This window comes from Syngnathus acus, chromosome 5, assembly GCF_901709675.1.
Source record: "Syngnathus acus chromosome 5, fSynAcu1.2, whole genome shotgun sequence".
Lineage (NCBI taxonomy): Eukaryota > Metazoa > Chordata > Actinopteri > Syngnathiformes > Syngnathidae > Syngnathus > Syngnathus acus.
In genome coordinates this window covers 13339725-13397837 of record NC_051091.1, presented here as the reverse complement: position 1 = coordinate 13397837, position 58113 = coordinate 13339725, and the positions used below count along the sequence as shown (strand labels likewise).

Here is a 58113-nt window from a genome sequence, read left to right as displayed (position 1 = left end):
CCTAATGTTGTAAAATGTTCTCAGAGTTGACTGATCAAATTGTGTGGCGTTGTCATGTAGGCCGTTCCAGTTACCTGAGTGAATAATTTTGACAACATTGTAACAGTGGATCACCTCGAGTCTCTCTTTTCACTTCTTCGAGTGTCATTGCTTTGGGCACTGCATGTGTTGCAATGAAGGAGACATGCATTTCAGTGTCCACGTCATCTGTGATACTGGGCGTGGGAAGTGTTTGTGGATGGCGAGACATGTAGTCTGCCGGGTTTGATTTTCCAGGTTTGTGAACAACTTTGAACTTGTAAGGTTGCAGTCTGAGGGCCCACCTTTCTATCCGAGCAGGAGGCTTGGACTTTGGGTTGTTGAAGATGACCTCCAGCGGTTTGTGGTCCGTGATCATAACGAATTCAGCTCCATATAGGTATAAATGAAAATGCTCACAACTCCAAACAATAGCCAGCGCTGTTCCACTGGGGTCAGAGCCCTACTTGCATAGGCTACGATGTATGTTTTGTTTTCCACCCTGTCAGTCTGTGCCAGGATTGCACCGAGACCAACTGGACTTGCGTCCACAATGACCTTTGTTTTTCTCTCGGGGTGAAAGTAGCTCATGACCGGATTGCTGATCTTTTAGTCGATTAAGGGGCTCTGTATGTTCCGTTTTCCATGACCACTCCGTGTCCTTCTTTGTGAGCTCGCGCAGCGGTTGGGTAATTAAGGAGAAGTCCGGGATGAAACGAGCGCTGTAGTTAGCCATCCCCAGTAGGCTGTGGACCTCACTCAGATCCTGTGGGAGTGGCATGTGTGTGAGGGCTTGTATTTTCTTCGGGGCAGGTGACTAGTCCAGACAACCCTACTGGTTTTCGAAATAGCTTGAACCGCACACGGCGGCGACTGGGGAAACAACCGCACACGGCGGCGACTTGGGGCACAGAACCGCACTCGGGGCGGAGACTTGGGGCACAGAACCGCACTCGGGCGGCGACTTGGGGCACAGCACCGCACTCGGGCGGCGACTTGGGGCACAGCACCGCACTCGGGCGGCGACTTGGGGCACAGCACTTTACTCTGCGGCATCCAGGGGCCCAGGGCCACACTCGCGGCACACACTGGGGACCTGAACCGAAATCGGGAGCAACTTGGGGGACAGAACTGCACGCAGCGGCGGTCAGGGGCCCAGGGCCACAATCGCGGCACACACTGGGGGCCTGACGCGCAATCGGCAGCAACTTGGGGGACAGAACTGCACGCAGCGGCGGTCAGGGGCCCAGGGCCACAATCGCGGCACACACTGACTGGGGGCCTGACGCGCAATTGGCAGCAACTTGGGGAACAGAACTGCACGCAGCGGCGGTCAGGGGCCCAGGGCCACACTCGCGGCACACACTGGGGGCCTGACGCGCAATCGGCAGCAACTTGGGGGACAGAACTGCACACAGCGGCGGTCAGGGGCCCAGGGCCACAATCGCGGCACACACTGGGGGCCTGACGCGCAATCGGCAGCAACTTGAGGAACAGAACCGCACTCGGGCGGCGACTCGGGGACAGAATCGCACTCGGGCGGCGACTCGGGGACAGAACCGCAATCGGCGGCAACCCGGGGAAACAGAACCGCAAACGGCGGCAACTCAGGGACAGAACCGCAAACGGCGGCAACTCAGGGACAGAACCGCGCTCGGGCGGCTACTCACACAAAACCGCATTCGGGCGGCTACTCACACAAAACCGCACTCGGGCGGCTACTCATACAAACCCGCACTCGGGCGGTCACTCACACAAACCCGCACTCGGGCGGCTAAAAAAAAAGTCCTCGCCGCAATCAGCGGCACTCGAAAGTCCGGACCGCGATCAGCGGCATTCGTAAGGCGGAGCCGTGGCAGCAGCAAGAGCCACCACGCGCCGCAGCAGTGGGAGTGGGGCCAGGGACGATCGCGGGTCCGGCGCAGCTGACTTGAAGTCGGGCGACGTCAAAGGGCCCTGCGACGCTGGGGTGGAGCCCGATGGCGACCGCGTGTCTGATGACGCTGGGAGGCACTCCGATGGCGGCCGCGAGTCCGGCGTCGCTGGAGCAAGGTCCCGATGTCGGCCGTGGAGCCGGCGTCGCTGGGAGGCGCTCCGATGGCGGCCGCGGGTCTGGCGTCGCGGCAGTGGAGTCCGATCGCGGCCGCGAAGCTGCTGTCGCCAGAAGCACTCCGATGGCGACCGCGAAGCCGATCGCGTTGGAACCTGCTCAGACGATGGACGTGGATCGGTCGTCGCAGTGGGAGCTGATGGTGGAGGGAGGTCCAAGCGCTGGCCGCTGTAGTGGTCGGAGCACTCTGTCACGGGTACGGAGTGGAAATGGAGCAGGGCGACCAAGTGCAGCTTGGACCAGGTTTTATTGCAGCAAACTCAAAAGACAGACTCGGCAAACCGACGTGACTTAACATCAAAACTAACAGGACTGACCAACAAAAACGTGAAACAAAAGACAGGAACCAAACAACCTCGTGGCAGTGACACATGCATTGTCCACAATGCTCCGACATCGAGTGGCACACAAACAGAACTTAAATACAACACAGGCAACAAGAGGCAGGTGAGTGTGATTACACTAATCAAGGGCACACAGGAAGGGAGGGGCGAGCACACAGACACACAGAAACGATGACAACCTATACACATCACAAAACTGGGGACGAGACATGACAGTGTGTACCGTCTCAGTCCAATATGTGTTGAGAATGTAGTGATGTATCTGGACTCAGGTGCTAGTTCAAGTTGGTGATATCCTGCATTGAGGTCCAGCTTCGAGAACATGGTGGCGCCGTTGAGATCATGCACGATGTCATCCACCGTAGGTGATATGTGTCTCTCCCTTTGGACAGCTTTATTAGGCAGGCGCATGTCTATGCAGAGGCGTAGTTTCTCTGGGTTTTTTGGTTTGGGTGATGCCACAATGGGTGACACCCACGGTGTTGGGCCTTCTACTTTTTCAATTATGCCTTGGTCTTCCAAGCTTTGTAATTCCTCCTCTACTTTCTTACTCATGTGAAAAGGAATACGACGGTGGGGCTGAACAACTGGTTGCACACTCCGGTCTATGTGCAATTTGACTTGGAAATTTTTCAGTTTCCCTACGCCTGAGGTGAGACTTGGATATTGCAGGAGCAGCTGATCTGCTTTAGACACGTCCTGTGGCACGGTTTGATTGGAGAGCACCACATGTATGAGTACTAGTTTAGTTGCAGTGTCATGGCCCAGCAGTGAGCCGTGGTCTCCATCAACAATGTAGAACGCTGCTTGAGCTGTTCTCCCATTAGCAGAGACTGTTGTGGTGACCTTACCATGAAGGGAAAGGGGAATTTTTGTACCATAAGGATATATCCTTTTGCTTGACTGCTCTAGTTTGAGTTTTGTTTTCAACGCGCTGTAGGCTCTTCCATCCAGGCGATTAGCTGAGGCTCCCGATTCAACAAGAACATCAATGCATTCACCAGCTATCATGACTGACCTCACTGGTGGTTTTCTCCCCTCCGCATCTTTTGTGACAAAGACGTATTCGTCATCCGTGCTCGAGTCATCAGCCGCTAGATGAATGATGGGAGTGGTGTCAGCATTGCTAGTAACAATAGTTTTAATATGTCTGCGCCTGTTAGGTCATGACATCTCTTGTATGCTCTGTGTTGGTTTTATTTTCTCTCCATGTTGATGGTGTTTTACCTTTATGCCAGGGTCGGAGAGACAGCAGTGGGCGTAGTGGTTGAATTTTCCACATGTCCGAGACTGTAGACCTTTCGCTGGACATGCTGCCAGACCACCCTGATGAGGAAATGCACCTCTACAACTCCTACATTTTATCTTTGGCTGATTTCTCTGGTCCACGTTTGCCATATGGTGTCCAGAGGTGGTCCATTCTCTGTGTCTTGAATTGGGCATGGCTGCAACATGTCCAGTATCTTGATTGTTTTCCATGCCAGATGCCTGAAGTTCCGATGTCTCAAAAGCTCTGGCCAGATTCAACAGACCTTTAGAGTCATGGTCTGGGTCTCTCAGTGCCCTTCCTCCGGAGACGTGATGATGTGCAGCTGAGTATTATCTGAGACTTTATTTCCTTGTCCACATTAGTGAATTCACAATTCTGAGATAGCTGTCTCAGTCTGGTGTGAAAAGCATCAGCAGTTTCACCTGGTTTTGTTTCGATTGTCTAAATATGTAGATTTCATATTCTACATTATGACTTGGACTGAAATATTCGGTGAGTAGTTGTACTGCCTTATCGAAATCACCTGGTTGACCTTTTTCAGGAAAAGTCTCAAAGATATCCTGCACTTGTTCCCCAGCGTAGTACAGAAGCATAGCCCTTTTTCTTGTTTTATCAGTTATGGCAGCTGCCGTGAGAAATGTCTCAAATCTCCTCATCCACTTCGTCCATTTTAGGGAAAGTGTCAGGCGTGGAGCAGGGAGAGGACTCGAATGCAGAGTTCCAACCAAAGGTGTTTTATTTTCTCCAACGGAAGGCAGCCCCCAAAAACAAAAGGCGCCTCAAGATGAGGGAAAAAAAGGCAAAAACAAAAAGCGCCTCAACACGAGGGAAAAAAGGCTGAGAACAGCAAACAAAAAACGCCTCAAACTGAGGGAACTACTAAGGCAAAAATCCAACGAAACAAAACACAGAGCTTGGGCAAAAGGTATCTTTTATCTAGGCTTTCTCGGGGAATTTCTGTGACTTCGGGATCGCTAGTGTTCGTGATAAATCAAGACGCACTGGCAAAAGACAAGGGGGAGACGCAGGCTATATACACGCACGGGAGGAGGAGGACAGAGGTGCAGACAATCAGGGCCAACGACACAGGTGTACGCAGTCGGGGATCCGGGAAGTCAAGTGGACTGACGTGCAGAGGAAGGACCCACGAACTGAAATGAGAGTCACCACAATAAAACAGGAAGTGACATGACAAGACAGCCCACAAAACAGGACAGCATGACAGAAAGGGAAGCTGGCTCTGCAGTTACATCAAAGAGGGGAAATGCGGGTAATCCAGCCACACCTGCCATTGTCACAATAGTTTTATTTTGACAGTGTTTTTTTGTTTGTTTTTGTTTTTCACGGGAATACTACTGTCCAGTTACATCCATGTGTGTCTAGCCGTTGCTAGTCCCTTTGTCTTCGATAGGCAATGGCACGTCTCTCTCGACTATAGTGCTGAGCGTTGCTAGCTAGTGGATGTTGTCTTTTTTTCTTAAGATGTGAGTTCAGACAGTAAAATTCCTTCGTATCGGAGATATTCCTGCATCAATTTATTTCCTTCACACGGCCGTTTACTCACGAGTCCGTTACCAGCACTGTGGCCAGGGCCGGCTCTACGCAGGGGCAAGAGGGGGCAACGCCCCCTCAAACAGATGTCCTGCCCCCTCGAATCAAACTTTTAGAAGTGAAAAATCCGCTGATAGAAACACACGTTAATCAGCCCCCTCTCTTCTCTCATGTCGGTGCAGTGTGTGTCCTCACACAGCCTGCTGTCAGGACTTCCGCGCCCCTCCGTAAACATCCAATCACTGTGAGTATGCAAATGAGGCAAGACGCAGCCAGAGAGTCAAGTTACAGTCAGCGCGGTAGGAGTTGGAAGAAGCAGTAAAAACTCCACCAAACTCATCGTAATGACCCGTGATATAACTAATGATTAACAACAACTCAAATAATAGTTAATATAACATTCATATTATATGTTCCCCCCCTGAGAGATTGCCACCTTATTGTGGTCAGGGGGTTTGCGTGCCTCAGTGACCCTAAGAGCTATACCAGCTGAAGCTTTAATCTTCAGGTGGGACACCCAAGCTGGACAGGCCTTAGTGTAGAGGCCTGACAGAGTGCAATCCACTTCTCCAGGTTGAGATCTGGACACACAGCTAACAACTGCCGTGAAGAAAACACTAACAGTGTTAAAAATGTGTAAAAAAAAAAACATGCCCCCTTCACATTTCTGACTGCCCCCTCTTATGTGCATTCCTAGAACCGGCCCTGACTGTGGCTATCCTGTGATCCAGCAGGCAAACAGGTGTGTGCGGTAGAAAACTCCGTTGCAGGGATCCGTTCACGTCAGTCGCGTCATATCCTCGTCGCCATTGTAGAAACTGAATGTCCTCTCAGTTTATATCTTTTAAGTTGAAGCTTTAATAACTTTCATGCACCGTTACAGGTAGTATAATATTGACTCCTCACTTCGCCTGAACCGCAACAACTCTCTCTCTCTCTCACTGTTCAACACACTCTGACTTCCTCAGTCTCTTAAAGGGGTAGCGTCTAATTGTCACAACACTACAACCGGGACGAGCGTCTTGACCTGAATTAATTGATCGTCGATAAATGTATATATATTTCTTTTTTCTGTGCGGCTTGACGGCCCGGTATCAAGTGACCCACGGACCGGTACCGGTCCGCGGCCCGGTGCTTGGGGACCACTGGTCTATCAGACGTCAAAATGCTTGCAGGGATGTGTTTGGTGCATTGAAATTCGTGCGACACAATGGGAAGCTTTCATGCAAACTGCTCGTGTGGCCTCCGTTTTAAAGGGGGCGCTAACGCATCACAAACTCACTTGCAACCTGCGACAAAGACCTCTGCGGTCTGCAATCACAATCACGTCGACGTGCTTAAGCAAACAGTACAAAGGTTGCCGAGCGACATGGAGCGGCACGGAGATCAAGACCAAACCAAGAAAATGTTTGACCAAACCGAGAAGATTCAAGACCAAACCAAGAAGAATCAAGACCAAACCAATAAGATTCAGGATCAAACCAAGACGATTCTGTGCGTCGGCCTCGTTTGTCTGGACATCATCAGCGTGGTGGACACGTTTCCCCAAGAAGATTCGGACAGCAGGTGAGCGGGCCAGGAAGGCTCATTCCAAGGATCGTACTTTTGTTTATTTCAACACCAACACATGTTGACATGACCCGCGTATGGACAAACGGCTGTTTATTCTGTTAACGTCAAGCGGGAATGTGGGCGTGCGTGTGGCAGGTGCGTGTCACAGCGATGGCAGCGAGGCGGCAATGCGTCCAATTCGTGCACAGTTTTGTCGCTTCTGGGATCGCCGTGCGCATTTATGGGATCGCTTTGTGCTGGACCTGTGGCCAGGTAACACGCACGCACACGCATATTCAAATAAATGGGCAAACACGCACATGCATATTCAAATAAATGGGCAAACACACACGCACTCACTCACTCACACACTCTCACACTGCGTGCTGGAACCTTTGACCATGTACTAACCATACAAACAAACACGCATACTGAGTGCCAGACCGTTGACCTGACAAGGTAAGACAAACACAAACGTGCGCACACCAACCAGGTGATTTCTTTTTGAGGGCAGAGAAGGCATGAAGCAGTTTCCGGTTTGTAGTTTTATTTGGAGGATTTTCAGAGGTTCCAGGTGGAGGTGCATCAGCCGCGCGAGCGGGCCGGCGGCGTCACGCCATGCTCGCTCGTCATCTTCAACGCTGCCACAGGAAGTCGCACCATCCTGCACATGAACAGGTGTGTGCGCTTTTGAGCGAGTGAGCGCTCTCTTGCGCGCGTGTCTCAGGTTTCAGGACTTCGGTGCGGAGCGCACCCGGCTTGCAGTACATGGGCGCCGTGTGGGCGGCTAGGTTTCCGCCGTTTTTATTTTGGAGGGGTGGGCAATGGTTGAATTCCCCGCCCGCGCGGGCGTGTGTGTGTGTCAGTTTCATCGTTGACGACTTCTCGCGTCGGGGCATCGACAGTTCGCGGGTGGCGTGGCAGCAGACGGGCCAAACTCCCAGCGCCTGTTGCGTGGTTTGCCCGTCCAGCGGTTCTCGCACCGTCCTCCTGGCCGACACGTAAGACCGAGCAGGTGGCTTCCGCGCGTGCTGAGCGCTGCGGGTGCCTCGTGTCAATCCGCCGTCTCTTCTAATCAAGCCCTTCTCGATAAAATCCGTTGCTTGTCAACCGTTGGCTTGATGAATTTCCATCAATGGTTTTGTCGTGCTCACTTGCCCACTTTGGCGGCGCACTCTCGCTCGACGCGTTTCCGCACTAATCGTTCTGAATCGCTTTGAGCGCATGGGTTTCTCTCTCCGTCCTCGCTGATTGTTCTCCATCCCATGTCAAGGGGACGTCAAGTTGCAGACCATGCACCTCTGCGCCGTGCGGCCCCAACCATCCCAAACGCGGTCCCGTCGCACAGCGTGTGTGCATTGTGCTTTTAGGTGGCGGCAAGCGGCCCCCGGCGCTTTCTGATGGCCACGCTAGTCGAGTTTGGCGCAGCGCGCTTGGACGAGCGTGCGACAATCAAATGTCGCTTTGCATCCTTCACGGTGCGTCGCCTGCTTTTCATTGGAGTCCTCGGTCACGTTGTTGCATGCTGTGACGAGTCCGACACGCGCCAGCCGAGCAATTTTACCGACAGTTTTGCTTAGCTTAGCAAAAGTGGGCAAGCTCCCTTTTCATTTCAATTTGCCTTTTAATTACGTGGGTGTCCTTGACAGCATCTTTCATTCAGAAATCCTCCTTTCTCCAAATGATTTGCACCAAACACATTTTAATGTTGAAACAATGGCAGCAAAGTCCTCATTTGATGTTTCCCGACGAATCGCACGATGGAGTCGTGGACGCCACGAGCTGCCGCTCCTTCCGATTGTAAAGGTTCTGATGCAATTTTTTTCCCCTTCAAATCTTCATCCATGGAAAAAAAAGGCCTAAAGCGTGCCGTGCACAAATTCAAAACCAAATTCAAATTCTGCAGTGGATCGGGGGCAAACATCAACTCGTCATTGAAAATTGGCATTGGAATAATGTTTTTTTTTCCCCTCTGATACAGCTTAAGAATGCTAAACACGCGTGGATCTTTTTTTTTTTTATCCACAAGTTATCACGTCTCCTCTCCGCTCCACTGTTTTCTCGTGTTTGTTGTTATGGTGTCCGTTCACGCGTTTGTCCACTCGCCCCTCCCTGCCTGTGTCTACCTGAATCGGCGCGCTGATACGTGCCCCTCGTTACCTGTCTTGTACTTAAGTTACTCCATGTTGTATCGTGCCTGTTTGCCCGTCCTGTTAGTATGTCCCTGTTGCCATTCCTGTTAGTCCCATTTTCCTACCTGTTTGTTTTCCTGTTTATTCCTGCCTGTGTTACTGTTTGCCAGTTATTCCCTGTTTTCCTGTATGTTCCCATCATCCTCTCCTCCACCACCCTTTTCCCTTCAATAAACCCTGGGCCAAGCTGCATTTGGTCGCCCTGCCCCATTCCGCATGTGACACAAGTAACTGAGATGTGAACATTTGTCAGAATGAAAGCAAGCCACAATAAGCCGAGCTCAACGCACCCCAACAATTGAAATTTGAGAACGTTTTGAAAAAATTCCAAACGCAAACAACCGACCAGAGTGTGAGGCAAAAACCTGCAAACAATGGCAAGTTTGCCGGGGTTTTTGAAATGATCAAACACGGCGGACTCAAGTCTGCGAGGAAATGGGAAACATCGAGGCAGGTGTCCGCCAAAGCAAAGAATCATGTGACGATGCAATTTGTGCAGCAACATCCGAGACGTGACGTCGGACGACTTCAGCCAGCTGGACCTGACCACCTTCAAGTGGATCCACTGGGAGGTGAGCCTTATTCGGGCGGGCCGTCTCCAGTCGAGTGACAGAGCAGGCCGGCACCGTGCGTGCGGCAGGGGCGCAACGCCGAGCAGCAGCTGAAGATGATGGCGGCGGTGGTCCGACACAACGCCGCATTGCCACGTCATCTCAGGATCACCGTCTCCGTGGAGATTGAGAAGCCTCGAGAGAAACTGTATCAGCTCTTCCCGCACGCCGACGTGGTCAGCTGCCGAACTACCCGCAGCGACATTTAGTGCTTTCGAGTGAAGTCGTTTTATGTTTTGTTTCTAATTGTGCTGTAAGATTTCAAAGCACAAAGTTGCAAGAGGCTCAGTGGCTTTTTGGGTGACATGCAGGTGAGACCAAGCGACCCTCTGACTTTTCCGACAGGTATTCGTGAGCAAGGACGTGGCTCGACACCTGGGCTTCACTACGCCTCAAAGCGCTCTCCAAGGACTCCGAGGACGCCTCCGAGCTGGGTGAGTCCGTGCCTTTCCATCCCCTCCCTTTGCCTTTGGAACCGAAGCCGTTGGTTCGTCGTGGCCCATCGAGCTCGACCTGCCTCGGTTGCGTTCGGCTCCTCTTTTGTGTCGGAAATGTGTAACGCCGTCTGCTCCGCCTTGGGTGTCTTTCAGCGCTGTCCTGATCTGCGCTTGGGCCGAGAAAGGAGCGGACGCCGTAGACGCCGATGGAACACTGCTCCATTCCGACGCCTTCCCGCCCAAGCGCGTGGTGGACACGCTGGGAGCCGGAGATACCTTCAACGCCGCCGTCATACACAAGCTGGCCAACGGTGACAGGCGAATGCGCAGCGCAGGTGGAATGCGCTCACTGACGGACACTCTGGTCATGTGCGGGCAGGTTGCAGTCTGCAGGACGCGCTGACTTTCGGCTGCAGTGTGGCGGGTGCCAAGTGCGGTTTCCACGGTTACGATGCCATAGCTGACCTACTGACGCAAATGTGACGTTGATTGGTGGCGACGAGCGGTCATGCTTAAGGATCAATAAATTGCTGCAAAACGTGTTCTTAGCGTGCTGATGCTAACATAGCTTTGCCCGGCTGGCGTGTGCCAGGGCTATCAGACTCATTTCCTAAAACAGATGGCCAGAGATGCTCTTGGCGTGGCTAGGGTTAAGTTAACTTGTTTTGGGGTTATTATTGCTTTTTCTAATTTCAAAAGCATTTCCAGTCTAAAAGCAGCCTATTAGACCAGTGGTCCCCAACTCATAAATGATGAGGCCCTTGGTCAGGCTAACCATCCAATTATTCCAACAGCTACAACCCAGTTGGTTGAGACCAGAGTGTATGCCTTGTTTATGAAAACAGCATACTTAACAACTATAAGGGGTCACTAAAAACAAAGCCTTACTATGCTTGATCCTTCTTTACTTTACTAATACCTTCAACATGTTTGAAAACCCAAATTTGAAAACCTACTTCAAAACCTAAACCCTATTTTAATCAGTTCACAACCCTCCTTCAAAACCTTATTCATGGACGTTTTCTGTCACATCACTTGCGTGTCCAACAGAAAATTAGGCTTGCTCATGTGTGCAGGCCCCATCCATAAGATTTCAAATGAAAATTACACAACAGTATACATGCGTGTACTTATTTTCATATTTACATTCCTCTTAACATTGTGTGCATGTGTGAACACAAAGGCCAATGGACGCACGCACAGCTCGTGTTCATTTGGCAGTGGCACCATCTCCCTCAGGCCTTTGCTGAAGTGGAGGTTTTCTCCAATCACGATGAAACCCTGCAGGGTGCCACGGGTCAGTGTGGTTGTGGACGCGTCTCACACATGCACGCAAACTGTCACGTCTTTCATGTCTTTGTAGTCTGTGATCAGTGTTAAAGTAGGGTAGGTCACGTGACTAGAATCAGGAAGTAAGCGCATGTTTCAGCACAGTGTTGAAAGAGAACGCTGCTTGTTCTATTCTCTCCTGCAGTTCGTCAAAACTACTACCTACATTTTGTGTTATACAAGGCATCGTTGTTTCACCCTTTCCCTTGTTATTGACCTGGAGTCACCTTCACCTGGCCTCAGAGTCTTGATGAGTGAAAATGGTTGAGCTTACGGTCTTCGGATATTCAACATATTTGCAGGGCAGGATAGTGAATCAACGTCTTCATCGCAGAAGGTAACAAAGTTAAATGCCAAACTCAGACTATGGATGGACAAAAAGAACAGTCACTGAAGTCTAGATCTTACAAATCATGTTCTACAAAAGCGTCCTCTGGTAATGCTGCTGCCATAGCCCGCGCTGAAGCTGAGGCAGCGAAAGTACTCCTTTCCTTCACAGATAAAGAAATTATTCTGAAAATGGACTGTAGTGAATTCTCTTCGATGATCAGCTGGTCTTCCAAACAAACGGTGAAAAAGTGGCTGGCTTGGGGAAGGAAAACTTCAGTCACACACGGCTGATTGGGGAAAGATTTTATTCAACCGATGTCAGAAGTGTCTCGCGCCCTAGCCAAGATGTCGAGTCCCTTTGTCTACTCTCGCCCTAAAACTTATACCCCCGCGCTTCCCTTCACTTGGGTGCACGCACACGGGGCTGTTGGATGATCTATGACCCCCCAGTCAGCCTCCCTAACTCTACACGGTGCATATCTTAGCAGTTGTTAATGGAAACCAATGTTCTGGTGCCAATGAGCCTACATTCCTGGACCAGCCCCAACAATCCCGCACGAACCTGACCCAAACATGACCCGGTCACACTTAGGCTTACTAGTGAGATATACATTGCATGATACCAGAATAAAAATTTACAACATTTCCCCCTGACGGGGCACAACAAGTGCCCCGACAACAACCCGACAAGAAATGACATCGGTGCATCCAAAAACCTTCCCCCAACCATTTTATGGTTTTCTTCTACAATTTGGACCTATTTGTCTCATCCTAAATCATGCTCAAGGCATGCTACTTAAGGTTACATTAACTAGGAAAGCTCAACCTAATTTAACATCGAATTCCTTCCTGACAGCAATCTGAGGCCTCTCAGGAACCACACTTGACCAAGATTGAATCCCCCAACCCCATTAACTGATTGACGCCGTCCGCACCCCCCCCTTCGGTAATATATCAACAACGCCATCAATTTGAAGAGGAAAATTTTGCAGTGGCCCGTTAGAAGCCCCAAAAAGTTGCCGGACCGCCGTCAAAAAAACCTCGCCAATCTAATGACGAGGAAAAAGAGGGAGGCCCATTCTACACCCCCAGAGACGCCTCTCACCTGGCGAGAGCCAGGTGAAGGGAGCTCCGGCACACACCACATTCCACAAAGCGTAGCACAAGCCCCAAAAACAGCAACAAACAGAACCACGCCCCTCAAATACAAATCGGTCAAATTGCAATGTTGTATGGTAAACATGCCACGGGGTAAACAAATGAGGTCACATAAAGTAAATAACATGGCAAAACAACGAGGTAACACAGTGAGGTATATAAAAACGAATCATCAAAGCATGCAAGAAAATTAAACCCCCTGTCGCGCTGCCCCCCCTTGCATGTACAAGCGCGTGCAGATGTGAAATCCAGTCCACTGAGCCGTCAGTGGGGAGTAGCACTAGACGGCACTGTCCCGGGCCGGCTGTCCGTTCAATGTCCTCCTGTTGCTTATGATGGCCGTTGAATCCCGTGCAAGGCCCCGGTCAGCAGCCAGGCGACCTACGACAAGCTATAGCTACTGTCTGTATCAAGTGACGTTAACAGTGCAAACATGTGGAGTCATAATGGCAAAGGCAGCAGCCCAGGCCGGACGTCCTTCCGGCCCCGTCGCCACTGCCGCGGGGCAACACAAACCCAATAGCTCCAGTGTTACCGGCCCCCTCAAATAATTCTTTGGCGATGATGGGGCAACGAGGAAAAAGCTGTGTCAATCGTCTCATCGAAATCTCATCAGAACGCCCGAGGGCTCCCGACACCTACCCCTCTTTTCCAGAGGCCCACGCGGTCCCTGAAACAAACAAACAACAAACAAACAAACAACAAACCTAGCACTCCAGGACTTATAAATCATTCCCTTCATTTCTCGTCGTGCCGACAGCGTTGCCAGATCCCCCCAGTCACAATGTAAATTCTACCTGTTCCTGGTAACCTTTCCTGCCGCAGATGTCACTGTCTCAATCACACTGTCATCTTTCTGAAGTCCCATCAGTCATGTCACTTCAATCGCTCTTTTCCCCGTCCAAATACTATTTTCCACCCCCAAATTCCTTCTTCAGTTTAAAGATGCGTAGCATTCTCAAACTGTTGTTCCCTAGATCTGTACATTTATGTATCCGTGCCTTAATGTTCGAGCACCTCACTGTTCAAATCAGTCATCATTCTGAAACAACGCTCATGTAATCCTTTCCAAAATGGTACAACCACTCAAATCCTTTCATTATTCGTTATGCAAACTAATCGTCCTAAAATGTACAATTAAACATTTGCCCTGTAATAGCAGCTTTAATGCAGTCACACGTTCAGAAATTTCCCCATTCCTTGTTTCTGGCCCCGTCTTCCTCCGACATTCAATGACCTTCCAACTTTCGTTGTGTATTGTGCCACTGTCCATTCCCTAATCACTGTATGATTGTCCTTTGTGCTTGTCATTGAAAAAACCTTAAACCTTATTGTCACTAAATTGTTACCACGCTTCGCATCCATTCCAGGTTGTTGTCTCCCGTTAACTCCCTTTCTTTCAAGATGCTTCTTCTGCTCCTTCCATCACTGCTAGTCGAATTCTGGCATGTCTTGTTAAAGCTTAAAAAACAAGTGAATTTGGAAAAAAAACTTTGTATATCACAATTACAAATTGAAACCTACTCACCCATTTCTATTTTACCACTCCCCCTTTGACACATTCACCCAATGTGTCATTACGTATCAAAAGGAACCTGCAAAGTGTCCCCCCTCATCACCACACTCATTGTAGCCAGGCCCGCGGAACCTCTAGCTCCCATCTGGGCCCCGGGACCGTCACCCCAAGTCCTTGAAACTTGACTGTCCGCCACACACTCGCAACACAAACAAAAATCATCGCACTCCTGTCAGTGAGCTTATAGCCCTGCTGACAGCGGACATTTGTACACACAAAAACAGAAATCAAGTATCAAAATAAAAACAGTCATAAAATAGCGTATCAATGTTGACGCACGGTCTGGCCAGGCCCGCGCATCCCGCCGGCCCCACCCCCGCCGGTATGGTGTCCATTCCACGCCTCGGAGCCCACCGGGCCCCCTCCTTTCTTGAACATTCTCTTATCCAGGCCGTCTTCCTCCTCACACGCCCGCACCCACACAGGGTGTGCACATAAACGCACACACACACGGCGCGCACACAACTGCACTAACACACGCATCCGCACGCACGCACAATACACAAAGCGCGCACACAGAGCTCAGACGAACAACGACAGACTGACACAAACTTTACAGAGATTACGCACGAACACAGAACACACAGACAAAGGGATTCGAACCCATCTCTCATGTAGCTTCTTACTAACCGCTTCCATGTGGTTTAGTCATACTGTGGCTTCTTACCGTGCGCAGGTGCACTTACAAACATGCCCTTTGCACGTTCTTGTACTTTGTTTCCCCTAAGAGCCGCTTGTATTTCCCCTTATACTGCAGATTTTAACTTCAGTGTGCACACAAATTACTTTTCTTACATGGTATACCAATATTAAAACCCCCTGAGGCCTCTTTTTTTCCACGTTTTCCAATTTATGTCGGCTGCGCACTATCCTCCGCTCTGCCAATTGCGGTCTGCTGCAAGCCGTAAATTTCATCAGACTTTGACAGGGCGTGTGTGCTATTACAGTGCCCTCGACAATCGGGATCAAACCGTGTCGACTTGGGTACAACCGCAGCACCAGTTCACCCCGGTAAGTTGCCCAAAGAGTATCTCTCTAAGAGGCTAACGTGCCAGCGGTCAGCTGGGGGAACCGCGCAACCTGCACAAACTCCTAATCTGATCAGTGCCCAAATAACGTGGTCTGCGCGCTTCATTCTCTTCGGCACTCATGGTCCCAGACCCAGCCGGTATTTCTCCCACATTCATTCACACAGCTACGGATGCCAAGGCTGCGCACATCCTCCGCTCTGTCAATCGCGGTCTGCAGCAAGCCTCCCTTTTTGTGCGACCTTTATAGAGACAAATGCCACCCACCGAACATCTCAAAAATCGCACTCGGCCCGTACGGCCATTGATGCGATCTCAACGTCCCAGCACGTCCCGGGAATTGTGCCTCCGGTGGCTTGGTGGCGCACGTCTCTTGTCGCAAACAGTGTTCAATCGTATCTGTGCTTCCGCCCCAGTCATACAGCTAAAATTTCTATCCTCCACCGGATCTGTCGCCAAAATAAAGTCCACGTTTTATGGGACTTTCTATTATTCTTCTGTCGTGACAGCCGATCAGCGATGTCCCAGACATCCTGTCCTGTTACACGTGCCCTCTGTCTCGGGGCATTTTTCTTTCTCATTCATCATTCACACCAGACATGTCACTCACACTGTTGTGCACATTCCCCATTAAGTTTTATGCTATTTTTCCATTTTTGTTTGCCTTTTTTCTTTTTTCTATTTCTATTGAACATTTTCATTTTCCTATTGGGGCTACTCCCCCCTTTCAAAATCCACATCTCGCCGACATTCAGCTAGGGGAGACAAATCCCCCCCCCCTGCCAGCCACTGGCACACCAGACCCATTAACTGTCCCCCTTAGGAGCCCCTCCGTCCCCCCCCCCCCCACCACCAGGCACGAGCACATTGCGATACTGTGAGTGAAAGCTTCTCACCTCAAACTCAGCCTGCCCGTCCGGACGCTCATTGCTCGCACCCAGGCGGGCGAGGGCTCCCCAAAGGACACGAGAACTGTTCGTGACGCCAAAAATTGTAGTGAATTCTCTTCGATGGTCAGCTGGTCTTCCAAACAAACGGTGAAAAAGTGGCTGGCTTGGGGAAGGAAAACTTTAGTCACACACGGCTGATTGGGGAAAGATTTTATTCAACCGATGTCAGAGAGAAGTGTCCTCGCGCCCTAGCCAAGATGTCGAGTCCCTTTGTCTACTCTCGCCCTAAAACCTATACCCCCGCGCCTCCTTTCACTCGGGTGCGCGCACACGGGGCTGTTGGATGATCTATGACCCCCCAGTCAGCCTCCCTAACTCTACACGGTGCATATCCTAGCAGTTGTTAATGGAAACCAGATGTGTCTGGTGCCAATGAGCCTACATTCCTGGACCAAGCCCCAAACAATCCCGCACGAACCTGACCCGAACATGACCCGGTCACACTTAGGCTTACTAGTGAGATATACATTGCATGATACCAGAATAAAAATTTACAACAGGACAAGGCACAATTAGAGGCACACATGGAGATGGAAAAGGCTCAATTAGTGGATCGCATGGAGAAGCTATCATTAGAGAAAAACGTGGCTGCGGCTGAGGCCAAAGCAGAGGCTCTAGAAGCAGCGGCTAGCATCAACGGTAGTGAGCGAGGTAGCAGGAAGATTCAACTCGATGAGAATCCCTTTAACCCACTGGAACGGACCAGAGAATATGTTGCTCAGCAGTCCAAGGAGTGTTCAACCGCCGCGCGGGCAGAAAACGCTCCGACCGAAACTGACTCGCTAAACATATTATCCAACCCGCCTCCGCACCTTCTCACTCAGGATGACACTAACCAGCTATACATAGAGCCCCCAGCGCCGCCACGTGTACTCTCCCAGGATGAGCCTGTTCAGCTACGTACTCAGCTAACTTTGACATCACAACCATTTTCTCAAGACGAGCCTGGACAGCGATTCACAGAGCCAACAATGGCACCACATCTACACTCTCACGACGAGGCAAGATGGCTACACGTAGAGTCTGCATCAGCACCTTATCTTCCCCCGCAAGGTGACGAAACATATCTACGTGCAGATATTGTGCCAGGTAACTCTATTACAGCTCCACGGCCCATACTAGAGAATGGTCCGGCTGATGCCAACCTCACCTATACACCGGCAAACAGACTACCAGCTCATTGGCCACAACATGCCCCTATCACATCTCTTATCTCAAGAGATACACAGGGCCATCAGGGCACATATACAGCTACACCTAGATACCGGGGTCCATCACGTCCTACCGTGCCCAACTACACACCCCAAAGCAACCAGCACGACCAATCAGGTATCAACGACGTTGTCAGATATTTCGCCCGTCGCGAGCTGGACTACAAGTATGACTCAATTCAACGACAAGCCTGCAAGCTACAGAGCTTGGCGACCGTCCTTTCAAAACGCAGTGAGAGGACTCAATCTCACTCCCAGCGAGGAGATGGATCTCCTGGTGAAGTGGCTCGGGAAAGAGTCAGGAGAGCATGCAAAGCGTATCAGGGATGTCAATGCCAATCACCCCCAACGAGGACTCCAGATGACATGGGACAGACTGGACGCATGCTACGGAGCCCCTGAAGTAGTCGAAAGAGGCTCTCTTCCAAAGGCATCAACAATTTCCCAAAAATCACCAACAAAGACTGTGCAAAGCTCCATGAGCTCGGTGACCTCTTGATGGAATTAAGAGCAGCCAAGGCAGATGGAACTCTTCTAAGCCTTCAGGCAGAGGAATAAGTCCCTTGGTTCAAAGGCTGCCCTTTAGCCTGGAAGAGAAGTGGCGGACTAACGGATTCAACTACAAACAATGTTATGGAGTTTCATTCCCCCCCTTCGGAATTTTCGTGGACTTCATCTTACATCAGGCTAAAATCATGAATGACCCGAGCTTCAAGGCCATTAGCCAAACGGACATTCCTGAACCAAGCAAGAACACGGAAATGCACAGACAAAGGGAGATCTCAGTCCACAAGACGGACTGTCACGCACCGGTGTCGTCCAGCCACGCCCCCTTGTCACCACGATTGCATTGCTGTCACCTGTCGCGGGCTGATTGGGAGCGCTATATTAGCGCGGCCAGCGAGACAAGGCTTGTCAGCTTGTCTCGTGATGTCTGCGTGCACACCGGTCCCTTCCACAACTGCTCTACTTGGAGATCACCCGTCTGCCACGTCCAGTCCTCGCCAGTGCGAAGCCCAGCCGACAGCTCCTTCACCTGGCTTGCCATCCGGTTAACCACCCCCGACGAGCGCAGCCTCGCCTGATCGCCGCTTCAGCTCTCCCCAGCGTTCCCCTCTCCCTCCACAATAAAGACTGCTTCACTTGCATTTGGCTGTACTGTCCGATCTCTCACACGGACGTCGGTGCTGCAGAGCGCAGCGCTGGAGCCGAGAGCCCCGATCGCCAGTGGCCTATTCACAAAAAGCCCCACCTGTTAAGGAAATGTCGGGCTTTCTGGGAGAAACCCATAGAGGAGAGGAGAGCGTTCTTGAAAGAGCACAGAATCCGCTTTAAATGTTGCACGTCTACTAAGCACATGGCCCAGGACTGCAAGTATACAGCCACATGCATTGAATGCGGGAGTGGGAAACATAACTCTGCACTTCACCCTGGACCAGTATCGCAGACCAAGGAGCCAGCCCCCACTACAAAGCATGGCGGGGAGCTAGCCCCTACAGCTCCTTCGGAGGTCACAAGCAATTGCACCGATGTCTGCTGTGGAGATCAGAGCGACAGATCATGCTCTAAAATCTGCCTTGTCAGGATCTACCCTGTCAACCATCGTGAGAAAGCGACAAAGGTCTACGCAATCATTGATGAACACAGCAACAGATCCTTGGCTCGTTCCGAGTTCTTCGACACCTTCAATGTCCAAGGACCCCCTTCTCCATACTCTCTCCGCACATACTCTGGAGTGACAGAAACCATGGGGAGAAGAGCTCCGGGCTACCAAATCGAATCCATGGACGGCAAAGTTAGGCTTCCCCTACCAAGTCTTGTAGAATGCAACAAAATCCCAAACAACAGATCCGAGATACCAACTCCGAATGCTGCATCCAACCACCCTCACCTGAAATCAATCGCTCATCTCATCCCAAACTTGAACAGAGCGCCCCCATAATGCTTCTCCTTGGGTGAGACATCATCAACGGCCCATAAAGTCCGCAAGCAGGTGAACGGTCCAAGAGATGCTCCATTCGCCCAGAAACTCGACCTTGGATGGGTGATCGTCGGAAATGTGTGTTTGGGAGGGGTTCACAAGCCTGACACCATAAACGCCCTGTATACCAGGACTACGGAGCAGAAATGCCCCTCCATCTTCAAACCCTGCCTGAACGTCCTTCAGGTGAAAGAGAGGTACAGTCCAAAGCACCGATCATCCTAAGCGACAGTCCACAGAGAAACTTACCTGCAACGGAGAAACCGACCAGCTGGGTTCTACAGTGTTTCAACAAACAAAGGATGATAATAAGGTGGCTCCCTCCATTGACGACCTCTCGTTCCTGAACATCATGGAAAGGAAACCAGCAATGAAACAGCATTTCCTCACCTTCATGGAGAAGGTCTTTCGGAACAAACACGCAGAAGTGGCCCCTCCTCTGAAGGAGGACGAAGAGCAGTGGCAGCACGTGTCTATAGAACTGAATCCTACAGATATCGCCACGAGGTCCGTTACTGCTGCACGTCTCTCAGACTCCAGATGGCTGTCTGGACCTGCGTTTTTGAAGCAGCCCCTTAAGGTCTAGCCTGAAGAAGACTCCTCCGAGCTCGTGAATCCTTCATCAGATCCAGACAACCGTCCCCTAGTGTCGACTATGAGCACAACCATGTCGAGCAAACAACTCGGGTCTCAGCGCTTCTCCAAGTTTTAAAGTTGGACATCGTTGACCCACGCCATAGCTCGCCTAACCCATGTTGCTCGTTGTTTCCAGAAGAATTCTACAACCGAAGCCAGTGGCTGCAAAGGTTGGCATCACTGCCACGCAGTAATCTCCATCAACAAACTCTCTCAGTCTAAAAGAACCATCATCCGGGCAGTTCAAGAGGAGATCTACCCTCACGAGTACGCCTGTCTGTGAAAGAAGGAGAAACTTTCTAAAGACAGCCCTCTCAAAACCTTAGATTCCTTCATCGACGCTGATGGTCTGCTGAGGGTCGGAGGTCGTGTCAGAGAAGCGCAGCTCCAGCAAGAGGAGAAACCCTTCTCATCATACCTGGAAAACATCACATACCAACGCTCTTGGTTCGACACCACCATGAGAAGACAAAACATCAGGGATGACTGTTCACTGAGGGCGCTCTGCGGGCCGCCGGTTTCTGGATATTGGCGGCAAAAGGCGTGTGAGCAGCCTGATCCACGGGTGTGTCACGTGTCGCAAACTGCATGGCACCCCCCCAAACAGAAGATGGCCGACCTTCTGGCAGACCGCCTTTCTACCGAACCTCCATTCACGAACGTGGGCATCGATGTGTTCGGACCATGGACCGTATCATCACGCCATACGAGAGGTGGCCTCGCTCACAGTAAGCGGTGGGCAGTGTTATTTACGTGCATGAGTGTACAAGCCGTCCACATCGAAGTCATTGAGTCCTGAGACACCTCCAGTTTCATCAACGCCCTCCGGCATTTCCTTGCCGTCAGGGGCCCTGTGAAGCTCATCCGTTCCGATCGAGGAACCAACTTTGTCGGCGCTTGTAAGGAGTTGAAGATCCCCTCGAACGTCGACAACGCTTCGGTCGAGAGGTTCCTCCTGGACCAAGGATGTGCATGGAAGTTCAACGTTCCACACACCTCTCACATGGGCGGTTCGTGGGAGAGGATGATTGGAGTAGCACGAAAGATCCTGGACTCAATGTTCCTCCAGCTTGGAACTTCGAGACTCAGCCACGAAGCACTCTCCACACTGATGGCGGACGTCACTGCGATCATCAACGCCAGGCCTCTGATTCCAGTGTCTACTGACCCGGACGATCCTTTCATTCTTACTCCAGCAACCCTCCTCACCCAGAAGGTGAGTGTACCTTCAGCCCCAGTCGGTGACTGGATCAAAGACCTCCACAAGTGCCAGTGGCGCCAAGTCCAACATCTAGCCCAAACATTCTGGGATAGATGGAAGAAGCAATACCTCGCATCACTTCAGCCGTGACAGAAGTGGCAGGCTCCCACCCCAGACATCCAGCCTGGGAGCATTGTCCTTCTCAAAGACAATCAGCTCGTGAGAAACGAGTGGCCTCTGGGACTGATTACTCAGGTCTTCCCCAGCAACGATGGCATGGTACGTAAAGTTGAGGTCAAGGTCTCCAAGACGGGCGGGACAAAACTGTACCAGCGTCCTGTCTCCGAGACGGTCCTCCTTCTTGCCCCCGATAAGAAACAGTAAGAAATGTATAATGGACCTTTAAGGTTGTGGCAAAATGCCAGACGGGGAATGTCATGTCTTTCATGTCTTTGTAGTCTGTGATCAGTGTTAAGATAGAGTAGGTCACGTGACTAGAATCAGGAAGTAAGCGCATGTTTCAGCACAGTGTTGAAAAAGAACGCTGCTTGTTCTATTCTCTCCTGCAGTTCGGCAAAACTACTACCTACATTTTGTGTTATACAAGGCATCGTTGTTTCACCCTTTTCCTTGTTATTAAACCTGGAGTCAACCTTCAACCTGGCCTTCAGAGTCTTGATGAGTGAAAATGGTTGAGCTTTACTGTCTTTGGACATTCAACATATTTGGAGGGCAGGATACAAACACTTAAAAATTCCTCATCTTGTCCTGTCTGCAGGGTTAGGGTTAAGATTTTTTTCCCATGATTCTTTTTCCTCTTATATACCACAAGACTGTTCTATTCCACTTGTGTCTTATTTGAAGTTCTGAAAATAAAAAGAAACCCAAAAACCAATTTGTTTTCCACACTGGTTTATTGCCTCGAATAACCGCTGAAAATTACACAACAGTATACATGTGTGTACTTTTTTTCATATTTACATTCTAAAGGGAAATGTGCTTTCGGCAGTTTGCAAACATATTTTATTAAGGCTGCGCTAGACTCATAATCATATCAATATAGGCTTTCTGCAGTTTGCAAACATTTTATTGAGGCTGCGTTAGACTTATATATAATCATATCAATATAATCTTCAGTAGTGGTGTGCTCGCGTAGTTGCATGATGGGCGCTAAGGAATGTGAAGGCCACTGCATGAACTAATTTTCTACGAAGTGTTGTGGAACATGATGTCCCAGACAGGGAGGACGGCGAACAAGAACACCTCAAGGATGTCTCATCGGTCCAGACACCTTATTTGAACATCTCGAGGCCGGCGAGGAACGAGAATAACATCTCGTCCTGGTGGTCGTACCTAACCGCCAGACAGCTGAGGCCCGACACCTGAGGCCCGACACCTGCACTCAGCAGCAATAACACCCAGACGAGGAGGAGATGGCCATCGACCAATCATCACACAATGTTTTGCATGCTTGAATATTCATATTGTGTTTCTTTATAACTGGGCAACCCGGAAGAATGTGTTGTCTCTTGATGGTCACAAGAACACACGAGCTTTAGTGTGAGGGACCCGGGGACCCAGGCGCCTGTATTAGTTTGCTTTGTCAGGAATAAATACTTGGTAAATTCAGCCTAATTGATCTACTGGTCTTCTCTTTGACGAAACGAACTCGCAAAATTGTTAGGTGCCCGTCCTTGTGGTTGGAAAAACCCAACCACCAGAACAGCTGCACTCAGCGATAACATCCCGTGAGGAGGAGACGGCCATCGACCAATCATCTCACAATGTTTTGCATGTTTGAATATTCATATCGTGTTTCTTTATAACTGGGCAATCCGGAAGAATGTGTTGTCTCTTGATGGTCACAAGAACACACGAGCTTTAGTGTGAGGGACCCGGGGACCCAGGCGCCTGTATTAGTTTGCTTTGTCAGGAATAAATACTTGGTAAATTCAGCCTAATTGATCTACTGGTCTTCTCTTTGACGAAACGAACTCTTAAAATTGTTAGGTGCGCCAGTGTGTGGATTAGGACATAACTCTTGTGTTAAGTGTTGATTGCAATTTGGAGTCAGATCAATAACTAAAATCCGTAGCCTAACAATTCCTATTAACGTGTGTGTGTGTGTGTGTGTGTGTGTGTGTGTGTGTGCGTGTGTGAACACAAAGGCCGATGGACGCACGCACGGTGCGTATTCATTTGGCAGCAACAGGGATGGCCACCATCTCCCTCAGGCTTTTGTTGAAGTGGAGGTTTGCTCCAATCACGATGAAACCCTGCAGGGTGCCACGGGTCAGTGCGGTCGTGGATGTGTCTCACACATGCACGCAAACACTTACATTGTGGTACTCCACCACTTCCTCGATGAGGTCCATCCCATCTGCCAGAGGAATACGAACACCTCGCTTGATCCAGTCTGGAAAGGTAGGTGCGCACACACGTGACGAGCGTGGACTGGAATGTGTCGTGCGTTGATGTCGCCTTACTGTTGATAAGAGGTACCACGGACATCTGCAACATGGTCTTCAGAGGAGCCTGCAGTGGAATCAGCTGACGGATGTCAAAGGAACACATCAACACCCGAGGAGATGCCAACAACTGACACATGTCAAAGATGCAAAAAACGGACACTCCAAAGACACTACCACAAACATCAAAGATAATGTCTGAAGACAAGAGACCGCACATGAAAAACAGAGGAGACAGCCACATTCAAGACATATGCCAACAATAGACTTCAAGCCATTGAAAATGGAAATGCCGTAGACACGCTTGGATTTCAAAGGCAGGGGGGTGGCATCACAGTGGACAGACCAATCTGAGACTTGAAAAGCAGGCATGAAAGACATAAGACCACACATCAAGAATGTTAGAGAAGCGAGCCTTTCTTACTGCCAGAGATTCCAACGCTGACTGGTTGGAGTAGATTTTGAACCTGAAAGAATCAAAGGTGAAGGTCCACACGGGTGCACTTGTGGGCATGCGACTGCGTGCTTGCGTACCTGCGCAGGTCTACTTGTACCGCCAAGCGTTTTCCTCGAATAAAAACGTTGGCGTTAAATTTGCTTTCCTGGAGAAGCACAGAAGACAATATCCTGATCTTTCGAGGACTCTTGGCATGAGGAGGATAAGTGCGCATACCATGGTCATACTGCTGAGCTGCATGGGCGGCTGGCCGGCAGGCATCATCATCACCTTGACCACAGCCGTCATGGCGACGGTGGCGCCGGACGTCTTGATGGTGGACTTTGGCGGTGCATTGACAGCCATTTCCAAAGACACGGGCGAGTCCATCAACGCCGGATTCTAACAAACGCAACGCAAGTCAACGCTTTGCATGCCGGTTGAATGACAGACATCGACGACACAACACAAGACATCCAAGCACACTGGAAAGACCTAAGTCAAAGAAATGCACTGGAAAGCACGTCTCAAATGCAATCAAAGATTAAAGAGGTGTGACGAGGTCAGCATCAAAGACACACCAGTGATTTAAACATACCGTATTTTCCGCCCTAAAAGGCGCACCGGGTTATAAGGCGCACCTTCAATGAACGGCCCATTTTAAAACTTTGTCCATATATAAGGCGCACCGGCTTATAAGGCGCATAAAATAGAAGCTATACTGCATCAAACTGAGGTTGACTAGGGTTGCGGTATGCATCCACTAGCCAATAACCAACGAGCCCTCTGTAAACAATCGCGTTTCTCAAACGATCTCCTATAAAATGATCAGAACTGACTAAAGTTCGATCTAACGCATTGGTACTACTTACCTATGTTTCCCTTCCATATCGATCCGTAGATTTACTCGAAACATTAACAGAGCAGCCTATTTTGACATGAAATAGCCTGGTACGTATAGCAGCTATCGCAATAGCATTAGCTATCCGCAAAGTCTCACGAGCCTCAGCTCGCAATCTCCCATGAGCCTCAGCAAAGTGTAAACAATCGCGTTTCTCAAACGATCTCCTATAAAATGATCGGAACTGACTAAAGTTCGATCTAACGCATTGGTACTACTTACCTATGTTTCCCTTCCATATCGATCCGTAGATTTACTCGAAACATTAACAGAGCAGCCTATTTTGACATGAAATAGCCTGGTACGTATAGCAGCTATCGCAATAGCATTAGCCATCCGCAAAGTCTCACGAGCCTCAGCTTGCAATCTCCCATGAGCCTCAGCGAAGTGTAAACAATCGCGTTTCTCAAACGATCTCCTATAAAATGATCGGAACTGACTAAAGTTCGATCTAACGCATTGGTACTACTTACCTATGTTTCCCTTCCATATCGATCCGTAGATTTACTCGAAAAATTAACAGAGCAGCCTATTTTGACATGAAATAGCCTGGTACGTATAGCAGCTATCGCAATAGCATTAGCCATCCGCAAAGTCTCACGAGCCTCAGCTCGCAATCTCCCATGAGCCTCAGCAAAGTGTAAACAATCGCGTTTCTCAAACGATCTCCTATAAAATGATCGGAACTGACTAAAGTTCGATCTAACGCATTGGTACTACTTACCTATGTTTCCCTTCCATATCGATCCGTAGATTTACTCGAAAAATTAACAGAGCAGCCTATTTTGACATGAAATAGCCTGGTACGTATAGCAGCTATCGCAATAGCATTAGCCATCCGCAAAGTCTCACGAGCCTCAGCTCGCAATCTCCCATGAGCCTCAGCAAAGTGTAAACAATCGCGTTTCTCAAACGATCTCCTATAAAATGATCGGAACTGACTAAAGTTCGATCTAACGCATTGGTACTACTTACCTATGTTTCCCTTCCATATCGATCCGTAGATTTACTCGAAACATTAACAGAGCAGCCTATTTTGACATGAAATAGCCTCGCGGGTACAACAGCTATTCGGTGACGCCCCCTGACTACAGTTGCCGTAATGCTGGGAAGCGATGAGACCTTGTAATTTACTAGTCGTACTAAAACGTACTGAAACATTTTGGCAGAGCACTGTGTACAACCAGTATGGATCAACAAATTCATCAGTTGATCCATATATAAGGCGCACTGGCCTATAAGGCGCACTGTCGGCTTTTGAGAAAATTTTAGGTTTTTAGGTGCGCCTTTTAGGGCGGAAAATACGGTACATTTAAGACCCTTGATAATGGATAGTAAAGATGTGCAAACAGACTTGAGAAGACAAATGAAAAAACGCAAACACGGATATCAAAGACACGTGAAAAATGCTCAGAAAACGGGCACATTAAACACAGCAACACTGACTGACATGGCCGATAGGTGAAGACGTTGAAAGGAGGGGAACGCTTTGAAACGCACGCAAAGCCGAGATACATGGAAAGCGTACACACCCAAGATGTGGAATAAGCAACACCAAAGACACAGAAAGAGACGTCGGGGGACAAGGGTAGGGCAGACATCACAGGTGCAGGTGACAATGCGGCAAAAGCACGGCAAAAACAAACATCCGAGACACGATGCCACTCGCCAGCATCATGATGGTTCCAAAGTAGGTTGTCCTCAGCAGCATCTCCAAATCTTTGGGCATCTGCCAAAGGCACAAACAGTCAAAGACCTTTGTGGCTCACCGGCCGGCAAGCCTCATCAAGTGCTGGTGGCGGTGGCTCACGTTGTCGTTGGTGATGTTCATCTGGAAAATTCCCGCCTTGTAGTAGGAGAACAGCCCGCTGTCAAAGAAGAACTCCGATAGGGCCAAGTAGACCATCCTGTCGTACTCTAGGATCGTGGGCTCCACTGCGTAGTTGCCCAGTGCGTCATGCTCGTCGTCCCGCAGGTGGAAGAACATCCCCTGGCAACAGCAGGCGGCACGCGTCATGCACACACGTGTTGCAAGCCGCGCACCTCGCACCGCGCCCTACTCGGAAGTTCATATCCAGGCTCCGAGACGTCACCAACGGGTCGTCTGTCAGTGCGTAGTCGATCCCGATGTAGCTGTCCACCTCCGCTCTCACAGGAATGCTCTCCAGCATGGAGTTGACATGCAGCAGAGACGCCTGCTGCAAGGCCGGACAGATCTGCATGCGCAGGCGCACAGCTGGCCGTTAAATGCCAGGAAGCGGGTACTCACCAGCGGGAGGAAGACTGATGAGAGGAAGACAGATGGGCGGTGATGGCGGCAACGGGACTCACAGACAGACCTGCTTGTTGAGGAGTAAGCGCATGCCGGTGGTGAGGAACTTGCCCAGGAAGTTGTAGACTCTCCTGTGGGTAAATCAGGACGTGGGCCATGACGTCACAGATGACATCAGCGACGACCTCCTTACCCGAGCGTCCCGCCAAACCTTGCCCTCATCCTCTGGATTTTGGCTTCACAGGTGACGTTGTTGATCTTGAGGCGTCCGCGTGTGTCTCGGCCCAAGCCGAGTGCTGCGTTAATGCGGACGCCCTCGGCCGACGCCTCGATCTTTCCTGTGTCGTAACTGATGATTTAGAAATCATTGATTAGCGAGTGCGAGCCATTTTGTGGCTTGGCCACCGGCGGCACCAGAACTCACAAGAACCAGTAGAGGAGCTGTCGGTGGAAACTGAGCGCGATGGACGAGTTCTGGACGTCGAACATCACGCCCGCCTCGGGCGAGAAGCTCAAGTCGGCGTAAGTCAGGTTGAGAGCTGTGATCTTCACACTGGATAAAGCACGCAACAGTCAGCTGGCCACAACGCTGCGCCATCTCATTTAATATGCCCTAGCCTGCTGTTAGGCCACAGCCCCTTGCCCAAAGGCTCCCTTGGGGAATTAGGGCACAGTGCTACACTGCAGCTTCCCATGCCGTTGCAGCGTAGCTTTTGTCATGGAGCGACAGACTGACAACCAGATGTGTAGCTTCCCTCCATAGCATCGTAACGTAGCATTAGGCTATAGCGTTTCGCCGCAGAGCACGTAGCAGTTTGACAACTTAGCATGAGATGACAACATTACGTGGTTTGATGGTGTCACAGTGTTACCGTGCAGTGTTTGGTTGTGGCGTTAGCTGATAGCGTCACGTCAATGTGTTATGTCGTAGCATTGGGCTGTTGCGTGACATGATCACATTCCACCATTATGTTGGAGTGCCATGCTGTGGCATGGCACGGAAGTGCTACTTTGGTTACAGTGGACATTGTTGAGTTGGAGTGTGCAGGGATGCGCACATGCGCCGCGAGAACAGGTGTCGCTGCGCCTGACGCCACTACCCACTCGCTGACGGTGTACTGGAAGTTTCCCTCCTTGCCACTCATCTCGGGCATGCTGATGTTGCTCAGCTCCTCCGCCACAAACTTCTGCGTCTCCCACTTGACTATAGGCAAAAACACAACACAGGCAGCTCATGGGCAACTAGCGGGCGGGCGAGCGGTCTTACGGATGTCCAGGCCTTTGTCCGTGATGCGGATCTTGCATCCGGCCGGCTCGGCAACCACCATCGCCCACGTCAGTGCGCAGACGAGGAGGAAGGGGCGGGGCCGGGTTGTCAACGCCATGCAGAAGGCCAGAGCCTGCAGTGAAGAATATTGAGAAAGGACACATCGCATCATGTGCAAATGCTGAGTTGACGTGACCTCCAGTAACCTCTTACAAAACATTCCTCGCAAAACACACGCTGGGGTATGGTTCCAAAGTACAATGTTTCTGCCTGGCTGAAGTGTTCTAAGGACGCCTTTGCCGACATTTGTCCTCATTTGCTTCCTCTTTGTTCCTATTTGTCATCTCGTGGCGCTTCCTGACGTCCGTTAGATGGACAACAACGCTTGAGAAGACGAGCGGGACGCCTGGCTGCCTTCTGGCTGTCCGCCGGCCCACTTTGTCCTCGTGTCCTCCCAGCCGTCAACCTCTCCTGGCTCTCCAGGTCCAAACCACCATGGCTCTCGCTCTCAAGAAGGAACGTTTGAAAAGCCGCGTTCGATCCACTTTCAAGTGAGACTTTTAAAGAAGGCTTAGGATTTTAAACTCGGGGTTGATGTTTCTAACTAGGGTTGGAGTGTGGGTTAGGGTTAACCCTTGTGGCGAGGCCCTGTCATATGATATTTGGTTGAAAAACTTTGAATCATGCCCAATATTATAAGATCATATTTACCGGCTCAGTGAGCACCTAACTCAGACAGTAGCAAACACAAAAAAAACCAGCAATTGATCTATGGGTAGGATTCCAAAATGAGGTTAAGGTTTTAAACGAGGTTGTTAATCCATGGTGAGCGTGCCAAATTAGCAATTAGAATACAGGCTTAAAATTAGTTGAAGTTAGTTGGGGTGAGAAAAGAGGATTCACAGGATAGGGTGAGTTGGAAACAGATTATTCGCTGTGGCGACCCCTGAGGGGAAAAGCCAAAAGGAAAAGAGGAAAAGAATACAGGCGTAAAGTTGTAAAGGTTTGAATATTAAAGTAAAGTGTAGGGTGTTAGTTGGCTTAGGGTTTCAAATGAGGGTTTGGAATTAGTGCCAGTGATTCAAACAAGGGTTTGAAAATGAAGGGTTTTAACTGGGGGTATGGTTCCAAAGTACAATGTTTCTGCCTGCTACACGTGACATAGACATGAAAATACGAAGACAAAATAGTTGGCTAATGTTACTGGGGCATTAACAACTGTTAAAAGATTCAAACATTTTAGACTGACACAGACCAACACAAACTATAGAATACAGACAACGAACGCCACAACCTGAAAACCCAAGTCGACATATTGAAAAAGGCAGACTTTGGTTGCCACAATCTCACCTGTCCATCATGTGTCCACATCTGTCAAGTCGCGTGTGTACAGATGTTGCAAGTACTCACAAATGAGAGGCACACTCACAACTTCTTCAGAATCCTCGAGATGTCTTCACTTCAGCACGCTTGCTCGCTCTCGATTTGCCCCTAAGGACTGACTCCGCTTGCGGGGGTTTCACTGTGTACTTGTGTGTGGGCGCGCGCATGAGTGAGGACGTGCGACATTAACACACTGACTGAGGAGGTTGAAATGGGGACGTCTCGGAAAAGAGCACAACTTTCCAGGACGCTCCCTCGCAAACTCCGTTGCTATGTCCAAATTTAAAGACTGCTTCGTCGTCTGAAGGTAGCATTTTTGGTCACCTTACGTCATTTCCGGAGAACGCTTTCAAGGCCATCTTGGGCTACCCCAGCATCAACCCTGGCCATTTGGTACAAGTTTGAGGTGAATTCGGACCCCACGTGCGGTCGTCTCGTACAGGAAATTACGCCATTCATTTCAAAATGCGGCCTTCCGAGGACCCAGTCTGCCAATTGGGACACAGGTTTTGGGTGCGCGTGTGTGGAGTTTGCCTTGTTATAGTGCGTGTGCGCGCGCATGTGCGTCTGAGGATGTTGACTCCAAAGTGTGCCCGTGCTCGCTCACGCTCTAGTGTAGTGGTGAATGGGTTAGTGTTTGAATGAATTTTTTTTTTCTCTTACGCATCAATGTCAAGCTAACCCCCAAGTTTCCAGATTTTCTTATGTATGGAAACTCGTGAGCCATTCTGTATTATAAAAAAAATCAAAACATTAAGTTTTTGTTAAATAAACATGACAGCCAGAAAATTTCACAAAGCCTAAATAAAAATATCTTGGCACAATCTGAGTTGACATTTTTTCATTAAACACATGAAAAACCACAGGAAAAAAGTATACATTCATGACAAATCTCAAAAATGTCTGTCTGACATGATGACATGTATTTGTTGTACTGTGCTGTCATTTGAATTTGGCTTTCTAACAATATTTTTTAGGCATCCATCAAAATACAGTTTTTTTAATTTGTTGTACAAAAAAAAAATCCACAGTCAAACAATTCAAAATTCATCAATTTTCTAGAGCGCTTGTCCCCACGACGGTCACGGGCTTGCTGGAGCCTATCCCAGCAGTCACACATGAAAGATGTTGAAAACATCACATTCCAAAGTGGAGAAAAAATCTTATTTCAGTGCCATCTGTGTTAGAACAATGATTTGTATGACAGAGTTGTGTTTTTGTTTGATTTTCCCCATTTCAGTGTTTGTCTCGGTTTTTGGGTTTTCCTGGTGGAGCCGCATCAACATGTTGTGAAGATGCCAATAAAAAGCACCTTGAAAACATTTTCTGGGGTCTTTATTCCATTGACACCTTCAATACGGCAAACATCAGACTTGAAGGCAACAGTATAATTGGGGGAAAAAAAAAAAACTTGAAGTCAACGTTTTGTCAACAAAGCGTCTGTGTGTGTGTGTGGGGGGGGGGGTGAATGCTTAGTGGCTCGGACAAGTTGGTCCTTGATGGTCGGTTCTGTGTACATTTGCAGTTATGCAAAATGTGGAAGACTTCACTGCATCTCAAAAGGCCGTTCAATGGATTGCAGGCTGAATTGATGAAAAAGCAAGCTCTCCACCATAAACAACCTCCTCCCCAGCACAAGACAAGAGTGCACCGCACTCAAGTTTCCCTGAAAAAGTTTTGAAAGGTGTCCCGAAAATTCAAACATTCTGTTTCCGATAACACAGCTTGTCAAAAATGAGAACATTTCAGCATTTTCTCCTCCAGTGCTTTCGACTAACAGTAGTAGCGCATCCAAAATTGACATTTCACTCTGAGGAGCAATGGCAGGAACCAGACAAGTGAAGAAAAGTGGCGCCACAAGATGGCCGCCATGCCATCAGCAGGCTGGCGAGCGGATGGAATCCTCCAAATTGGAAATTCAAAACGTTTATCATGCATTTTGGCTTACAACCCCCCAAATCATTTAATTGGAGTGCCAAGAAAGTCCTAAAACTGGAGTTGATGGCCACATGGGGTACAATCCAAGTTGCAGGCAAAGCAAAATGGGTGATGCCCAGGCGATGTCAAGGCGAGCCTCTTAAATAGAAACCAGTTGTTGCTTTGTCAAAACAAGGCAATGCTCTTCGCCTTCTTCATTTGGATTTGATGGGCCGATCAAAGACGGTACTTGATGTTCATCGAGGCGTGTGAGCGGAGTCACAAGTTGTCCTGCCGCTGTCGCCTCTTCTTAGTCTCGATGGCGTCCAGGATGGGTTTCCTCTTGGCCTGGTAGCGCTGACGGATCTCCTCCATTTCTTGCTCCATCTGCGGGTCCAAGGCAGCCAGACGCACACGCAGGTCCTCCACCGACCACGAACTCGCCTGAGAACATGGGCGCAACATCAACACGTCCGGCGTGTGGAAAGGCAGGTTGTGGCGGCAGTCATGTCACATAAAGGCACTGGCAGCAAAGGTCTCGCCGGAGATGGCAGCTGAGTGGGCTTCACCTCGTCAGCTTCACTATGAGCGCCATCTCCTCCCACAAAGGAGACGAGCGCAAGACGAGCTCGCTCGTTCGGCTCAAGATACGAGCCGTCGGCAGCCCCGCTTCAAAGCCTTCAACAGAGCTGCGTTTGGACTCTGGCGGTGGCAGACTCGGACTTGAGCCTTGAACCCGTTGAGAATATTCCGAGAGAACAAAGAGCTGGCAGTGTGGGTGGCTTGGACCGCATCATCGCTGCCACGCCTCGGTTGAGGGAAAACAATTGTCTCTCTTTGGCGTGCGGTCCGAGCCGAGCCAAACGGCGCTAAAACTTGCGAGTCAAGATTGCCGCCCAACTCCAAGATGCTATCTCGAATTGAATGCCCACCTTTGAGCCAGTGCGCTTCGTGTGTACGACAAGACTTAGAAATCGTTCCGTTCATTGCAATTGCGCCAAGTGACAGACGTTAGGCCATCATTGGCCCAACATGTTTGCACATTTACTGCACTCTATATTGCAAAGGAAGGGGAATGTAAACATGTTTTTTTAATTATCAGATTTGAGTGAAAAAAACAACAATTGACACAGTTTGGCGAATGGTGACGGTCACGAGTTGTGGCCCCAGACTGATATTTTGGAGCGTGTTCATATTGGGCGGACTCACCGGCTCTAGATGGGCGTCCGCCGGTGCTTTGCGGTCCACTCCTCTGCTGCTGGCCTCCTTCTCCTTCTGCTCAAAGTATTCCAGGAAGGACGGCTTGGCGGGCGGAGACGCCTCGTCCGTCCCTGACCGACAGGCAAAAGCGCACGCTCATCAAAAAAAGGGCCCTTTTGGCTGGCCGGCATTTTCTCATTGGATGGCCATATGATTGCATTTTTTTGGTCTGTTTTGGAGTTAAATCGCAGAGGAGAAAGTGTTGTCCAAGCATTCAACATTTGCATTTTTGCAAGCATGAAGCTCCTAAAATTCATTTTCAATTTTGGAGGTATTTTTTTTCGTGTCAAATATTGGAATCAGCACCGGGCGGCAAATAAGCCTCATCAGCCATCTAACAGGTAGCCCTGACTTGGCATCAATCGCTAGGCAAGAAGTGCCCCACCCCCTTCAACAACCCTCCCAAGTGCAATTGCAGAATTTGTTGCTTTGATTCAGTCATTACTCCATCCAAACAAACAGCAAGCTGAGAGCCAAGAGTATTGAGTAAAGAGCAATGGCAAAAATTTATTTTCCCCATATGTCAGGAGGCGGCACAACATCCCAGCTGCTTGGGCATGGCTGCTCCACTCGCCAACATCACAAGAGCGAAAACAGTTAAAGAAGCGCAATATGGGTGGCAAAGCATGTTTGTCAGAAGGCCGTCTCGTCTTTGGGCTAGTGGTGGCGCATGCCATATTTGAAATATTGGCCATTTTGAAGAAAAATTGACGCACTTTTCATGGTCCCTGCCTCGTCCTCGTCGTCCGAGTTGATGATCATGGTGCCCAACTGTGAGCGCACGCTTCCCGTCTGGTCGTTGGGGTCTGGTTGGCCTGACGTGGTGGCGGCGCGCATGGTTGCCAAGCCACCTGGTCCCGCCCTCACCATGGTCCCTTGGTCCGCCTCGTCGTCTTCTTCCTGGAAGGCAGAAAAAGACAGTCAATAATAGACTGGGAGAGCAGAACAAGAGAGGCTCAAATGGAGGGCAGTTTTGTGATCCAACACATTGCAGGCCTACAGAATTGGCGTCATCATTTTCGTCATCCCGCTCGGCGTGTACCGCCTGCTGGCGTTTGGCTTTAATGTCCATGGCGTCGTTGATGAGCGCTCTCAGGATGCTGCCAGGCTTGGCCGCCTTGATGAAAGCGTGCTGGAGAAAACAACAACAACAACACTAATCGTGGTGTCATTCAAACATGTAAGATCACTTCTTGGCTTGCAAGCTTCCACAACGAGACGGGCTAATGAATAAACTCACGCTAAAGGGACAAAAGTAGTGGGAAACGCCCGAACAAAAAATGTTTGACTTCAGGGAAAATGTTGCAACTTCTCAAATTATTTTCTTTAATTATTAAATGTGACTCCGGTGGCTCGATGGAGCACTGGTTACAGTTAGGAGGGTGCGGGTTCAACTCCACCTCCGGCCCTCCCTCTGTGGAGTTTGCATGTTCTCCCCGTGCCCGTGTTAGTTTTCTCCTCCCACATCCCAAAAACATGCTTGGTAGGCCGATTGAGCACAACAAATTGCCCATAGGTGTGAGGGTGGATGGTTGTTTGTCTCTGTGTGCCCTGCGATTGGCTGGCAACTGGTTTAGGGTGTCCCCCGCCTACTGCCCGATGACTGCTGGGATAGCCTCCACAACGCCCGCAACCCCCGTGGGGACAAGCGGTATAGAAGATGGATGGAAATGTGACTCCAACCTCACAAGATGTCCACAGCTTACCTTGCTGTGTTTTGAACATGATGCTTTTGTTTTTTACAAAAAAAACCCCAACTATCATCATTGTCTAATTTAATTTCCTGGAAAAATATAGGACTAATCTAGAAAGAGGTTTTTTTTTTTCCCGGAAAAAAAAAAGGACTTGATTGTGAAAATCTTAGTGTCCCATAAGGTGTGACATTTTGACTTCTTGTCCATTCCAAATTCTTCACGTCATGACCCGATTTGCCTACGAAGTAGCGGCGCGCCCAATACGCGCACTACGCTGTAAGCAATAGGCCTTGCATGACGTGCGTAACGTCATTATTGTTTCATGTGTTTTGTAGACTAGTAGACTAGTAGCGCTGCATGGATTGCAGCAGCGTGTCATGGACTCGTAGCCAGAAAGATGTTGCGGCATTTTAAATCGGGAATGAAAAAAGAAGGAGAAGTCTTTATGACAATGAGTAAAGACAGCAGCAGTTAGGTAAGCAAGGCAACGTAACCCCTCCCTTTTTATGGTTAGGCTACCCATTGCCCTTCTTCTCTGGTTAATTTCGTATGGAATGAAAATTTTGCACAATGCCGAGTTAAAACGTGCCCAGGTCTTTGATACAGTCAGTACACAAATGTGTTGTAAACTAGGGTTTATTGTTAACGTTTCACTGTTGTTTTGAAAGGTAGTAGTTGAGAACCACCAGCTGACTAGCGTTTCGTTTTCGTTTAGCCTGTGCAACTTAAGTCTGTGCAATTGAATCAACAGCGGAGAGAGTGTGAGAGAGGAAAGGGTGTTTTGTTGTCAACGTTTTGCTGTTGTTTCGAACATTGTAGCAGTTCAGAACCATCAGCTGACTAGCCATTCATTTAGCCAATGAAACATCAGTGCAAACAAAACAAATGAGGGGGGAGTGTGAGAGAGAGAGGGAGGGTGTGTGTGTGTGTCAGTGTGTGTGTGTGTGTGTGTTTACGTGTGCGTGTGTGTGTGAGACTGAATGACTGTGTGATTGGACGCTGCAATGAGGAGCGATCTGTCTGTCTCCCGATGTTTTATTAAATAAAGTTGTATTTGTTGTTGTTGTACATTCGTGTAGATGCTGTTACTGAATAAAAGGTTTCTAAGAAACACATTGGATTTCAAATGGGAAATCGTTTCAGTGAGCCCCTGCTCCATTTTGTTCGATCTTCATTCAACGCTGACTCGCCAAGCAAAGCCAGCAAAATGGACAATTTGGCGGCACATCTACCTGCAGCAGCTGTGTGGCGGTGGCCCGCTTCTCGGGGTTCTTCACCAAACACTGGCTCACAAAGTCCCGGAACTGAGGCGACCACGCGTCCGGGTCACGCAGCGTCGGCGGGGGGTTGCTGGGGATCATGAAGATGGCCTGTCAGAAGACACAGTCTGCTTTTGTGGAGGACATTTTGGCACTTTTCAGTCAAACAAGCTGTAGAAAGGATTCGGGTGTGAGGAACAAAATAGTTGCTGTTGGTTTTGGGCCGCCTCACCCTCATGGGGTGGATGTCAGCGTAGGGCGGCCTGCCCTCGGCCATCTCGATGGCGGTGATGCCGAGCGACCAGATGTCAGCCACGCAGTTGTAGCCAATCTCCTGGATCACCTCGGGCGCCATCCAGAAGGGTGTCCCGATGACCGTGTTCCGCTTGGCCATGGTGTCCTGCCGCGAGGAGCCAGCAGAAGTGAGGGGGGTTGGGGGGACAAAAGGGGCAGGTAAGGGGGGGGGGGGGGGGGGCACGGCGGCGGACCGACCGTCAGCTGACCGGCAACGCCAAAGTCGGCTAGCTTGGCCTGACCGTCCGTGTTGAGCAGGATATTTCCCGCCTTGATGTCACGGTGGATTTTCCTCATAAAGTGAAGATACTCCAATCCCTTGAGTGTGGACTGAAGGATGCTGGCCATCTCCTCCTCGCTCAGCTACGCAAAAGCACACCGGTTGAGTTGAAATGAAGCACGAGTGAGTATTGCCATAGTCCAGACACAGCTTTGCATGCATCTGCTCTGATTTTAGCTTCAGACTCAACTTCTAGTTTTAACTCAAAATCCCACCGTGTGTCGCTCTAACAGCTTGCGGGTGTGCTTGAGTCTTACCGTCTTGTTGCGTATGCGTATGATGTCGGACACGGAACCGGCCCCACAGTATTCCATGACAATCCACAGGTCGCTGTTCTTGAAGTAGCTGCCGTAGTAGCGCACCACATGTGGACTGAGCAGCAAGGAAGAACGATGACTGCTATGGTCAAAGGTGCCGAGAAAACAATGCTGCCATGTGTCGTTAGCAACATAAATCGCCATTGCTTGTAATTATGAATACAAACGATGGCAGCGTTAGGGACGTTAAATGATTGTTATGCCCACCATTGATGTGCGGTATTGTTACAAACGTGAATGAAATTGATTGATTCGTGGACTGCTACAAAGACAAACGGCTGTTACGCAAGCAGCTCGGAGACGGTCACGCACGTTACAAATAACCACCGATACTACGAGCATGGCCCGGAGGACCGCTCCGCATATGATCGCGTCATGAGTATGAGGCCACCTGTTGCACTGCTGCATGATGGAGATCTCTTTGATGATCTCCTGCAGGTCTGACTCGACGGGAACCTGTTTGATGGCCACGATCTCTCCCGTCTCTCGGTAGTGAGCCTTGAACACGGAGCCGTACGACCTACGCGGGCGCACGCACCAGACAGGAGGTTGCCAACGAGAGAGTGAAGAGAGCAAGCGACGGCGACGGTAGCGGGCCTCACCCTTCACCCAACTTCTCCAGGACGTCAAACACTTCCTCGGGCTGCTTGGTCAGGCTGTCCTCGCTCAACTTCTTCAGCTGCCTGCCTCGCACACACCCAGTTAAAAAGTCAAGGAGTTCCTAGCAGTCTTAAGAACCCATCTGTGGCATGATTTCATCAAAATGCGATGCCAAATCAATTTTCTCCACTGAAGTAAACGAATTAATTCACGGCCGCCGCCCCCTCCCCCCCTAAAAAAAAAAAAAAAAGTTGTTAGGGAGCCGTCGGCAGAGCGAACGATAACTTAAAGAGAGCGCCGCCATCAAATCGTTTCAAATTTCCAATGAATGAAAATCAACTCGGGTTGGTTTGAAATTAAATGGACTGATCGAAGTCATTTTAAGTGTCAGGAAGCGAGCCAGCAGGTCGCACGCCCGCCTGATGTCGTCACAGCGTCACCAAGGGGGCGAACAAACCAAGTCGGCGAGAGGAGGTCAGCAGTTACCTGCGAGGATGGTTCCGCATCTGCACCTTGTCCCTGCTCTCCATGCTCCGTTCTCCAGCGGCGGCCGTGGCTAACAGGTAGCGCTGTCGGTTGTCGAGCTAGGAGCAGCTACGCGCTACGTGGCTAACAGCTAGAGCCGACTTCGCTTCCAACCGCTCGTCGAAAAGCCCTCAATTCACTGTCGCCTTGCACGTCACATACTCGGGCGAGGTGCCACCAGCCTCTTGGATCGGGGCTCCCCGTCAAGGTGGCCACCTCTCCTCCCGTGTTCGGACAACTTTGGACTTGTTGGGCGGTGCACCGCGGATATTCGGCGGCGGTGGGGCAACCAGGAACTAAGAGCGATGTAGAACGGAGAAGCACGAAGGCCGACGAGGAAGGTCGAAGAAGAGCGAAGAGGAAACGAAGAAGAGCGGAGAAGAATGAAGACGAAAGGGGACAGCTGAGGGGCTGCAGCGACGGACCCCACCGACAGAGGGCGCAACGTCATAGGGGAAAGACTTGCCAATGACAAAAGTATGAGGTCAGCGGTTTAAAAAGGCAAGTGTTTTCACAAAATTGCTAAGGTTTTGATTTGGATTCAAACAAAATGATGGCAATTCCTGCCAATGCAATCAGTGTTGGAGGCCAAATGTAGGGTCTTAAAATCTTCCTCATTTTAGCACAAGTTGTCCACTATAATGATATTCAACTTTGTTCTTTACCTGGGGATTTTTTTAAATCGTTTTTGTTTAGTATTGCTTGCATAAACTAAAGTGCACATTGTCATATGCTGTATTTTAAAGTGAGACCCCTTTCAATTTTCTATAAAGTATGATTAAGGGTAAACAGGACATACTTCCACAATAATGCATAAAAGGTGAAGGACGCCCGCCCCCCAAAAAAACCTTGGTTGAATCACTGCACATTTATTAGATGTAAATTCAAGAGAAGCATCTCAGCAGGAACGAGTGTCAGGAATCAACTACAAGGAAGAAAAGCAAACATTTCCCATTTGGTGACGCTGGTTTTGTTGCACAAGGCGTGGGCGGCGGGATGACTGACCAGCTTTTAATCTCCAGAGGGCCGCGCGCTCTCAAAGACTCCGGCCTCCCGCATGGCGTTGAACTCCTTGACGGCGTCGTACTGCTTGTAGAACTCAGCATAGGCTTGCTTGCGCGGCTCCGTCACTGTGTACTGCACGCACGTGCAAACATAGCAGCTTTCATCATTTTGGCTTTCTTGACACTGCATTGGTCAGTTTTCCATCCAAAATGTTAAGAATTTTTGGAGCAAATTTCATCAAGCTGCGCAAAACGAACGTGCGCCATCTGCCTGTTTCCATTTGTGATTTCTTCATCTTATCATTAATTAGCAATGGAGCATGACCCGGGGATGCCGTTGTGTTCGACATTGGTGGCAAACAGTTTGCGACGACGATACGAACGGGCCCCAACGGCGAGCTACCGGCCAAATCGTTGGACGCGGTATCTGGTCCCAGCACCATATATTTGCAAAACCTGTTGCCACAGCCAAAATGCGCATCTGCCTTTTTTTGATACACTTCAAAATCCACCCCCTCTCAGCGTAAAATCATTTTGGTTGAATTCTTGGTCAAAAAGCGGTAATGCTCAAAACGCTGCCAAATAAGGATATCGGCTGGGAAAATTGTTCTAACAACCTGGCCGAGCAATAACTTGAAACTAGAGCCGCAACTAAAGATTTAAAGAATCCAGTCATGTTTATTTGATCTATTTAATTACTAATTATTATTATTATTGACCTATCTATTTAATTGAATCAGATCTATTCTCTTCCTCTCTTATTATCGTTTTTGTCGTCTCAGATGTTTGCATTGTCTACCTGTTTATGTATGTAACTGCTGGCAACATAATTTCCCCCCGTGTTCAATAAAGCATCTGTCTGTCTGAGTCGATTAATGATAGTTTCATTATTTCAAATGGAAAGTGTAGAAAATCCACAAACATAAATCACGTATGATTCCGGTCCTGTTTTTTTTCACGCGTTGGACAATAGGCTAAACTGCCAATCATTGTTTTGTCAACAACTTCAAGGTATATGCAAGAGGATTAGAATGACCAAGATGAGAGAGCTGTTAGCCACTCGCTTGCGACTCAACCGGGCTGGCCGACAGGTTGCCACTGAGAAGACAAACGCCAGCAACTATGTCACCTTGAAGGCAGCGGCTGCCAGGATGGACAACCCGAAGGCAATGGGCAGATGAAAGCGCAGGCGCTTTCCCAGCAGACCTCGCATCACCGGCTTGGCCAGCGACATGGCAATCACCTGGAGGGAGGAAAACAAGAACCAAAAAAAACACCATCGCTGAGCCCCAACAAGAACTCAGACAGACAGAGTGAGGATTTAAAACGGGCAATAACTTCAATCCAAATCTAAAGCTGTTGCGTGTTGGACGAGCCGCAAACTTCAACCTGTTACAGAGTTATGGGAATGAGCAATAACTCCAAGCTGTTTGCGAGCGTGTGCGACTACAGAGCACTAAGGGGAAAACCAATAGTGATTATATTTGCCTGACCGATGACATAACCTGTCCAGTAAAAGTACAACAAACATTCACAGGCAAAAATGTTTAGCTCTGCAAATGTTCATACCCCCAACTCAATTGTTGAATACGAAAAATATTATTACGGACTTTAAGTGGAAAAAACAAAAATGCACAATGTGTGCAAAACACATTGTGAAACACCTGCTCGGATTCTTTTCGATAAACAGTCGAGCGCCACTGTTACAAACGCGATTTGATGACAACACGACAAAGTGACCAATCACACCTCTGGCTCATGTGAGGTCACCGCGGACATTTCCGGTAACACTCTCCGCGTATTACTGGCGACATCAAGACTATTATTGGAGCAAGGACTTCATTTTGACACTGGGCCTGGACTTTCTTCCGTCCTTTGTCAAGATGACCTTTTGTTGACCTGTTAAAAGTATGGAGGACAGCGACATGATCTCGCCGGCTAACAAACGAACACGACCCGCAACTCACCTAACAAGCATGCTTGCAAGATGGTGAAAAGCGGCGCAAATCCAGCAAATAGTTTGGCCCGAGTGACTTTGCCGACGTGGGAAAGTGCGAAACGTTTTCGAGTGGCCCCTCGAAAGGTTTGGCGCGGGCAAATCGCGCACAGTTGGACTCACCTTGTTGGACCTTGACAGAGGAAACGCAACTGATGAGACGAGCGCTTCGGTGACTGGGAGCGGATGAGCTGTGCTGGAGCTTCCTCTTCTTCCTCTGAGCGAAGGCCTATAATGTGCCACACTGCCCCTAGAGTAACGGCGCCTTCCTGCAGTTGTCACGTTAACGTCGTCCGTCCTGCTAAACTTATCAGGACGACCAATAACTTAGACTCAACTTTATTAATCTTTGGGATTGCTCCCCCAGGAAATTCTAGTACCAGTCGCTCACACAGAAATAGTACAAAAGAGAACAGTATTGCACATGAGTAACAAACAAAGAGGAGAGTAATAAATAAAGGGCAGAGCAATAAAAACGTGTTGAGTAAGAAATTAATAATGATAATAATAATAATAATAATTGTCAAGTAATAAAAAAAGTGTTATACACTGCTCACAAAAATTAAAGGAACACTTTTAAAATACATCAGATTTCAATGGTGACAACAAAAATGTTGGATATCTATACTGATATGGACAGTTTAATGTCTCAGGAACAAAAACATGCCACATCTTTTGATGGAAATAAAAGTTTTCAGCCTACAGAGGGCTCAGTATATAGACACCCTAAAAATCAAAGTGAAAAAATGATGTGGCAGGCTCGTCCATTTTGCCTAAATTCAATTTCTGCAACAAATTATTTTCAATATCTTGTGTGGCCGCCACGTGCTTGTATGCATGCTTGACAACGTTGCGGCATGCTCCTAATGAGATGACGGATGGTGTCTTATGGGATGTCCTCCCAGATCTGTCTAAGGCAGGGGTTCTTAACCGGGGGTATCCATACCCCTTGGGGGTATGGGACCCAAATGCTGGGGGTATGGGACTCGATCTCTCGTAATCAGGTATTTTTTTAGTATCTCTCGTTATTTTCTTCTATTTTGTACCTATTATTGTTCACAGGTTATTTTTTTTTAGTTATGCTTATGTTCTTGTTCACTGTCGTTATGCTTGTAAGTAGTTAAAATCTGACAATCTCAAATGAACGTAAAAATCTGCAGACCTAAAGATTAATCTGTAGAGTTGGCAGCACTGACAGCACAGGCAGTGGGTGTTGTGGCCATCAGCTGAGCTCTGGCGGGACCACAAGCAGCATAACTGACCACAACATCGCTGTAGCGTCAAAAAGCCGTCCGCCCCCTCACCCACAACATTCATATTCACGCCTCACTCCCACACCACAGCAGTTATTTTGTCCTGCATCACACTCACTACACCACAACACACCCATCCTCCCCTAAGGAAAATATTAACACAGAAGGAATAATAAGGCAAGTAAATATGAGGTCAAAAGATCTTCTTTCTTCTTTCTTGCTCTTCTTTTTAGGGTTAGGGTTAGGGTTAATAATTATTTCAACAGTCAAGTGAAGGGGGTATGGTACCATATTGGACAATCCATTGGGGGTCTGGAATCATTCGAAGGTTAAGAACCCCTGGTCTAAGGGCATCAGTGAGCTCCTGTAAAGTCTGAGGAGTAACCTGGCGGCGTCTGATGGACTGAAACATTATGTCCCAGAGCTGTTCTATCGGGTTTAGATCAGGTGATCGTGAGGGCCATTCAATTGTGTCAATTCCTTCATCCTCCAGATACTGTCTGCATACTCCTGCCACATGAGGCCGGGCATTGTCGTGGATCAGGAGGAACCCAGGACCTACTGCACCAGCGTTAGGGTCTATGGGTGCAAGGATCTCATCCCGATACCTAATGGCAGTCAGACTGCCGTTCTCTACCCTGTAGAGGTCTGTTCGTCCCTCCATGGAAATGCCTCCCCAGACCATCACTGACCCACCACCGAACCGGTCATGCTGAATGATGTTGCAGGCAGCATAGCGCTCTCCTTGGCTTCTCCAGACCCTTTCACGTCTATCACAGGTGCTCAGGGTAAACCCGCTCTCATCTGTGAAAAGCACAGGGTGCCAGTGGCGGACTTGCCAATTCTGGTGTTCTATGGCAAATGCCAATCGAGCGAGCTCCACGGTGCTGAGCAGTGAGGACAGGACGTCGTGCCCTGAGGCCACCCTCGTGAAGTCTGTTTCTGACTGTTTGGACAGAGACATTCACACCAGTAGCCTGCTGGAGGTCATTCTGTAGGGCTCGGGCAGTGCTCAACCTGTTTCTCCTTGCACAAAGCAGCAGATATCGGTCCTGCTGATGGGATGAGGACCGTCTACGGCCCTGTTCAGCTCTCCTAGAGTAACTGCCTGCCTCCTGGAATCTCCTTCATGCTCTGGAGATTGTACTGGGAGACACATCAAATCTTCTTGCAACAGCACGCATGGCTGTGCCATCCTGGAGGAGTTGGACAATCTGCTCAATTTCAGGAGGGTTAAGAAATCGCCTCAGGCTCCCAGTCGTGATAATGACTCTAGCTAAAGCCGACACTTGTGGAAAACCAGTTAAAAAGATCAAGAGGGAGGAACTTGAAATGGCCTCCACCTGCAAAACCAGTCCTGTTTTGGGGACCATCTCGTTGTTGCCCCTCTAGCGCACCTGTTGTTAATTCCATCAACACCAATGCAGCTGAAACTGATTAACAACCCCCTCTGCCGCGTACCTGACCAAAACCTTATCAGAAAAGTGTAATTGAATTCATGCCATACCCTGATAAAAAAACGTTTCTGTAATTTTTTTGAGCAGTGTACTTGGTATGCCAAGGCCTCATTGCAATTGTATTCTGCCAACAAAGAGCTCCAACCAGTCAGAGATGACGGAAAGCCGCTAAACCTGTTCCTAAAAGCGTTTAGGACGGCCAAAAACCTGAAGCTGCTACGAAAAAGACCAATTGTTAGTAAGTGTATGACAACAACCATTAGCACCAACTTGTTTGTGGTGCACTGACCAACAACTTCAAGTGTGCTCGATCATAACCTCTTACCGAGTGTAATGAAGATCAATCAACTCCACCTTTCTAATGACGGTATTGGAGCCACCAATAACTCGAAACTGCTCTTGCATACTCTGGTAAATTGAAGAGGGAGCAAGAGCAATGTGTTACTCTTATTAGTTTATACAAACCTATATACTTTATCATGTCAATCAATGTGTAAATATTCTTACTAATTTATACAAACATAGATGCTCAATCAGAACACTGACACAGCACACAGAGCTCAGTTAACTTTCCATGACACATAGTGACAAAACATTCAGTAGATAACAGGACATTCAGGTGATAACAGAACAGATGTATACCTTACAACTTACTAGGACATGTTTTTCCTTCCCTCCCCTTCTCTTCCTAGTTCCCGCTAGTGGACAATATAAAACCTTTTGATCTGGAGTATGACGTTATTTCATCTGTTGAAGTGCTTTGTGCACTGACTGCCATTAAACAACCCAAGGTCTTGCAAATAAAAAAACAACTGCTACTCCACATCTTTGTTTTCCTTGCTCAACAACGGACATCTTGAACAAAACGCAACAAAATGCAAACATTCTTGTGAGGATAGGTGAGTGTTGCAAGTACTTAAGGTCGGGTACAGAGCCTCCGGTGAGAAGACACTATGTCACAGAGTCGTCTGCACTGGGACCAGATAAGAGGCCACCGACATCGAGTCCTCGGTATGGGGCGCACAACAACTGGGGACCCATCAGAAGTCAATAAATACAACATATTAGGTCAAAGCTACATTTGAACGGTGATTTTTCAAGCAAAAACATGTTGGAGAAAAAGTTGCAGTTTCGAGTCCTCTGGTGAAGGCGCTTGAAAGTAGGACCGATGTCATGGTGAGACACAGTGTTGTTGTTCCGAGTGCAAAGTCACAGATGGCCGCTCTTGCAGACCAGGTAGTGTTTGAGGTACTTCCTGAAGCACTTGTCACGCACGCCGTATATGATGGGGCTGATGGCACGGGGCAACAACTGAACCACAACGTAGCAGGCAAACAGCGAGTCCGAGTAGTTCCTGGGGAACCAGCGGAGCAGAGCCATCTTGACCAGAGCCTCGGCGTACATGGTCATGCACAGCAGAACCTGAACGCCGTGCAGGACGATGGTCCGCCGAGCCTTCTTAGCATCCTTGTTTGCCGTTTGGGCCGTGAAGAGGATCTTGAAATACAGCAAGAAGATGACTGACCACACCAGGACCAGGTAGACGATGTAGGTGATGTCCCGCTTCTGAGCCAGCAACGGATTGGGGAAGGCTGTCTCCCGGAGGCAGAAGATTCTGGAGGAGAAGAACTCCAGAGGCTCGGAGGCCAGAGTGACAAAGAGATCCGGGAAGGTGGAGATGACGCTGATTGCCCAGATCAAGGCGATGAGGGCTAGAGTCCTCCTGACCGTGCAGATTCGGGTGTGGTGAAGCGGGAGGCACACGGCCACGTAGCACTCGGCCGCCATGCACGCCAGGTTGAGGGGCGTGTTCTCCCCGGTGATGACAGCCATCAGGATTAAGGGGGTGCACGATAGGACGCTGATCCTATAAAGGGTGTAGCTGATCACAAAGAGGATGACGCTCACGCTCATCTGGATCATGTCGTTCACAACCAGGTGGAAGAAGAGGATGTAGCGAGGGTTGCAGTAGAAGATCTGCACACAAAGTTGACCAGACCCCATCTGTGATTGCTAATACATCTTTTGGCAAGAATAAACCAGCAAAAACACTTTGGTGACTTCAATTTCTGCCTCAAAACTGCCGCCACTGTGAAAAAGTAATTTGCGACCTACCTTGATGGTGCCCTTTCGTCTTTCTGCGTTTTGTGTGTAGGACAACTCAGCGCGACTTCACATCTAACATGAGACAATTGAAAACGGCCATGGTTTACTGACAAAAGACCGGTGAAGGAAATAGCCAAAGCAAATGGCACAGTCTTGGGAATTGCCCCCTCTTGCGGTCTGGCCCATCATGGCAAACGGAACCATCCCCACGGTGGGAGGGTATGACTGGCTTCAGAGTCAGGCTCTCGCACGCAAAAGCTGCGAGTGAGCAGCTTAGCTTCTCACTTTGCGAAACCGTCGCACTCTGACGGATGGAGACAGCATGGATCAATTCTGTTGTTGTGTGCTGGTCTACCTGGTGTTTGCAGAAGGTGTACACGAGGCTGGCGTTGATGTAGTTGATGGACAGTCCGATGGCGAGCACCAGTACATTCTTGAGCACTGCTTTGCTGAGGGAGTCTCGATACTCAATGAGCTGGGTACCGTTGGCCGCTGCCGCCATGTCACGACCCACGTGCTGAGCAATCACAACAATCTCTTTTTGAACTAGTCCCTTAGCAACAAACGCATGTGCATGGCTCCCTCTCTGGAAAAATGACAAGATGACACAAGTTTGAAAGAAATGGTTTTGAAGTGAAGACCCACAACATACTGTCTCCATATACTGCCTTCACAGTTTCTCAAAAAATGTTTTTGATTGTAACCGCACGACTCCAAGTGATTAATTCATTCTCTTCAATCAGAGCAGTCTCCCCAGTCCTTAAAAAGCCCTTCAAGAAAAACAGCAACAACCTGGATGTAACGACAGGCCCATTTCAAATCTTCAGTTTGGGGAAGAAATCATGCAAAGGTATGTTTTCCAACAGCTTCACAGTTGTATGATGCAAAGCAATCCTTTTCATGCGTTTTTGACCATGGCGCAGCACTGAGATGGCAAAAAGTCTCAAATGACATCTATCTGAATACTGACTGCTGGCCGTCTTGGTATTGCTATGTCTCAGCGCTGCATTTGACACGGTTGATCATAAGATGCTGCTCGACTGACGAGAGTGCTGGGTGGGACTTGGAGGCATTCGCTTCAAATCAGTCACATGAATAGAACAGGAGAGAATGGCTCAAGAACTAGAGGAAGGAAGCTGAGAGATAAATTCCAATTCAAGTGCAAGCGACACTGTAGTGAGTGGACCGCCACGTTTTCCCTTCTCTACTCACGCAAGATGTAGCGCAGAGGTGTCCAAACTTTTTGCAAAGCGGGCCAGATTTAGTTGGATGAAAATATATAGGGGCCGACCATTCACACCGACATTCCTCGAACCATTACCATTGTAAATTAAATTGTAAATATGTAACTATATCCTTTGCTGTCTGCCGATAAGTTGATATTGCAAATGAGAATCTGTTGTCAATTGAACTACCAGAAAAGTTCAATATTACAATAATAATTAATTAAATAAATATGAATAATTTTATGAAAGTTGAATGATTTTTTATTAGATGTATTAAGTTTGTTTTATTATTGTTATTGTTGTATTAATGAGAAGGGTGATATTGGTGTTTGTGACTGCAGTAAACAGGCCAGGTTGCATCATGTCAGATTTTTAATCCAAATTAAATCATTCTCCATTTTATCTTTTTTTATTTCAACTTTATACGCAACAAATTACTCCATAATCACAAAATAATAAGTCTGTTTGCGATCACTGTGAGTGGGCGGCGCGGACGCGTAGTAGTGTGTGGAGTTAGTACGAAGTAGTCAGCTCTCACCAGTCGTCCGTGTTTTTTTGTTTTTTTTGTAGCGTCACCTTAGTCCTTGGTGTCCGGGCATTTGAATGAGGAAGTGTCTGTGTCACTGATTATCTTGCAAACGGACACCTGTGTGCGTGTGAATTGGGAAGGGACGGAGGAGACACGCTCGCAACGGATCATGAGCGCTGGCTCATGTGCGCGTTCCCGTTAGGACGAGTTTCATTTCTGTGGCTCGCTCTGGGGCGCGCAGGTCCCCGCGACAGTGCCAGCGGGCCACTTATTATTGATTTTATGACACAATGCTTCGGGCCAGTCTAAATTTAGACGCGGGCCTTCATTTATAATGTGTTTCTTGCTTGTTTGGGCAAGATCGGACGGAACAGGTAGGAAAAGTCCTGTGTGGTCTTCAAAGGACAGACACGATTTCCAAGATAGAGGACGACAATTTAGGGTCTCACGTGCGCATACAAGCAAACACGTACGAGGAGGGCTTAACGCGCTTCGACTCACTCGTCAAATGAGCACTTGTCGCATCAGGAGCAGCGGAAAGCCTTCCTTTCCATATCGTTCTCTTGTCTCAGGCAGTGCTGGTGTACGCAGCCATGTTTGGATTGCAGAATACGTTTGAGGCTGGAGTCGAGCCGGTAGAGATTGAAGAACTTTTCCAATTCCCAGTATGACGCGTACATCCATATATGGCGTATTTACATCCGAAACAGTCTTTGGTTCGTCCGTCCGTCCATCCATCCATCCATCCATCCATCCATCCATCCATCCATCCATCCATCCATCCATCCATCCATCCATCCATCCATCCATCCATCCATCCATCCATCCATCCATCCATCCATCCATCCATCCATCCATCCATTTTCTAAACCGCTTGTCCTCACGGGGGTCGCGGGCGTGCTGGAGCCTATCCCAGCAGTCATCGGGCAGTAGGCGGGGGACACCGTGAACCAGTTGCCAGCCAATCGCAGGGCACACTGAGACGAACTCCGCACTCACACTCACATCTAGTTCATGCAGTGGAAAATAAATGAATTCAACACTCACCTGCGTCAGCGGGGCGCACCTCTGACCCCACACCCGCCCTACTGCCATCTTTTATACCGTGAAACGGATAGGTTCTGCACACACACGCACAGATGCACCCACGCGCGCACGCTCACACACGCAGTGAACCATTCCAAGACCAGTCAAGCGCACTTGGGCAGTGATTCGTTGGCATACCACCAGAGGGCGCACAGGTGCCACTAGAAACGCTTGTAACGCTTGACAAGGTCAGGTTGACGCAAAGCTCTCGGTCTGATGTCGGACTTGACGCCCAAAATTAGTCTCGGACTCGTGATATACCTATAAGAAGAGGATTGAAGATCACCTGGACAGCAACAACAGCAAGCAGGTGTGGCAGGGAGTCCAGCATCTGACCAACTACAGAACCACCATCGGACCTGCTGAAGGGGACGCCTCACTGGCAGAGGTCCTTAATACCTTCTTTGCCCGATTCGAGTCCGAGCCACCTGGAGCGGCCACATCACATCCCACAGTCCGCAGCAGCTTCACCCTCACAGTGAAGGAGCACGAGGTGAGGCGCACGCTGCGGACCATCAACTCGAGGAAGGCTGCGGGTCCTGACGGCGTCACTGGGCGTGTCCTGAAGGACTGCGCAGATCAGCTGGCTGGAGTCTTCACAAACATTTTCAACCAGTCCCTTACTGAGTCCATCGTCCCATCCTGTTTAAAATCCTCCACTATAGTCCCCCTGCCCAAGAAACGCCACATCACCAGCCTTAAAGACTACCGGCCAGTCGCACTCACCCCGGTGGTGATGAAGTGCTTTGAAAAGCTGGTACGGGGTCACATCACATCACTCCTGTTCAGAGGTTTTGACCCCCACCAGTTTGCCTACAGGGCAAATAGATCCACAGAGGACGCAGTAGCTACAGCCCTCCACTGCACTGTCCCACCTGGAGCAGCCGGGAAGCTATGTGCGGATGCTCTTCGTGGACTTTAGCTCTGCTTTTAACACCATCCTCCCCCACAGACTGGTGGACATACTGGGGGGCCTGGGACTTCCACACAATACTTGCAGGTGGATTAAGAGCTTCCTGACGGGTCGCAGCCAGAGGGTGAGAGTGGGCCGTCATACATCCACACCTCTCAGTCTTAGTACCGGCTCCCCACAGGGCTGCGTACTGAGCCCACTGCTTTACACGCTCTACACACATACATGCACCCCCGCCCACCGCAGCAACACCATCGTGAAATTTGCGGATGACACCACCGTGGTGGGGCTCATCTCAAAGGGGGATGAGTCTGCCTACAGGGACGAAGTGGTGCAGCTATCGGAGTGGTGCGGTGAGAACAATCTGCTCCTAAACACGGCTAAAACCCGAGAACTGGTTATTGATTTTAGGAGGAAAAATAAAACGGACATTCCACCAGTTATCATCAACGGGGTCTGTGTGGAGAGGGTGTCCTCCTTCCGCTACCTGGGAGTCCACATCGAGGAGGACTTCACCTGGGGCGTGAACACCTCTGAGCTGCTAAAAAAGGCCCAGCAGAGACTCTATTTCCTAAGGGTGCTGAGGAGGCACAGCATTACACAAAGACTGCTGGTGTCCTTCTATCGCTGCTCCGTAGAAAGCACTTTAACGTACTGTATATGTGTTTGGTACTCTAGCTGCACTGCTGCTCAGAGGAAACAGCTCCAAGGGGTCATCAACACAGCACAGAAGATCATTGGCTGCCCTCTCCCCACACTGGAAGACCTACACAGAACCCGCTGTCTCAAAAAAACACAGAACATTCTGAAGGACACTTCCCACCCTGGCCACTCCCTTTTCGAACTGTTGCCATCAGGCAGACGCTATAGGTTAATTAGGTCAAGGACTAGCAGATTCGCCAATAGTTTTTACCCTACAGCGGTAGTTGCATTGAATGCCGCTAAACGTAAATGATTATGTCTGTGTATGTTCTTCTGTGGGTTTTTAGCTTGTATTTTTTTATCTTTTTATTCTATTTATTCTATTTATTTTTTATCTCATGCGCTGATCGGTTGGCACTTTTAAATTTCGTTGTACGTGTGACAATGACAAATAAAGATCTATTCTATTCTATTCTATTCTATTCTATTTTCCATCGAGACGGGCGCTGCTCTTCCTCAACTTGAAGGAGGGGACAACTAGATGAACTAGATGATGCTTGCTACAATAACAGCTGATGTGTTGGGAACAGCCCAGCACCCGTGGAACCACTCCGACCTTCAAAAAGTCTACTTTCAAAAAGTTGTTGGTTTTGGCAGCCAGAGGTATTTCAAAGTGTCGTAAATTGTCTTTGTTGCTCCGCTGGTCTCCAAAAAAACACTTGGTGGAAGATGGCTGGCTCAGAGAAGGAACACTTCAGTGACACAAGTCTGATTGGGAAAAGATTTTATTCAACCGATGTCAGAGTGAAGTTTCTCCAAATATTCGAGTGACCCAAAAGCAAAGATGTTAGCTGCTCCCTCGTCTGCCAGGCATCGCATCGCTTATACCTGGCGAGACCAAATTTCTGGCAAATCTCATCGCTTTGAATAACAGCTGCAGTTCGAGTCTCAGTATACTTGTTGTTTTCGTCGTCCCTAAAAGGCCACCTACTCGGTTCTTTTCTGGTCACGGACAACTGGCCCTTCTATATTCTAAGTACCTATACATTACTGAAACTAAACCTCCCTGTCCAGCACAAATAACCTCTGCGTAATTCCGCGACTGCCGGCCCGGCCTTCTAAGGCAACATACAGAGACGCATGCAGGCTAAAATTTACAACATACCCCCCTTTCGGGACCTTATAAGTGTCCCGAGAATGGTCCAACAAGAGACGACATCGGTAAACATCCAAAAATCTTCCTCCAACCCATTTTATGGTCACATCTACGATTTGGCCTATAAATGCTCAACCTAAATCACGCTCAAGGCATGCTACTTAAGGTTATTTTAACTGGGAAAGCTCAAACTACTTTGGTATCCAATTGCCCCCTGACAGCAATCTGAGGCCTCTCAGGAACCACAAGTAAAGAAAATTGAAGTCCACATTATCCAAATGACGACAACCACCCCCCTGAGTTAACACCTCAACAACGTCGATAATTTGAGAAGTAACAAATTTGGCGTGACCCATTAGAAGCCCCAAAAAGTTGCCGGCCCTCCCTCGAGAAAAAACCCTGCCAGTCTAATGACAAGGAAAAAGAGGGAGGCCCATTCTAACATCCCCAGTGATTCCCTCCACCTGGCGTCGGCCAGGTAAAAGGAGTCCTGGCACACATTTCAATCCACAAAACACAGTATGAGCTCCCAAAACAGTAAGGAAAAGAAATGACATGTTCACCGACCGCTAAACAGTCAAACTGCATTGTCATAATGTTAATATGTGACGAGGTAAACGAATGAGATAAAGTAATGCAGCATGTCGTCATTAGATAAAGTAATGAAGGATATAATATTGACACAATATCACAACATACTGCAAAGTTGAAGCGCCCTCAGTGTTGTCCCCCTTGCATATGTAAGTGCCTGTCGATGCAAAGTCCAGTCCACTGAATGCTCAGTAGTGAATTGCGCCGGGATCACTGCCCAGGGCCTGCTGTCCATACAAAATCTTTATGTCCACTTCACTGTCCTCAGAGTCCCTTGCCAGGCCCTGGTCAGCGTCCAGGGGTTCTGCAATAATTGAGAGCCACTGCCAGTATTGAACGATGACAACAGCACAAAACCTTGAGTTGCAATGGAAAAAGCAGCAATGCCCAACGTAGGCCGGAAGTCCTCCTGGCCCCCTTCGGTCACCCCTAGTAGACGACATCCCAATAACCAGTTGTCAGCAAACAAAATCTTCTCCTTTGGGGTTGATTGGGGCAAGGGGATGACTGGTGGCTGTCGTCTCATCGAAGTGCTCAGTGGAACCTCCGAGCGTTCCCGGCATCTACTCCTATGATCCAGAGGCCCCCGTGATCCCTGAAACAAACAAACGAACAAACAAACAAACAACAATACCCCCAGGAGTTATAAATCATCCCCCTTATTTCTCGTCGTGCTGTCAGTCTCGCAAGATCCCTCCTGTTACAGAGTAACTTCTACCTGTTCAAGTTAGCCTTTCCTGCTGCAGCTGTCACTGTCTGAAGTCCTGTTAATCACGTCTCGGCAATCACTCTTTCCCAGTCCAAATACTAATTTTCACTCCAAATTTCCTCTTTGATTTAAATTTTTGCTCAGTATTCTCAAATGGGTACCAGTCCCATCAGTTTTGTTCACCCAATTTGTTAATGTACATTATCTTTGTCTCCTCTTCAAGTCACCTCACTGTTCAAGTCCGTCACCCTTTTGGAGCAATGGACCTGTAATTTTCCCAAAATGATTTAACTACCGTAAGTTTCGGACTATAAGTCGCGGTTTTTTTTCATAGTTTGGGTGGGGGGGCGACTTATACTCAGGAGCGACTTGTATACATATATATGTTTTTTTTCACTTTTTTGGGCATTTTATGGCTGGTGCGACTTATACTCCGGTGCGACTTATAGTCCGAAAATTACGGTACTCAACTCTTTTCAATATTTGTTTTGCAAATTAATCCTCTTAAAATGTGTTCTTAAATACTTTCCCTTTAATAGCAGCTTTAATGCATTCATATGTTCAGAAATTTTCCCTGTTCCTTATATCTGGTCCAGTTTCCTATTTTATTTAATTACCGTCTTTTTCCATGTATAATGCGCAAAATTTAACTAATTTATTGTCCTAAAATCTGGGGTGCGCATTATACATGGGTACAACAATTTTTGAAGAAAATCTCCCTTGAAATAAAACTTGAAATCACCTTTCTTCTTGTTTGTTGTCAATCGCGCATCGCATTCAGCCATCCTGCCCAACACACTTAGTCAGTAAAATTCATAATTGACGACACATCGTTTGATGCGATGGTGCAATCCTTGATGGTGTGTTATTGTCAAATATTGTTTGTTTTTTAATCTCCATCGCAAACCGGATATCATACGGAGGCCGCCATTACAGATGCGCAGAACGGATGCGCAAAACACGTCAGCTATATAAAGAGCGAGACTTCAGTTCTCTACCTAAATGCGTATTACAGGTAATATTTTATTTCACAACACTTCGCCTTGTTCCTTTCTTCTCTGCTGTTCACTTCAAACACGCTCCATACGAACACAATGCTCTCGTATCAGACGCTTGCTCGATCACCTGCTCGTTTGCTGTCACAATGTACCCTACACAAATCCTAAACATTTGTTGCGGCTCCGAGTCACGACGAGGGGCAAGTTTTGGTTTAACAAGGGTGTTTTTATTCCTCTTCAACTTCTCTCCCATACAGAGCCGCCTTTTTCACATGTCCGCACGTCATTTTCCTCTCTTTTCATTTTAACCTAACTGATCGGGGTGGTGCCTATCTGGGCAGTCGGAGAAATCAACGCCAACAAAAAAAATACATCCAGCCTAGTTAAGAAATCACCAGAAAGATCACCATGACAATTGTGAATAATAGATAAATAATTATTATATATATTATATATATTATTATTATAATAATAAATAATTGTGATAAATAACTGGAACATCACTCAAATATTGGTGATCCCGTTGAGAGTCTCACATATTTCTTCGCTATCGAGTTTGCTACTGCATGCGCAGTGATACTGACCGGCAGAATAACATCCGGTTGTTCCCAAAGATGATCTTTTTTCTGAAATAATTTTACGTTTACGGACTTAAGTAAGAGTTAAAATTTGGGTGCGTATTATACATGGGTACAGGCTTTTTCCAGCATCGACATGCCATTTTTAGGGTGCGTATTATACATGGGGCGTATTATACATGGACAATTCCGGTAAATAACACTGAAGTCATTCAAGTCATCGTGTCTCAAGTCAAGTCAAGTCCCGAGTCTTTAACTTCCAAGTCCAAGTCGAGTCTCAAGTTTTTTAATTTTTTGTCAAGTCAAGTCACAAGTCATCAAAACAGCGACTCGAGTCGACTCGAGTCCAAGTCACAGTGACTCGAGTCCCCATCTCTGGTGGCCAAGAAGTCTACCCTGAGCCACTGAAGACAAAGACTGCACAGCAGACATTTTCAGGTTCTTTCCGGACGGAGCAGAGCTGCAAAGGGGGTAAGAACTGTGCTTACCCTCCACCAGTGGGCGTGTGTCTGACTTCGTAAGACCAAGTCGGGTTGTTGTGATGCGTCTAGTGTGTTGGTGGAGTGCCCAGTGCATGTCACTTCTCACTGTCAACCCTCACCGCTGGCTGGCAGTATGCGAACGGGAGAGCCGAGTGCGTAAGTCTCTCCCTGCCAGTACATAGCCTCTCTAAGAGCAAGCCCTACGTAGTGCCTCCACGCGGCGACACATGGTAACTGGGTACAACTCGGACCCAGGCTAAACTACAACGGACTCGGAGGAGGTTTGGCCCCTCGACGTGCGGCACGCAGGCCCACCGGTGTGTGGACACGCCCTGGTGCCCACGAACCAGCCCCCAACTATGGGTTAAATAGTACCACTGCCCAGTGGGCTCCTCGGGAGAGGAATGGGCTAAGGGAGTCAACCCCTACAGAAAATAAATTTCCCCTTGGGTTGATGTCAGGAAGGGCATCAGACTGTAAAATGTTTTGCTCCAAAAATATTCTCAGCCATATCGAGAACCTAGTCCAACCCAGCGGCGCCTGGAAAGCGGACTTTAAACCGATGATGATGATGATGATGATGATGAGTGGGCGTGCCAAGCCCCCAACGGCTGAACTACTACGAGTAAGTGTTATCTCGGACTGATATTATTGATAACATTTTGGTCGCCTATATGAATTGGAAAAGATTGTATTTGTGGAACTTTGTTCTTTTTCCTAACAAGACCGTTTACACTCTACACAAATGGTTGCGCAAAAACAAAGAAAGTGCTTCCTGTCCATACTGAGGCGCAGTTAATTGGCCCATTTTACCTTGTTAAAATAATAATTATTATTATTGACACATTTTAATTTTCATACATTTTACAGCCTATCAGGAATGTGAGAAAAGATGCAATGCATAATGGGGTACCTTAATGCAAGTAAGTCTTTGATGCATATCAGTATAATTGTGTACCCTATATCAAAGTCAGCACATGAAAAGTTCCTGTTCCTCCTAAAAGTGTCATTATGAAATCAATCAATAGAAGACGCATCAAGTCAACAATACTAGATTTGAGTGGCATAAATAATTGATTCTACACAAAGTCAAGAACAGATAATTAGTAGGAGTGTAGTAATGAAACGGTAAAAAGTTGATTAGCGGCACATCCATGTTGATTAGAGGAGAGTGAGTCGAATAATCACTAAATGCTGTTTTGCGTTACTGAAGGCCCGCGGCGTGCACTCTCTCCTTTTGCGTCCTTATTGGGCCAGAATAAGTCCAGGAAGTTTAACAAGGCTTCAAATATATTTATCAATCAAACGCTTGTTGAAAAATCAGGCCATTGATTAGCTGTTAATTGATGGTTGCTCTTGGAATTTTTAATGCTGGCTAGCCATTAAGAAGAGCCGCTATGTTTCGGGGTGGCACCAGACAAGCAACTCATCACACGGAGTTCAAAGGCAACAAAATACAAATGAAAAAAAAAACAGTCAGCTTACGTTGAGGTACATTTGACAGAAAACAGATTAGTACCAATTCACATTTCCAGCACACCCAAAGTCAAGAGTTCCTCACGGCCGTTGTCATCGTTTCGGTCGCGATAATACATTTGCCAGTCCTCCGAGGAAACAGGCATGTTTCCTCGGAGGACTGGCAAAGGTGAGCGGTAATTCTCATTGGGCCGTCGACAAGATGACTTGATGAATCCGCAGAGGACAAATGAAGGTCGCCGAGCTTGTTAGTCAAGCGAGTGCAACGACGTGTCTTCGTAACGTCTCGACAAACACAGATCACTTTGATGTCCCTTCCATGTTGATAACAGTGACCTGCAGTGAGGTTTATGACTGGGGAGGCACTGACGTCACCCCTCCCCCCCCCGGTAAAATTTGTCCGACACCTAACCGTGTCACAAAAAAGGTTGGGGAACGCTGCTCTAGAGTGGCTTATTCATTATTTAATTTTCGATCGTGCGTACCACTCCGTTTGAAAAGACATGCTCCGAAGTCCCGTTGTCCGAATCAAACCTTTTAACTCCGGAGTTGGTCTTCCTTTACTGATGACCTCCTGCTTCGACCGAAAATCCATAGTTGAAAATCGTTTGGATATGTAATCCTCCATTGTAAACGAAATGTAAAAACGAGGAAAAAAATAAAGAAAAAACAAGAATATAAAACTAAATAAATGGACGACTGCTCCTCAGTTGTTCACTATAAATTTGAACTGGAGATCACTTATTCTACAGGTGGGCGCATGAAGCATCCCGGGATCACTAGCGCCCCCTGCCATAAGGCTAGAGAACCTTTTTTTCGTTGCCTCCGTAAGGTCTCGTTTCAAAGCTGTTTTGTTCATCTAAAGAAACACGACGTTACAGACAGATGACAAAAAACACTAGATATTATATACATCAGCTTAACTACGGAAATTAGTTAATATAGCCACAGTGTTTGAACACTTAAACAGCGACATAGAGACAGACAGCAGTTCAGTCTAACTGCATAGCCTGTCAGAATAGGCAGCCGTGTGATTACACAATCCTCAGCGGAGGCAAGGCAGGAAGTTGCCTCCTCCGAGCGACTCGTCTTCGGTTTTAACATAACTATAAAAATTCAGCAATTTTGGTTCAAAATGATACAAAACGACTAAAATTAAAAGGAAAATTGCTTTATAATAAAAACAATTGAATTTGTTTTTTCCCCTTTTCATGATGGCAGGGGAGGCGTGGCCTCCCTTGCCTCCTCTGACCGCACGTCGCTGGTTGATAACCAGGGCCGGACTGGGAGATTTTTTCAGACCAGGAGTCAGTTATGTAATCAGGCCACCCTGGCCTTGCCCACACGTGCATGTTCACACCCACACTTAAATGCATGGGCACAAGCAAAACGCATTTGTGCACGCACACAGAACTTTATTGTCATTTTGTCAACACTAGGTGTGTACAAAACGAAATTTCGTTGCATACGGCTTTCAACAATGTAGTGGTATTTCGGCTGGTTAAAAAAAGTGACATTCTATATAAAAATATGAAATAAGATAATTATAAAGTA

General features: G+C 48.5%; 5 protein-coding genes across 15 annotated transcripts; 1 reads left to right on the top strand and 4 right to left on the bottom strand.

Moving 5' to 3' along the window:
• The first annotated feature begins 6586 nt into the window (after positions 1-6586).
• Positions 6587-10626, top strand: khk (ketohexokinase). Of its 6 annotated transcripts, XM_037252587.1 has the most exons (10): positions 6587-6739; positions 6782-6859; positions 7001-7117; positions 7389-7522; positions 7711-7845; positions 9536-9608; positions 9677-9823; positions 9993-10081; positions 10238-10395; positions 10464-10626. In XM_037252587.1, exons 3-10 carry the CDS (start codon positions 7016-7018, stop codon positions 10565-10567), a joined length of 942 nt encoding a protein of 313 aa, XP_037108482.1. In that variant the 5' UTR covers positions 6587-6739; positions 6782-6859; positions 7001-7015; the 3' UTR covers positions 10568-10626. The 6 variants fall into 6 exon arrangements, with proteins under 6 accessions (XP_037108482.1, XP_037108481.1, XP_037108483.1 ...); XM_037252586.1 differs by having other exon boundaries at positions 6587-6859; XM_037252584.1 differs by lacking the exon at positions 7389-7522 and having other exon boundaries at positions 6588-6739.
• Positions 10627-11183: 557 nt separating this feature from the next.
• LOC119123429 (phospholipid transfer protein) lies at positions 11184-30682 on the bottom strand. The gene is made up of 16 exons (XM_037252553.1): positions 30541-30682; positions 28829-28961; positions 28666-28765; positions 27986-28114; positions 27755-27910; positions 27629-27692; positions 27350-27505; positions 27100-27279; positions 26959-27018; positions 24626-24790; positions 24487-24554; positions 24377-24419; positions 23971-24034; positions 23824-23900; positions 23627-23760; positions 11184-11242 (listed from the first exon to the last, which is right to left on the bottom strand). Exons 1-15 carry the CDS (start codon positions 30568-30570, stop codon positions 23680-23682), a joined length of 1506 nt encoding a protein of 501 aa, XP_037108448.1. The 5' UTR covers positions 30571-30682; the 3' UTR covers positions 11184-11242; positions 23627-23679.
• A 1654-nt stretch (positions 30683-32336) lies between these two features.
• LOC119123430 (serine/threonine-protein kinase 4-like) lies at positions 32337-38884 on the bottom strand. Of its 3 annotated transcripts, none has more exons than XM_037252554.1 (11): positions 38319-38884; positions 37835-37915; positions 37624-37752; positions 37173-37314; positions 36834-36998; positions 36574-36741; positions 36315-36452; positions 34389-34520; positions 34105-34288; positions 33338-33459; positions 32337-32572 (listed from the first exon to the last, which is right to left on the bottom strand). In XM_037252554.1, exons 1-11 carry the CDS (start codon positions 38360-38362, stop codon positions 32408-32410), a joined length of 1470 nt encoding a protein of 489 aa, XP_037108449.1. In that variant the 5' UTR covers positions 38363-38884; the 3' UTR covers positions 32337-32407. The 3 variants fall into 3 exon arrangements, with proteins under 3 accessions (XP_037108449.1, XP_037108451.1, XP_037108452.1); XM_037252556.1 differs by having other exon boundaries at positions 37173-37311; positions 38319-38883; XM_037252557.1 differs by having other exon boundaries at positions 37173-37287; positions 38319-38840.
• A 283-nt stretch (positions 38885-39167) lies between these two features.
• Positions 39168-41635, bottom strand: LOC119123470 (cytochrome c oxidase subunit 6C-1). Of its 2 annotated transcripts, XM_037252657.1 has the most exons (4): positions 41481-41635; positions 40491-40604; positions 39363-39494; positions 39168-39282 (listed from the first exon to the last, which is right to left on the bottom strand). In XM_037252657.1, the coding sequence occupies exons 2-3, from the start codon at positions 40593-40595 to the stop codon at positions 39369-39371; spliced, it is 231 nt and encodes a 76-aa protein (XP_037108552.1). In that variant the 5' UTR covers positions 40596-40604; positions 41481-41635; the 3' UTR covers positions 39168-39282; positions 39363-39368. The 2 variants fall into 2 exon arrangements, with proteins under 2 accessions (XP_037108552.1, XP_037108551.1); XM_037252656.1 differs by having other exon boundaries at positions 39203-39494.
• A 2774-nt stretch (positions 41636-44409) lies between these two features.
• Positions 44410-48698, bottom strand: LOC119123440 (odorant receptor 131-2-like). 3 transcript variants are annotated; one of them, XM_037252590.1, is made up of 3 exons: positions 48430-48698; positions 46529-46759; positions 44410-46044 (listed from the first exon to the last, which is right to left on the bottom strand). In XM_037252590.1, exons 2-3 carry the CDS (start codon positions 46673-46675, stop codon positions 45277-45279), a joined length of 915 nt encoding a protein of 304 aa, XP_037108485.1. In that variant the 5' UTR covers positions 46676-46759; positions 48430-48698; the 3' UTR covers positions 44410-45276. The 3 variants fall into 3 exon arrangements, with proteins under 3 accessions (XP_037108485.1, XP_037108484.1, XP_037108486.1); XM_037252589.1 differs by lacking the exon at positions 48430-48698 and having other exon boundaries at positions 46529-47665; XM_037252591.1 differs by lacking the exon at positions 48430-48698 and having other exon boundaries at positions 44410-46245; positions 46529-46640.
• Between the last annotated feature and the right edge of the window lie 9415 nt (positions 48699-58113).

Coding starts and splice junctions, on each gene's coding strand:
- khk (XM_037252583.1), top strand. CDS start 6,663: ATGGAGCGGCACGGAGATCAAGACCAAACCAAGAAAATGTTTGACCAA. Junction 7,118..7,710: donor TGTGCTGGACCTGTGGCCAG/GTAACACGCACG, acceptor TGTGTGTGTCAG/TTTCATCGTTGACGACTTCT. Junction 10,082..10,237: donor CGAGGACGCCTCCGAGCTGG/GTGAGTCCGTGC, acceptor GGTGTCTTTCAG/CGCTGTCCTGATCTGCGCTT.
- LOC119123429 (XM_037252553.1), bottom strand. CDS start 30,570: ATGGCCTTGAAAGCGTTCTCCGGAAATGAC. Junction 24,420..24,486: donor GTACAAGTAGACCTGCGCAG/GTACGCAAGCAC, acceptor TGATTCTTTCAG/GTTCAAAATCTACTCCAACC. Junction 23,901..23,970: donor CGTGGTACCTCTTATCAACA/GTAAGGCGACAT, acceptor CTACCTTTCCAG/ACTGGATCAAGCGAGGTGTT.
- LOC119123430 (XM_037252554.1), bottom strand. CDS start 38,362: ATGGAGAGCAGGGACAAGGTGCAGATGCGGAACCATCCTCGCAG. Junction 37,916..38,318: donor ATGCGGAACCATCCTCGCAG/GTAACTGCTGAC, acceptor TGTGCGAGGCAG/GCAGCTGAAGAAGTTGAGCG. Junction 34,521..36,314: donor CCGCCACACAGCTGCTGCAG/GTAGATGTGCCG, acceptor TGTTTTCTCCAG/CACGCTTTCATCAAGGCGGC.
- LOC119123470 (XM_037252657.1), bottom strand. CDS start 40,595: ATGTCGCTGGCCAAGCCGGTGATGCGAGGTCTGCTGGGAAAGCGCCTG. Junction 39,495..40,490: donor TGGCAGCCGCTGCCTTCAAG/GTGACATAGTTG, acceptor ACGTGCGTGCAG/TACACAGTGACGGAGCCGCG.
- LOC119123440 (XM_037252589.1), bottom strand. CDS start 46,834: ATGGAGACAGTATGTTGTGGGTCTTCACTTCAAAACCATTTCTTTCAA. Junction 46,045..46,528: donor ACACCTTCTGCAAACACCAG/GTAGACCAGCAC, acceptor CTTTGTGTGCAG/ATCTTCTACTGCAACCCTCG.